Raw genomic sequence first — 72089 nt, 5'->3', positions numbered from 1 at the left:
GTTTTCTATCCCCTGAACCCTCCCTTTATTCTGCATCTTTCTTGACTGATTAATAGAACTCCCCTTTCTCCCACTTGTATCCTGTGCTCCACTATGGGAAAAGCCTGTGATTAATAAATGTAAAAAACACCCTTACTTTTGCTGTACTAAGTGATTTTTTTCAAATAGTGTGAGCCAATAAAAGAAATTTCTGTTTTGGTAACATTCCCAGAGAAAAGTCATGCTAGAAATTATAACTGAAAATAAATAGATTCTTAGGTACAGACACATTCATGTTTGCCCAAAGGCTTTCATTTGAAGAGTGAAAGACAAGAAGCAGAATATTAACTTTCCAACAATTGACTAAAATTTTTCATTTCTGCCCATACTATTCCCATTCTTAGTTTTTCTGGGGGGAAATGTGATTTGTTAAGACCATATGAACATTTTCAACTTATGCAAACGTTGTAATTGCTTCCATTGCTTCCTTTATTAGGGATTTTTTTCTGCATAATGTATTACATTCATTTACGAACAGTTAAAGCATTCTTTTCCAACATTTTTTACATAATGTACTCAATAAAATCATTTTAATGCCTGCCTACACTTCAGATATGAGGATAGCTGTGAAAAACGCTTGACAAAGAAAATCTACTGCATTCCTCTCTCTCCCAGAATTTGCCAATTTTATTTTAATAAAGAAAATTCTCTAGGCAACTGTGAAACTGTGCGGTTGATATAAAAATCTTTGTTCATAATTTATTGGAGACTATAAGGAACCAAATGTTTAAAAAATAGAAAGAAGAAAAAGAGAGATGAAAGACATCATGTATGAATTTTTGAAATATATACATATCATACAAAAATTTATATAGACAGTTAAACTTTGCATGATATTTTATCAAGTCACGAATAACAGTAGTTAAAATGTGATGATTAATTATTACATGCCCAGCTTTACAAGTATTCACACTTTATCTTCACAATAATCCTATGTGTAGGTACTATTATTATTCCCTGTTGTAGCCATGGAAACCGAAGCACTAAGAGATTAAGTAGGATTTGCAAGGTCAGGAAGGGGCCATGGGGTCAGTGGTGGATCTCCAGATCCCTCCCTCCTTCTTAACACTGCCTCTAGAGATATACTTCCATCAATATCCCTAGACTCATATTATGAATAGAGTTTTCAATATGTATGGATATTCTGAAGTTTTTAGGCATAAAAACACATTACTAATGAATATAAAGAATTTCCTGTCAGCACATTTTAACCAAGATGTCTGTAGCTAAACTCTCCTTTGCTATACTTCTACTCAGATAAATATCATAGGTATATTTTATCCACTAAATTTTGGCTTTCTCCACTTCATTCTGCTAGTACTGTACTTTAATGGAAGAAAATGCTTTTTCAATAAGTCAGAGCTTTGGGTACATACCCAGAGTTGTTTTCAGTATTTTCCCCTTTCTTTTTCTCTTAAGAGAGTCTGTTAATAAGATAAATGCCCATGTGATAGCCCCAAAGGCCTCGGCTCTATAAAATACTGTGGATTATTTGGCAATGATTGTCTTGTATTAACAAGGAATAGAACTGATTTATTAATGAAAATTCAAATGAGTAATTAAGTATAAATTTATGCAAAAAGAGTATTTCAAATATTGACATTCAATACTGTAATGCAGCATAAATGTTTTAACGCTGTAATGCAGCATAAATGTTTTAACATTGCCTTATGAAGGCTTATTTTGTGCTGTTTTATTTTCTAAAAAAAAATATGACTTTAAATTCTGAATTACTAAAATGACAGTCAATGATAACATTAGCTGTACTACCTTTGATCAGCCTAAAGGACAGAATGCCAAGGAAGTCTTTTTCTAAATAATTTTCATGCTCTTCTAATATGCATAAAACTTTAGAAATTTATTCAGGGAACTGTATGTAGTATTTGAATTCTGGCAATAAGAAAAAAATAATAATGACTAAGCAGTAACATCATTGTTCCTCAGAGGTTTTAGCTGCAAGAAACAGAAACCTGTTATATTGGAGGGAAAGGGAATATTTGACAAGAAGTCAGGTAGATGCTACAGCCTACATGAAAATCAGAAGATCAAGCTAAGCAAACAGGATAAATCCAAAGGAGGCTTTGTAGCAAAAATAATCTAGACAAAAAAGACTTAAGGTGTTGCCACTATTTACAAATCCCACCACTGACCACAGACCTAATAGCCACAAATCAAATCTCAGCTTTCATGTGTCTTTCTGACACTCACTCAAAAATCAAAATCATTAAAAAGAGAAACTATCACTGGGATCTGGCTGACTCCTTGATAGGAAAAGGGTTTCTCCTCTGCTGCTTTGAGGGTGAAAGGCCAAAGGCGGGGGGCGGGGGGTGTCCGGGTAGGGCTATACCTCCCACCACTCACACATTGGAGAATTCCACAACATAGGAAAGACAGGTCCAAGGCTGAGAAACAACCTTTTATAAACAATAAAATCCTGCAAAGGAGTCATTGTAGAAACTATAGCAGATATTTATTCTAGCTCCATGTCACCTTTCCCACAAATGGAATGTTTATATCACAGTTGGGTGGGGAGTTGGGAGGTTGTCCGGTATCAAGGCACTGATGCTATCTCCACTCTCCAAATTCTGAGGAGGGAAAACATTTCATAAGGGTTGTAAATAAGACTATCATCAGTGATACACGGAATCAACTTTTTAAAAAGTAATAATTTATTTGCTTTATAATGGTGTAATATTCCAATTTTCCACCAAAATAGAAAATTAAAAACAAAAATTGCTATAAATATGGCATAACTCATCTGGTGATTATATTCCAATTTTCTCTTCTCTAGCAAAGTGGGGCTCTGCTGTCCTACCTCTCTCACTCAGAATTCTGTGATTTTGAGTTCAGTCCAACATCCTACTCAGGTAGAGTGATGAGCGTGGAGTTGCTGGACCAAGTCTGTCTAATCAAACCACTGCATTAACCTAAGCACAATAATTGTTTTAAGAATGAGTGTGTGATCACCAAAGAATAACAGCACATCTGTCATCCTGAGAGCTTCTTTCCCAGAGTTCCTGTATTGGAATCCTTCTTTCTTGAATTCCAAATCTTTTGTTTCTTCTTTGCTTGCACTCTTTGTTCTGCTGAACACATCATCAAATGACTTCCTTAGAGTGAATGGGACATGAATTTTGTGACTCTTTGAAAATATACTTATTTACTGAAAATACATTTATTCTACCTTATCATTTTATTGTTAATATAGCTGTTTATTCAATTCTTGGTTGAAAATAATGTTTCCTTAGAATTTTTAAGGAGTTGAAAACTTGTTAAAAAGCAGCCTTTCTGAAAACAGTTAATTTGTATATTATCAGACTTTTTTTTCTTGAATCTTTCACCCATGGTATGAATCTATTTTCATGCATTGCCTTTATTTTCGGAGTTCCTTCAATAATAAATACCTGTATCTCTCTATTCTGAGAAATTTCCATGTATTAGCTCAATATTTTTCTCTTTTTTTCTTGAACTCCTGTTATAAAATGAATCTACTGGATTTATCCTCCAGGTTTCTGATATTTTCTCTCCTATTTATAAAAAAAATTCTTCTCTTTTATACTATTTTCTGGGGACACCTTTAAACTTATATTCCAAAACTTATACTGAATTTCTCATTTGGCAATAATATTTTTAACCTCTAAGAGCTCATTCTTTCTGTATGACTGTTCCCTTTTAAATTTATTTTGCAGATGAAATATCTTGTCTCACCTCTTTGATAATATTACTTGCACAGGACGGTTAATTTGAATGTGCAGGTTCTCACCATTAACTTTGTTCTTTCTTTTTGTTTTGTTTGTTTGTTTTTCACTTTCTTGTTGAACTCTTTCCTCAAATATGACTATCCCTTCATATTTAAGGATGAGACATTAACAAGCTGGTTGGAAGGCTAGGGCCTGTCAACTCTTGGGGTTCACTATAAGGTAATCAGGTAGCAAGCTGGCTATTTTCTTAGGGGAGTCTTGGATTTTAACATCTAGTGATTTTTCTATGTGGTTATTTAATTTCTCTTATAGAGAACAAACTCCTGGTGGCATAAACCAGGCTGATAGCATTACAGGAGGAAGTTGGGGGAAATGATTCAAAATCTACCATTTAATCTGCAGCCTTTCACACAAACTCTTTTTTCATCCCCAGCTCTCAAATGCACCCTCTACTTTGTCTTTTGACACCCAAGTCTACAGACTCTTTTAGCATCATATGGTTTATATTTTGGCACATTTGAGCACCTCATTAGCCAATGCTGGGTAAGGAATTTGCAAATTAAAGATCCAAGAAGCACAAGCTTGATGCATTTTATACAATTCCAGGCTTAAACTAAGGAGTTTGGTGTACGTTCTTACAGTAAAAGGAAATTCTTGTTCTTGGTACGATTACATAATTTAGTTATCTCCATGTTTTATTTCTTACTTGTCTCCTGACCTACTTCAGGTCTCAAGGCAGTAATCCAGGTCATGGCTTATGTATTATCCAAGGAAATTATTTCATTTAAAATTTTTTATTTATATTACTCTAAAAAGTATTGCATTATAATTCTTTTAATCTCTAAGAGTAATTTTCCCTCTTTCATTCATAATATTATCAGTGATTCCTATTTTTATTTTTATTGGTTAGGAAGGGGATTATTTACCTTATTATCTCCCAACTCCAGACAGAGTTTTAAGTCAATTCTCAGGTTTAAGTAACTCTGAGTACTGTTTTGGTATACAGAATATGTTTAGTCTACCAATGGTTATGAGATTTTAATACTATGGTGTGCAGAATAATGATTCCCAAAGATTTCCATGTTCCAATTCCCAGAACCTGTGAATATACTAGGCCACGTGGAAAAGAGGAATTATGATTGCAGATGAAATTAAGGTTGCTAATCAGATGGCCTGCTAGGGATATTATCCTGGATTATTTGAGTGGGCTCAATATAATGTCAAGTGTCTTTATAAATGGAAGAGAGAAGCATAAGAGAGAAACCAGACAGATGGCCGTATGAGAAGGACTCAGCCTGGCATTACTGGCTTTGAAGATGGAGGAAGGAGAGAATAAGCCAAGGAAAATGGACAGCCTCTAAAAATTGGAAAATACAAGGAAATAGTTTTTCTCCTAGAGCCTCTAGATAAGAATCACCTTACCAACACCTTGATCTTAGCCCAGAGAGATCTGTTTTGGACTTCTGATCTCTAGACTGTGAAATAATGAATTTTTGCTGTTCTAAGGTAAATCAGTGATAATTTGTCACAACAACAATGCAGAACTAATACAGATTTTGGTACCTGGAAGTGGGGTACTTCTATTTCAAATAGCTAAAGAGGTGGGCGTGGCTTTGGAGTTGGCTGGAAGAATATTAAGGAGCACAACAGAAAAAGCTTAGAGTCCCTTGAACAGACTCTTAGTAGATACATGGATATTAAAAACTCTGCCAGTGAGGGATCAGATAAAAGGAAGAAGCACGGTAAATAAAACATCTATTACCTCAAAGAATACTTAATTCATCACAAACACTGTTAGTAGAAATATGGATGTGAGAGGTAGTGCTAGGGAGGGATCAGAAGTAAATGAGGAAAATATTATTGGAAACTGGAGAAAAGAGGATCCTTGTTACTTAGGGTAGAAAGCTTCACAAAATTCTACAGTTATGTGGCAAGCAGAACTTTAAATGATGAAACTGTACTTCCAGATGAGAAACTTACCAAGCAAAATGCTGTAGATGTGGCCAACTTTCTTCCTGATGCTTACAGTAAAATGTGAAAAGGAAAAAGGAACTCAGACTTGATGATTTAGAAAATACTTTGCCTGTTCAGATCAAAAAGACACTAAAATTAAGAGATTCCCACTGTCAGAAAAGTGCGCTCCAGAATATAAACTAAGAGTTGGCTGGGCAATCTTTTGCTAACACCTCAGAAAGATCAGGAAGATCAAAAGGTCAGTGTATTCAGTCACACACAGTCTCTTTGAAAAAATTAAGTATGTGATTCAGATATTCCCTGAATTATCTCAGCAGGAGACAACTACGGATATGAGATTTTTTAGAAAAGATATCAAAGATAATCTTGGAAGACTGTCTCTTGTCTAATGGAGTGAATCTCCATGACATACCTTGTAGATCCACAAGTTTCATACAGTATCAACAGAAACTCTACCAGCTTGAACTGAAATGTACTGATAGAGTACAGAATGAAAGAAGGCTGTCAGACTACCAAAATTCTACAAGTTGTACACAGTCTGATAAAAATCAGCTACAAACATGCACTGCATTTCATGAATAAGGAAATGAGGACTCAGAGGGTCATCTGAGCTTGCAACCACACCACTCCTAGAAATGTTCACCTGGCTGGATTTTGAAGTTGCTTGGGACAGGGAATTTATTTTCTCCTCCCAGTTTTTCCCTTTCTGAATCAGAATGTCTATAACTAATATCCTATGCATGTCCCAACACTGTATTTTTGGAGCAAAACTTATTTCTTGAATTTCACAAGTTTAAAGATGGAAAGAGGTGTGACCCAGGATGAATTATATCCAGAGGATCTCTCATACCAATTGAGATGAGATTTTGAATTTTTGAACTAATGAGACACAGATGCAATTTTGGACTTGATTTGATGATCTAATTAGTTGAGACTTTTGGGAAATTTAGAATGGGGTAAATGTATTTATATGTGAATCTTTGAGGGATGGGGGCACACTGTGGTAGTAAAAATAAAGGCACCACAAAGACGTACCTGTCCTAATCCTTAGAAACTGTGAATACACTAGGTTACATGACAAAGGGGATTGCAAATGGAATTAAGGTGACAAAACAGCTGGATTTGAGAGGGAGATGTTAACATACATTATATGGGTGGGCCTTTCAGAAACAGGAAGGCAGAAGAGAAAAAACCCTGGCAATGACAGCATGAGGACTCAGCCTAATGGAACTGGCTTTGAAGATGGAGAAGAGGGAATGAGCCAAAGAGAGTAGGCCTCCTTTAGAAGGTGGAAAAGGCAAGGAAACAGATCTTCTCCTAAAGCCTCCACAAAGGAATCTCCCTGCCGACACCCTGATCTTAACCCAGTGAGATCCATGTTGGTCTTAAGACCTATGGAACTATAAGACAATATATTTGTGCTGTTTAAGCCACTAAATTTGTGGTAATTTTTCATAGCAACAATATAAAAATGATACAAATACATTTGTACATGTTCTTAGTAAGGAAAATGATATTAGATATACTGACATCTGCCAGAAAAAATTAAATTTATTGATCCTATAGAGCTTTCTGGCAAGTTCTTTTGTCATATTAACATTTTTTAAAATAGATCTTTATTGGAGTATAACTGCTTCACAATACTGTGTTAGTTTCTGTTGCACAACAAAGAGAATCAACCATACGCATAAACATGTCCCCATGTGCCCTCCCTCTTGAGCCTCCCTCCCATCCTCCCGATCCCACCCCTCTAGGTCATCACAAAGCACAGAGCCAATCTCTCTGTGCTATGCGGCTTCACCCCAGCTTCACCTTCCCAACCCATGCCCTCAAGTCTATTTTCTTTGTCTACCGCTTTATTGTTGCACGGCAACTAGGTTCATCAGTACCATTTTTTTTTTTTAGATTCCATATATATGCATTAGCATATGGTATTTGTTTTTCTCTTTCTGACTTACTTCACTCTGTATGACAGACTCTAGGTCCATCTATTTCGCTACAAATAACTCAATTTCCTTTCTTTTTATGGCTGAGTAATATTCCATTGTATATATGTGCCACATCTTCTTTATCCATTCATCTGTCGATGGACATTTAGCTTGGTTCCATGTTCTGGCTATTGTAAATAGTGCTGCAGTGAACACTGTGGTACATGTCACTTTTTGAATTATGGTTTTCTCAGGGTATACGCCCAGTAGTGGGATTGCTGGGTCATATGGTAGTTCTGATTTTAGTTTTTTAAGGAACCTACATACTGTTTTCCATAGTGGTTATATCAATTTACATTCCCACCAACACTGCAGGAGGCTTCCCTTTTCACCACACCCTTTCCAGCATTTATCATTTCTAGACATTTTGATAATGGCCGTTCTGACCGGCGTGAGGTGATACCTCATTGTAGTTCTGATTTGCATTTCTCTAATGATTAGTGATGTTGAGCATCTTTTCATGTGCCTCTTGGCCACCTGTATGTCTTCCTTGGTTAAATGTCTATTTAGGTCTTCTTCCCATTTTTTAACTGGATTGTTAGTTTTTTTTGATATTGAGCTCCATGAGCTGTTTGTATATTTTAGATATTAATCCTTGGTCTGTTGTTTCAGTTGCAAATGTTTTCTCCCATTATGAGGGTTGCCTTTTTATCTTGTTTATGGTTTCCTTTGCTGGGCAAAAGCTTTTAAGTTTCACTAAGTCCCATTTGTTTATTTTTGTTTTTATTTCCGTTACTCTAGGAGGTGGATCAAAAAAGATCTTGCTGTGGTTTATGTCATAGAGTGTTCTGCCTATGTTTTCCTCTAAGAGTTATAGAGTGTCTGGTCTTACATTTAAGTCTTTAATCCATTGGGAGTTTATTTTTGTGTATGCTGTTAGGGAGTGTTCCAATTTCATTCTTTTACAGGTAGCTGTCGAGTTTTCCCAGCACCACTTATTGAAGAGGCTGTCTTTTCTCCATTGTATGTTCTTGCCTCCTTTGTCATAAATTAGGTGCTCATATGTGCGTGGGCTTATCTCTGGGCATTCTATCTTGTACCACTGATCTGTATTTCTGTTTCAGTGCCATTTCCATACGGCCTTGATTACTGTAGCTTTGTGGTATACTTTGAAGTTGGGGAGCCTGAATCCTCCAGCTCCGTTTTTCTTTCTCAAGATTGCTTTGGCTATTCGGGGTCTTTTGTGTTTCCATGCAAATTGTAAAATTTTTTGTTCTAATTCTGTGAAGAATGCCATTGGTAGTTTGATAGGTATTGCACTGAATCTGTAGATTGCTTTGGGTAGTATAGTCATTTTTACAATATTGATTCTCCCAATCCAAGAACATGGTATATTTCTCCATCTTTTTATGTCATCTTTGATTTCTTTCATCAGTGTTTTATAGTTTTCTGAGCACAAGTCTTTTGCCTCCTTAGGCAGGTTTATTCCTAGGTATTTCATTCTTTTTGTTACAATGGTAAATGGGAGTGTTTCCTTAATTTCTCTTTCTACTTTTTCTTTGTTGGTGTATAGGAATGTCAGAGATTTCTGTGCATTAATTTTGTATCCTGCAACCTTACCAAATTCATTGATTAGTTCTAGCAGTTTTCTGGTGGAATCTTTAGGATTTTCTACGTATAGTATCATGTCATCGGCAAACAGTGACAGTTTTACTTCTTCTTTTCCGATTTGGATTCCTTTTATTTCTTTTAGTTCTCTGATTACTGTGGCTAGGACTTCCAAAACTATGTCAAATAAGAGTGGCAAATATTTTAATGTTAATGGTATATTGACGATATTAATGTAAATATCGCATATTTCTATTTTGTAACTTTTCTTTCAAAATTACAACTGTAACATTTTATTTTGCAACTGACTTTATCATAGTTACTAAGAGTCTACTTTATTAAATTAATCTAATTTTTACTATTAGTTTATCACTCTTTTTCTAATTCTATTTGTGATGTTTGAGAATGTCTATTTCTTTTTCTGTGACCAACATGACAGAGAATATCTGTTTCTTTTAAATGGTTAGGAAGAGCTAGTATCACACCCATCCCCCCACTTGCCCTCTCAATATTTATTTAATAGCTACACTTAATTCTAGCATCTAAAATCATGAGGGAGTCTGAAACAACCTGATTTTTATTTAATCCTTCACAGGTGATGTTCTGAGTATTTATAAATCTTCATCACTGCAAATAAGAACTTCAATAACATAAGTATCTATGTTGATAGTTTATTATCCAATTTTTCTGGAATGCAGTAAATTATTTTAGTTTTAAGATTTATATTTTCTTTTTACTTTTCAGGAGACATTTTTGATTAATTTTTTTTTGTTTATTTCTTCAGTAATGTCACTTTGCTACAAATACTTTCCTCTATCATCACTTTTTTCTTTTGTCTTATCCCTCTGTATTTACAAAGTTTTCTTAACTGAGTAAGTTATAAGCAGTTACAATTTGACTTCCTATCACTTATAAAACAATTTTCCTTAGTCTACCAAATCAGAAAAATCATAAATCATAAAAAAAGGAAAATCCTGGAATGAGATGTCCACAGGTGACTCTGAATATCTCCAATATATTCTTGGGAATCCAGAAGCCCAAGCACATGTGAAAAGATAAATTCGTGCCCAGGGTTGTGTGTATGCCCAGAAAAAAGTCTGAGAAGATCCTAAGGTCTCACCTCTGGCTGACCTTGAGGCTCTGTATAAGGAATAAGTGAAGGCTAAGGAAGAGTGGTAAAGTGAATCCTGGAGCATTAAAGGAATACCCCAATATGCACGGAGAGATACTCAGCAAAAGCTGGGAGGTGTTTTAGTTCTGGGCATTCAAGGATGCCTCTGTAGAGTCATACACTAATCATTGAGTAGACACTTCAGTGGCTACACACAATAACTACACAGATTTTACTTAAGTAGTTCAGGCAAGTGACTAAACAAATAAACAGCAACAATAATAACAACAGTAACAAATTCTGGGTGTGTGTATAGGATGTGATTTCAGAGTTATCATATAATATTATTTTAAGTGTCCATTTTGAAATAAAAATTGAAGATACAGTCAAAGAAACAAAAAAATATGCCCCATACACAGGAAAAAAGTCAACAGAAACTGTCCTTGAGGAAACCCAGATATAATACTTACTAGACAAAGACTTTAAAGCAGTTATTTTAAATGTGCTCAAAGAGCTAAAGAAAATCACATGTAAGAAAGGAAGGAAATCGTGAAAATGATGTCTCACCAAATAGAGAATATCAAAAAAGAACCAAAAGGAAATTCTGGAATTGAAAATTACAATTTCAAAAAAATTATTCAAATGAAAATTTCACTAAAGGGGCTCAACAGGAGATTTGAGGGGGCAGAAGAAAGAATTAGCAAACTTGAAGACAGAGCAACTGACATAACTCCATTAGAGAAATAGAAAGAAAAGGAATGAAGAAAAATGAACAGTGTCTCAAATATCTGTGGGACACCATTCAGCATATCAAAAAAAGCATAAAGGGAGTCACAGAGGAAAGAATAAATAAAAACGGGCAAAAAATTTTTGAAAACGTAACAGTTAAAAACTCTAATTTGATGAAAGCCATTCATCTATACATTTAAGAAGATCCGTAAACTCCAAGTTTATACTGACATCATAATCAAACTATCAAAGACAAAGAAAATCTTGAAATCAGGAAAAGAGAAATACTTCATCATGTACTAGAGATCTCATTAAGATTTCTGATTTCTCATAAGAAATAATAGATAACAGAAGGCAGTGGTATGGCATAATCAAAAAGAATGACAGGAAAAAAGTAAACTGTCCATCAGGAATTTTATGCCCAGTGCAATAATTCTTCAAAAATGAGAGAAAAAGTAAGAAATTCCCAGCTAAACAAAAACTGGGAGAACTCAACACTAACTGTCCTACCCTACAAGAAATATTAAAGGAAATTATTCATGCTAAAATAAAAGGACACTAAGAATAACTTGAATACAAATGAAAAAATAAAAGAGCACTAATAAAGGTAACTAAACATGTGAATATAAAAAGAGCATAATTTTTATTGTAACTTTTCCCCTCCTATGTGATTTAAAAAACAACTGCCTAAAACAATGATTAGAAACCTGTGTCAAGTCGCTGGGAGAGCCTCTCCCAGAAGCATGGAGTGACACTTTGTCTTCAGGAACAGGTTTGTTGTTGTTGTGGATGTTGTTGTTGTTTTTGGCGGTGGCTTGCGGGATCTTCATTCCCCGACCATGGATGGATCGAAGGCGCGCACTTGGCAGTGAAAGCTTGGAGTTCTAGCCACTGAGGCGCCATGGAATGCCCAGGCAAACATATGTGAAAAGAGGATTATCTTCTCTTGAAGGACTCAAACTAGACTCATTACTGCCATGTGGCTGACAGGGTCTTGGTGCTCTGGCCAGCTGTCAGGCCTGAGGCACTGAGGTGGTAGAGCTGAGTTCAGGACATTGGACCATCACAGACATCCCGGCCCCACATAATATCAATCGGCAAGAGCTCTCCCAGAGATCTCTGTCTCAACGCTAAGGCCCAGCTCCACTCAAAGACCAGCAAGCTTCAGTGCTGGACACCGCAGGCCAAACAACTAGCAAGACAAGAACACAACCCCAAACATTAGCAGAGAGGCTGCCTAAAATCATAATAAGTTCACAGACACCACAAAACACACCACTGAACATGGTCCTGCTCAACAGAAAGACAAGATCCAGCTTCACCCACCAGAGCACAGGCACCAGTCCCCTCCACCAGGAAGCTTACACAACGCACTGAACCAATCTTAGCCACTGGGGACAGACACCAAAAACAACAGGAACTACAAATCTGCAGCCTGTGAAAAGGAGACCCCAAACACAGTAAGTTAAGCAAAATGAGAAGACAGAGAAACACACAGCAGATGAAGGAGCAAGGCAAAACCCCACCAGACCAAACAAATGAAGAGGAAGTAGGCAGACAACCTGAAAAAGAGTTCAGAGTAATGATAGTAAGGATGATCCAAAATCCTGGAAATAGAATGGAGAAACTACAAGAAACATTTAGCAAGGACTGAGAAGAACGAAAGAGCAAACAAACAATGATGAATAACACAATAAATGAAATTAAAAATTCTCTGCAAGGAATCAACAGCAGAATAACTGAGGGAGAAGAACGGATAAGTGACCTGAAAGATAAAATATTGGAAATAACTACCGAAGAGCAGAATAAACAAAAAAGAATAAAAAGAATTCAGGACATTCTCAGAGACCTCTGGGACAACATTAAACACACCAACATTCGAATTATAGGGGTCCCAGAAGAAGAAGACAAAGACAAAAGGAAATAGTCAATCAAGTCCAGGAAGCACAGAGAGTCCCATACAGGATAAATCGAAGGAGAAACACGCCAAGACACATATTAACAAAACTATCAAAAATTAAATACAAAGAAAAAATACTAAAAGCAGCAAAGAAAAAGCAACAAATAACAAAAAAGGGAATCCCCATAAGGTTAACAGCTGATCTTTCAGCAGAAACTCTGCAAGCCAGATGGGAGTGCAACACATGTTTAAAGTGATGAAAGGGAAAATCCTACAACCAATATTACTCTACCCAGCAAGGATCTCATTCAGATTCGATGGAGAAACTAAAACCTTTACAGACAAGCAAAAGCGAAGAGAATTCACCACCACCAAACCAGCTTTACAACAAATGTTAAAGGAACTTCTCTACGCAGGAAACACAAGGGAAGGAAAAGAGCGACAATAACAAACACAAAACAATTAAGAAAATGGTCATAGAAACATACATATCAATAATTACCTTAAGTGTAAAAGGATTAAATGCTCCAACCAAGACACAGACTGGCTGAATGGAAATAAAAACAAGACCTGTATATATGTTGTCTACAAGAGACCCACTTCAGACCTAGGGACACATACAGACTGAAAGTGAGGGGATGGAAAAAGATATTCCAGGCAAATGGAAATCAAAAGAAAGCTGGAGTAGCATTACTCGTATCAGATAAAATAGACTTTAAAATAAAGACTGTTACAAGCGATAAGGAAGGACAGTACATAATGATCATAGGATCAATCCAAGAAGAAGATATAACAATTGTAAATATTTATGCACCCAACATAGGAGCACCTCAGGGCATAAGGCAAAGGCTAACAGCCATAAAAGGGGAAAATGACAGCAACACAATCAAAGTAGGGGATTTTAACACCCTAGTTTCACCAATGGACATATCAACCAAACTGTAAATAAATAAGGAAACACAAGCTTTAAATGACTCATTAAACAAGATGGACTTAATTGATATTTATAGGACATTCCATCCAAAAACAACAGAATACACTTTCTTCTCAAGTGCTCATGGAACATTCTCCAGGATACATCATATCTTGGGTCACAAGTCAAGCCTTGGTAAATTGAAGAAAATTTAAATCGTATCAAGTATCTTCTCTGACTGCAACACTATGAGACTAGATATCAGTTACAGGAAAAAAACTAAAAAAAATACAAACACATGGAGGCTAAACAATACACTACTAAATAACCAAGAGATCACTGAAGAAATCAAAAAATACCTAGAAACAAATGACAGTGAAAACACAACCCAAAACCTATGGGATGCAGCAAAAGCAGTTCTAAGAGCGAAGGTTATACCACTACAATCCTACCTCAATAAAAGAAAAATCTCAAATGAACAACCTAACCTGACACCAAAAGCAATTAGAGAAAGAAGAATAAAAAAAAAAAAAAAAACCCAAAGTTAGCAGAAGGAAAGAAATCATAAACATAAGATCAAAAATAAATAGAAAAGAAATTAAGGGAACGATAGCAAAGATCAATAAAACTAAAAGTTGGTTCTTTGAGAAGATAAACACAATTGATAAACCATCAGCAAGACTCATCAAAAAAAAAGGGAGAAGACTCAAATCAACAGAATTAGAAATGAAAAAGGAGAAGTAACAACTAACACTGTAGAAATACAAAGGATCATGAGAGATTACTACATTATACTCATTGGCAAGCAAGTATATGCCAATAAAATGGACAACCTGGAAGAAATGGACAAATTCTTAGAAAAGCACAACATTCCGAAACTGAACCAGGAAGAAATAGAAAATATAAATAGACCAATCACAAGCACTGAAATTGAAACTGTGATTAAAAATCTTCGAACAAAAAACAAACAACAAAATCTTCAAACTAACAAAAGCCCAGGACCAGATGGCTTCACAGGTGAATTCTATCAAACATTTAAAGAAGAGCTAACACCTATCCTTCTCAAACTCTTACAAAATATAGCAGAGTGAGGAACACTCCCAAATTCATTCTACAACGCAACTATCACCCGGATACCAAAACCACACAAAGATGTCACAAAAAAACATTACCACAGGCCAATATCACTGATGAACATACATGCAAAAATCCTCATCAAAACACTAGCAAACAGAATACAACAGCACATTAAATGGATCATACACCATGATCAAGTGGGGTTTATCTCAGGAATGCAAGGATTCTTCAATATACGCAAAGCAAACAATGTGATAAACCATATTAACAAACTGAAGGAGAAAAATCATATAATAAACTCAATAAATGCAGAAAAAGCTTTCGACAAAATTCAATACTAATTTATGATAAAAACTCTCCAGAAAGTAGGCATAGAGGGAACTTACCTCAACATAAAAAAGGCCATATATGACAAACCCACAGTCAACATCATTCTCAGTGGTGAAAAACTGAAACCATTTCCACTAAGATCAGGAACTAGACAAGGTTGTCCACACTCACCACTATTTTTCAACATAGTTTTGCAAGTTTTAGCCACAGCAATCTGAGAAATAAAAGGAACTCAAATCAGAATACAAGAATTAAAACTGTCACTGTTTGCAGGAGACATGATATGATACACAGAGAATCCTAAAGATGCTACCAGAAAACTAATAGAGCTAATCAATGAATTTGGTAGCGCAGCAGGATACAAAATTAGTGCACAGAAATCTCTTGCGTTCCTAAACAATAATGGTGAAAAGCATGAAAGAGAAATTAAGGAAACACTCCCATTTACCACTGCAGAAAAAAAAGAATAAAATACCTAGGAATAAATCTACCTAAGGAGACAAAAGACCCGTATGCAGAAAACTATAAGACACTGATGAAAGAAATTAAAAAACATACAAATAGATGGAGAGATATACCATGTTCTTGAACTGAAGAATCAACATTGTGAAAATGACTATACTACCCAAAGAAATCTACAGATTCAATGCAATCCCTATCAAACTACCAATGGCATTTTTCACAGAACTACAGCAAAAATTTCCAATTTGTATGGAAACACAAAACATCCCGAATAGCCAAAGCTATCTTGAGAAAGAAAAACGGAGCAGGAGGAATCAGCCTTCCTGAATTCAGACTATACTACAAAGCTACAGTAATCAAGAGAGTATGGTACTGGCACAAAAACAGAAATATAGATCAATGGAACAGGATAGAAAGCCCAGAGGTAAACGCACGCACATATGGTCACCTTATAAAGGAGGCACGAATATACAATGAAGAAAAGACAGCCTCTTCAGTAAGTGGTGCTGGGAAAAGTGGGCAGCTACATGTAAAAGAATGAAATTAGAACACTCCCTAACACCATACACAAAAGTAAACTCAAAATGGATTAACGACCTAAATGTAAGGCCAGACATTATAAAACTCTTAGAGGAAAATATAGGCAGAACACTCTATGACATAAATCACAGCAAGATGCTTTTTGACCAACCTCCTAAAGAAATGGAAATAAAAGCACAAATAAACAAATGGGACCTAATGAAACGTAAAAGCTTTTGCACAGCAAAGGAAACCATAAACAAGATGAAAAGACAACCCTCAGAATGGGAGAAAATATTTGCAAATGAAGCAACTGACAAAGGATTAATCTCCAAAATATACAAGCAGCTCAATATCAAAGAAACAAACAACCCAATGCAAAAATGGGCAGAAGACCTAAACAGACATTTCTCCAAAGAAGATATACAGATTGACAAAAACACATGAAAGAATGCTCAACATCACTAATCCTTAGAGAAATGCAAATCAAAACTACAATGAGGTATCACCTCACACTAGTCAGAATGGCCATCGTCAAAAAATCTAAAACAATAAATGCTGGAGAGGACGTGGAGAAAAGGAAACCCTCTTGCACTGCCAGTGGGAATGTAAATTGATACAGACACTATGGAGAAGAGTATGGAGGTTCCTAAAAAACTAAAAATAGAAATACCATATAACCAAGAAAGCTCACTACTGGGTATATACCCTGAGGAAACCATAATTCAAAAACAGACACGTTGGGCTTCCCTGGTGGCACAGTGGTTGAGAATCTGCCTGCCAATGCAGGGGACACGGGTTCGTGCCCCGGTCTGGGAAGATCCCACATGCCGCGGAGCAACTAGGCCCGTGAGCCACAACTACTGAGCCTGTGTGTCTGGAGCCTGTGCTCCGCAACGGGAGAGGCCGCGACAGTGAGAGGCCCGTGCACTGCAATAAAGAGTGGCCCCCGCTCGCCACAACTGGAGAAAGCCCTCACACAGAAACGAAGACCCAACACAGCCAAAATAAATAAATAAATACATACATTTATAAAGAAAAAGCTTTAAAAAAAAAAAAAACACACATGTAACACAATATTCATTGCAGCACTATATACAATAGCCAGGACATGGAAGCAACCTAAGTGTCCATCAACTGATGAATGATTAAAGAATATGTGGCACATATATACAATGGAATATTACTCAGCCATAAAAAGGAACGAAATTGAGTTATTTGTAGCGAGGTGGATGGAACTAGAGTCTGTCATACAGAGTGAAGTAAGTCAGAAAGAGAAAACCAAATAGCATATGGTAACACATATATATGGAATCTAAAAAAAAAAAAAAAATGGGTCTGAAGAACCCAGAGGCAGGACAGGAATAAAGATGCAGACATAGAGAGGGGACTTAAGGACATGGGGAGGGGGAAGGGTATGCTGGGACGAAGTGAGAGAGTGGCATTGATATATATGCACTCAAATTTAAAACAGATAGCTAGTGGGAAGCAGCCACATAGCACAGGGAGATCAGCTTGGTGCTTTGTGACCACCTAGAGGTGTGGGATAGGGAGGGTGGGAGGGAGACACAAGAGGGAGGGGATACGGGGATATATGCATAAGTATAGCTGATTCACTTTGTTATACAGCAGCAACTAACACAACAATGTAAAGCAATTATACTCCATTAAAGATGTTAAAAATAATAATAAAATAAAAAATTTAAAAATAAAGAAAGAAATGGGAGAGAAGAGGTCAATTTCCCATGCAGAAGAATTTAAAATACTTTATGTAGATACTTTTGCCCCCATGGAGTTAGAGCATAACTCTTATTTAAAAATGGGTTGTGCATCAGACATAGAAAACAAATTTATGGTAACCAAAGGGGAAAAGGGTCGAGGGAAGGACAAATCAGGAGTATGGAATTAACAGATACAAACTACTATATATAAAATATACAAGCAACAAGTATTTTAATGTACAGCACAGAGAATTATATTCAAAATCCTGTAACAACATATTATGGAATATTATCTGAAAAAATATATAACTGAATCACTTTGTTGTACACCTGAAACTAACATAATACTGTAAATCTACTATGCTTCAATAAAAGAATGTTAATGGGCTGTGCATAATGATTTCCTTTCAAAAGTATAATATGAAAACGGTGAGGGTTCCCTAATATAGGAAAGGAAATAGTCAATCAAGTCCAGGAAACACAGAGAGTCTCATATAGGATAAATCGAAGGAAAAAACACGCCAAGACACATATTAATCAAACTATCAAAAATTAAATACAAAGAAAAAATATTAAAAGCAGGAAGGGAAAAACAACACATAATATACAAGGGAATCGCCATAATGTTAACAGCTGATCTTTCAGCAGAAACTCTGCAAGCCAGAAGGGAGTGCAAGACATATTTAAAGTGATGAAAGGGAAAATCCTACAACCAAGATTACTCTACCCAGCAAGGATCTCACTGAGATTCGACGGAGAAATTAAAACCTTTACAGACAAGCAAAAGCTAACAGAATTCACCACCACCAAACCAGCTTTACAACAAATGCTAAAGGAACTTCTCTAGGCAGGAAACACAAGAGAAGGAAAAGACCTACAATGACAAACCCAAAACAATTAAGAAAATGGGAATAGGAACATACATATCGATAACTACCTTAAATGTACATGGATTAAATGCTCCAACCAAAAGACACAGACTGGCTGAATGGAAACAAAAACAAGACCCGTATATATGTTGTCTACAAGAGACCCACTTCAGACCTAGGGACACATACAGACTGAAAGTGAGGGGATGGAAAAAGATATTCCATGCAAATGGAAATCAAAAGAAAGCTGGAGTAGCAATTCGCATATCAGACAAAATAGACTTTAAAATAAGACTATTACAACAGACAAAGAAGGACACTACATAATGATCAAGGGATCAATCCATGAAGAAGATATAACAATTGTAAATATTTATGCACCAAACACAGGAGTACCACAATACATAAGGCAAATGCTAACAGCCATAAAAGGGGAAACTGACAGTAAAACAATCATAGCAGCAGACTTTAAAACCCCACTTTCACCAATGGACAGTTTACCCGAAATGAAAATAAGTAAGGAAACACAAGCTTTAAATGACACATTAAACAAAATGGATTTAAATGATATTTATAGGACATTCCATCCAAAACAACAGAATACACTTTCTTCTCAAGTGCTCATGGAACATTCTCCAGGATACATCATATCTTGGGTCACAGAACAAGCCTTGGTAAGTTTAAGAAAATTTAAATTATATCAAGTATCTTTTCCAACCACAATGCTATGAGACTAGACATGAATTACAGGAAAAAATCTGTAAAAAATACAAACACATGGAGGCTAAACAATATGCTACTTAATAACCAAGATATCACTGAAGAAATCAAAGAGGAAATCAGAAAATACCTAGAAACACATAACAATGAAAACACGATGACCCAAAACCTATGGGATGCAGCAAAAGCAGTTCTAAGAGGGAAGTTTATGGCAATACAATCCTACCTCAAGAAACAAGAAACATCTCAAATAAACAACCTAAACTTACACCTAAAGCAATTACAGAAAGAAGAACAAAAAACCCCAAAGTTAGCAGAAGGAAAGAAATCCCAAAGATCAGGCCAGAAATAAATGAAAAAGAAATGGAAGAAATGAGAGCAAAGATCAATAAAACTAAAAGCTGGTTCTTTGAGAAGATAAACAAAATTGATAAACCATTAGCCAGACTCATCAAGAAAAAAAGGGAGAAGACACAAATCAACAGAATTAGAAATGAAAAAGAAGTAAAAACTGACACTGCAGAAATACAAAGGATCATGAGAGATTACTACAAGCAACTATATGCCAATAAAATGGACAACCTGGAAGAAATGGACAAATTCTTAGAAAAGCACAACCTTCCGAGACTGAACCAGGATGAAATAGAAAATATAAACAGACCAATCACAAGCACTGAAATTGAGACTGTGATTAAAAATCTTCTAACAAACAAAAGCCCAGGACCAGATGGCTTCACAGGCAAATCCTATCAAACATTTAGAGAAGAGCTAACAACTATCCTTCTCAAACTCTTCCAAAATATAGCAGAGAGAGGAAGACTCCCAAACTCATTCTATGAGGCCACGATCACCCTGATACCAAAACCAGACAAAGATGTCACAAAGAAAGAAAACTACAGGCCAATATCACTGATGAACACAGATGCAAAAATCCTCAACAAAATACTAGCAAACAGAATCCAACAGCACATTAAAAGGATCATACACCATGATCAAGTGGGGTTTATTCCAGGAATGCAAGGATTCTTCAATATACGCAAATCAATCAATGTGATACATCATATTAACAAATTGAAGGAGAAAAACCATATGATCATCTCAATAGATGGAGAGAAAGCTTTCAACAAAATTCAACACCCATTTATGATAAAAGCCCTGCAGAAAGTAAGCATAGAGGGAACTTTCCTCAACATAATAAAGGCCATATATGACAAACCCACAGCCAACATTGTCCTCAATGGTGAAAAACTGAAACCATTTCCACTAAGATCAGGAACAAGACAAAGTTGCCCACTCTCACCACTATTATTCAACATAGTTTTGGAAGTGTTAGCCACAGCAATCAGAGAAGAAAAAGAAATAAAAGGAATCCAAATTGGAAAAGAAGAAGTAAAGCTGCCACTGTTTGCAGATGACATGATACTATACATAGAGATTCCTAAAGATGCTACCAGAAAACTACTAGAACTAATCAATGAATTTGGTAAAGTAGCAGGATACAAAATTAATGCACAGAAATCTCTTGCATTCCTATACACTAATGATGAAAAATCTGAAAGTGAAATTAAGAAAACACTCCCGTTTACCATTGCAACAAAAAGAATAAAATATCTAGGAATAAACCTACCTAAGGAGACAAAAGACCTGTATGCAGAAAATTATAAGACACTGATGAAAGAAATTAAAGATGATACAAATAGATGGGGAGATATACCATGTTCTTGGATTGGAAGAATCAACATTGTGAAAATGACTCTACTACCCAAAGCAATCTACAGATTCAATGCAATCCCTATGAAACTACCACTGGCATTTTTCACAGAACTAGAACAAAAAATTTCACAATTTGTATGGAAACACAAAAGACCCTGAATAGCCAAAGCAATCTTGAGAACGAAAAATGGAGCTGGAGGAATCAGGCTCCCTGACTTCAGACTATATTACAAAGCTACAGTAATCAAGACAATTTGATACTGGCACAAAAACAGAAACACAGATCAATGGAACAGGATAGAAAGCCCAGAGATAAACCCATGCACATATGGTCACCTTATCTTTGATAAAGGAGGCAAGCATGTACAGTGGAGGAAAGACAGCCTCTTCAATAAGTGGTGCAGGGAAAACTGGACCAGTACATGTAAAAGTATGAAATTAGAACACTCCCTAACACCATACACAAAAATAAACTCAAAATGGATTAAAGACCTAAATGTAAGGCCAGACACTATCAAACTCTTAGAGGAAAACATAGGCAGAACACGCTATGACATAAATCACAGCAAGATCCTTTTTGACCCAACTCCTAGAGAAATGGAAATAAAAACACAAATAAACAAATGGGACCTAATGAAACTTAAAAGCTTTTGCACAGCAACAGAAACCATAAACTAAACAAGACCAAAAGACAACCCTCAGAATGGGAGAAAATATTTGCAAATGAAGCAACTGACAAAGGATTAATCTCCAAGATTTACAAGCAGCTCATGCAGCTCAATAACAAAAAAACAAACAACCCAATCCAAAAATGGGCAGAAGACCTAAATAAACATTTCTCCAAAGAAGATATACAGATTGCCAACAAACACATGAAAGAATGCTCAACATCATTAATCATTAGAGAAATGCAAATCAAAACTACAATGAGGTATCACCTCACACTGGTCAGAATGGCCATCATCAAAAAATCTACAAACAACAAATGCTGGAGAGGTTGTGGAGAAAAGGGAACCCTCCTGCACTGTTGTTGGGAATGTAAATTGATACAGCCATTATGGAGAACAGTATGGAGGTTTCTTAAAAAACTAAACTATGGAACTACCTTATGACCTAGTAATCTCACTCCTGGGCATATACCCTGGGAAAACCATAATTCAAAAAGCGTCATGTACCACAATGTTCACTGCAGCTCTATGTACAGTAGCCAGGACATGGAAGCAACCTAACTGCCCATCGACAGATGAATGGATAAAGAAGATGTGGCACATATATACAATGGAATATTACTCAGCCATAAAAAGAAACAAAATTGAGTTATTTGCAGTGAGGCGGATGGATCTAGAGTCTATCATACAGAGTGAAGTAAGTCAGAAAAAGAAAAATAAGTACCGTATGCTAACACATATATATGAAATCAAGAAAATACAAATAAAAAAGGTTCTAAAGAACCTAGGAGCAGGACAGGAATAAAGACACAGACGTAGAAAATGGACTTGAGGACACGGGGAGAGGGAAGGGTAAGCTGGGACAAAGTGAGAGAGTGGTATGGACATATATGTACTACCAAATGTAAAACAGATAGCTAGTGGGAAGCAGCCACATAGCACAGGGAGATCAGCTCGGTGCTTTGTGACCACCTAGGGGGTGGGATAGGGAGGGTAGGAGGGAGGTGCAAGAGGGAGGGGATATGGGATATATGTACACACATAGCTGATTCACTTTGTTTTAAAGCAGAAACTAACACACCATTGTAAAATCAATTATACTCCAATAAAGATATTAAAAAAAAAAAAAAGAAAAAGGTGAGAGTAACTTTTCAGTAGAGAAACCTGACAAGCACTACCTCGGTCAGGTGACCAAGATTAAATCATTAGTGATAAGTCATGTTGATGCATGTACCCCAGTTTGATGTGGTAAGAATGTCACCTCACCTATGTGGTTTTCTGCCCAAAAACCTACAAAACCAATCTCACTAACCTTGAGAAAAAATTTAGGGAAACCCTGGGAGACATTCTACAAAATACTGGAGCAGAACTCCGAAACACTATTAAGTTCACCAAAAATGAGGAAAATCTGTGAAACTGTCACAGACCAGAAGAGACTAAGGAGATACGATGACTAAATGTCATGTAGTATCCTAGCTGAACTTCTGGAATAGAAAAAGTCATTAGGGAAAAGCTAGTGAAATTTGAAGAAACAGCAAAGTTTAGGTAATTCTAATGTACCAGTGTTGGTTGCTTAGTTGTCTCACATATACCATAATAATACATAATGTTAACAAAGGGAGAAAATGGGTGTAGGGTGTAAAAGAACTGCACATACTATCTTTACAACTTTTCTATACATCTAAAACTATTCTTTTAGAAGTTTTATTTATAAAATTTATTTTGAAAACAATTCATTTGAAAAATGTAAAGCTTACAATTTAGCAAAGATTTTTACCAACTATGGAAGACACTAGCTTGGCTCAACCAGCATCCACTTCCTATAAATTTCTCTCTTACATCCTCTACTACTTGTTTACCGAGATTCCTTAGTATTCATGGGTGGCCATGTGTTAACATTCATTGTACAGTGAGATTTACAAGTGTTCTGTATGTATCCTTTCTCCCTTATGTTTTTTCCTCCCTGGAATTTGGAAATGATGACTGGTGCTGCAACAGGCATGTGTTGACCAGGAGAAAAATGTCCTAATGTCATTAAGCCCTCTTACCAATTAAAACTTGGTTTAAAATGAAGAAAATAATACTATCATGTTTAAGCCACTGTTGTCAGGTCATGAGTTGCAGCAATGAATTCCTGAACCACTTCCACTGCTGTTATCTCTTAGTTATCTCTACTATCTTTAATAGTGTAGCCATGTTACCTTTTTATTTGTCCATATTCAAACTACCAAAGTCATGATAAATTCTATTTTCTCTAATCAAAGGACTAGTTTTGGATACCCTAAAAGCAGTAGGTGGTAGAAAGATGTGAGAGTATAAATATTATGGAAGCTTTAGCCTCAGCTAAGACTCCAGATTCTACTGGGACTATCAAATTAACTATGTTCAGCAGGAAAAGGGGCCCACCCATGAAACTGTGATTCTCCTAAATAAACATTAGACATGTTTATGCATACTATGTTTTAATTAACTTCAGATGCATTATGTCTAAAACTGTCACAGTAAAAAATATATCATAGCCATGGATATTTTTAACTATGTGAACTTCTTACCAGTCATGATCAGTTATGGTCCAGCTCCCTAAGTCTTAATCAAGAATTTAGAAAGTGTGTAATAATTCTTGTTTCACAATTTGAAGTGATAACTTTTAGTTTTATGATTCTAGAAGATCAAACCCTATTTGTAAATACTGTATGATGGTTAAATAAATACACAAAAGTGAAAGACTTACATTCAAAATAAAATAACATCTATGTGCTAATGTTGTAGCTATGGGAATATTTGTATATTTTATAGCCTACATACAACTGTATTACAGTAACAGTATATTGCTGAATATTAAATTATTATATTCATTTTAAATGACTGAAAAATAAAGACAATTAAAGAAAAAAGATATAAAGTCTGTATGTGCATTTGTTTTGTGAATTGTGTATGTGTGTACACATGTGAAAACTGAATGTATCCATTTTCCTGACAACCAATGGTGACTCAGTAAACAGTTTCATGTAAAACCCTCCATTCTATTTTCTTTTCATTTGCTCCTTTCTTCCCCTCTTTTTTTCAGATTTATTTTCCTTCTTTTGGTTTACTTTCAGTATATTCATAGTAAATATGGCAATAAGTTATGAAGAACTGATTTATAATTCTTGAAATAAAACCATTAAACCGTTCATTTATCTCTGAAAATCTCTGAGCGAATTCTCTTCTTGGCACAAGGGAAGTAAAATCAAACAGTGAAAAGAGAACAAATGATTCTGAAAATACCAAGTACAATAATTATTTCACTGTAAGATAATAGAGCTTTAGATATCTGACAACTTCTTGGATGAATTCCAGTAGCCAATAACAAACTGCAGAACTTTAAACACACAGCATTTAGGCAATTTCTCTGATGCCCTTTGCTTGTTAAACCAAAAAGGAAGTTAATATTTTGAAGGAACTAATCTTTAATCTCAACTCTCTAATCCAACACAAAGATACTTTAATATCCACAAAAAAGGCACATGCTTAGGCAGCGGAAATGTTTCTTGTTTAGGGGTTTTTTTCTATTTATTTTTATTGACTTCAACTTGGCATCACAGAATATGCTTTTGAAATTTCTCAATGAAAAACATGATTTGAAAGTCAAAACAATAAAGCTTCTAGAAGAACATCTTCATGAGACTTTGGAGTTGTTAAAAAATTTAAGAGGACATAAAAATGGATTAACCATAAAGATTTTTCATAAATACAAGTATATTAAATTAAGCAAGTTTTATTTGCTTAAAAATATCATTAAAAGAGAAAACTGGTCACCTACAGATTGGGAGAAGTTTATCTGCAATGTATATTACCAGCTAACATCTTGTATCAAGAACAGAAATAAAGAAAGTCAAACAACTCAATAGAAAAATGAAAACTAATCTTGAAAGGGCATTTCACCAAAATAAAAAGGCTATCAAATGAGTAAAAAACATCTGAAAACAAGCACAGTTTTTTAATCTGAGAAATGCATATTAACTATTATGAAGTATAATCACACACATCCACACACAACAGTGGTTAAAATTAAAAAGAGATAAAATACTAAGTTTTGGCAAGGATACTGAACAACAGGATATCATGCACTTTTTGTGAGTGTAAATTAATACAATCACTTTGAAAAAACTGTTGGCATCATCCACTAAAACTTAACCAAAATTTACGCTATGACCAAAATTCCACTCCTAAGTAGTAATATGAACAGCCTTTGACACCAAGTATTCCTACAAATAAATTTATATTTTGAAATGATTTTTATAGCCTAGACCTTGTATGTACTGACCTATCTAATGACAAAAAATATAGTTATATATTTTATTATATATCCAAAAATAAAGCCTACAATAAAATGTTAAAACAATCATAACTGAACCTTAACAATATCACAACACAAAACACCAGAAAATGCATATATATGTTCAGCCCAAACGTGCAAAATGTTCACAGTAGCATTACTTGTAATAGCCTAAAACTGGAAATAACACAAATGTCCATCAAGAGCAGAATGGCTATGAAAATGAACTAATGTCACACATAAATGCTACATGTATTAATATAAATAAATCTCATTAGTGAAAGAAGCTAGATTCAAAATAATACATAATGTATTCTGATTTCATTTTTATGAAGCTCCAACTCAGGTAAAACTAATCGATGGTATCAGAAGTTAGAATATTGGTTAGCTTTGGGATGAAGAACGGGAGTAGTTTACAGGGATAAGTATGAAGGGGTCTGCCTGGTTCCTGATAATGTTCTATTTTTTTTTAACTTAAGTGGTAATTCTATGTCTTTTTTCACTTTGTGATAATTCATAAGCTATTCACTTATGAAACTCCACTTTTCTGTATGTCATACGGCAATAAAAAAATCAATTAAAAATAAAGTTGTAATGCCCTAACTGGTTTCCAGTTTCAAAGCATTGACACAGATGTTTATTTTACCTCATACTTGATATAAGTATGCAAGTTATATACATGCTTTTAAAATTAAGACTGAGCTATTTTACAATTTACTTATTATCAAGTGTTAAACTTTTTTTAAACAAAAAGAATTCAGATTTTTAAATTCTTTTTGTGTGTGTTTGTGTGTGTGAGAGAGTGAAAGAGACAGAGAGATGCACAGAGTGAGACAGAGAGGAAGAGAAAGACAGAGTTCTCCTTCTAATTGTGTGGCAATTTGAAATTATCTCCGGGGTCAGATTTTTCAAAGGCTTTTGCCCCAGTTATCAAAGCTAAGTTAGTTTTCAGAGACAAATAGCTTAATTTCAGCAATTGTTGGAAAAACGTAGAATTTAATGCCATTAGTGAAATTTTTCAGAATGAAATGCTGTGATAAGATTAAATTTGATCACCGATAACTCACTTTAAACAATTAATATGAAATTTATACATCTTAAGGAAACAAAAGATACAACTCAACTTGACAAATGTAGGAATTATTGAAAAAAACATAAGTAGGAGAGTCATGGAACTCAATCTCACTTAGTCCAAGCCTTTCACTACACAAAAGAAGAAACTGACCTAAGGCAGTATAAATTAATACCCAATGTCATCTTATTAATGGTAGATTGGGGATTCCAATGCTCCTGACATCTAGAGCACCATTTGCTCCTATTCCTCACTGGGCCTCTAAATATGCCTGTATCGTAATACACCTGTGTTTAGAACACATTTAGAAGTAAATTCCAGTGAACCTCTATTTCAGTTCACATAGAGTTTCAACACCCTCACCCCCCAACCCCACTGCCCCGGCAAACACACACACACACATACACAAACACACATGCTGTGGTACTCTGAACCTAATCCAAGATTATATTTCTCTATATGAAATATCACCACGTTAGCTACACGCTGTGTTCAAAACAAATGAGTGAATGAATAAAGTGTCAACTCACTCTAAAGTAAGCTTCAAAGGCATCTGGTCATGGTGACTGGCAATAAATGTCCTTGAAACATAACTGTCATGAGAATATCTACCCAATTTCCAAAACCAATAAATGTAGGTTGTTTGTTTATATCTCTTTAAATTTTGTTTTAAAAAGATAAAATATTAAGATGCATTGCGTTTACCAGAGATTACTGAACATTTTTTCAAATATAAAGTATTGCTTCCTCGGTTTTAGTGATTTCTCTCTATGGCAAAAATAAATTCTATTGTAGGCTTAGACACAATTTCAATCAAGTCATTATTACTTTCATGCCATGTAGATGGCTCACACTTATTTAAAACCTTCAAAAATAATGTTTATTTTAGTGTTGAATCCTTTCATTCAACAAATATTTTTGGTTAACTATGATGTACAAATTAGTATGCCTTTGTTTTTTTAATGAACATTGCAATTACTCCTCCCACAGTTCTCAACCACTTTACAAGATTCACAATTCCTCTAGCTGGTGGTATATAACGTCTGACAAGACCAGTCAACCATTATTAGGTAGCTAAGATTATTCCATTATTACATTATGTCATCTAAATGATGGAATTCTCTAATATTTTGGTTTATTCACCTTTTTATAGCACTTCTCCAGGTAGATAGCAGTGGTGTACAAAATATACCTATCCTATCAAACAACTTCAAATTCAGTTATAATAAACTTTCATATCAAATGACTACTGTGTCCAAGGCAATGTCACATATCCACATTGGTAAGCAAATTTTTCCTATATACATTTTTATTCTCTTATTCAGCATACATGGGCCTTGTGAAAATTTTGTATTTGTGATCCATGTTAAATATTTTTTTTGAAGTGTTGCAGTGGTCATGATTGTTTTCCTTCTTCTCTTTTTAACCCTTCAGAAATATTAAGAATGTGAAGTTAGTTTCTTTAAAGTATTTGGAACATATTTTGTTTCTAACAGCAATAAGTTTTGGCCCTTGAAAGTGTTCTGTTGACATTTTCCATATCTGAAATGAAAATGCTGAACTCAAAATGCATTGAAAAAATACTGCAGTTAAATTCACTATAGGCAACATATTAAATCTACGGAATCCATTATGCCCCAGGTGACTCAATATTAATGGTATTATACCAGAAACCAAGACTATTTCCAACTGTAGAGTAGGACATCTTTCAGTAGTGTTTCTTCAGCTGAATACTTATCTTATGAATTAATAAAGGGCTCATTCCTAAGTACCAGTCATATGCTCTGCATATACTGCCTTGGAAAATTAAGAAAGTCTTGCTCACATCCTTGATTTTTTTCTAACTCCACCATTTAATTATTCTAAATTATATGTCAAGGTACAGATTTGCAAAATACAGGCACTTGAAGATCACTTCTTAAATGGTCAGAAACTTTGTGGTGTGACGATTATATTTATCATAATTTATCCTTGTGAGCATACACAGACAGATGCATTAGCATCAAGATGCTGGTTTCCAGAGTACAGCAAGTTTTTCAACTTTGGTATTTATGTACAATTTTCTAGATACAACAGTTACCCAAATTTGAAAATGTGACACATCACTTATTTATCATTGACAAATGTGTTCTTGTTACTCATGTTTCATAATAGGTTTTAAACCACTGAAGAAAATACCAAATGAAGAATTTTCTTATATTGAAAATAGTTGCAGCAGACTCAAAATTAAATATTTCAAAGATTCATGGAAAGTTCCAGAAGACAGGCTAATGGCTAGAATGGTACAGAATTTATAGCATTCCTATATCAGAGTTTTAGGATAAAACTCTGATATAGAAGTTATGTATTTTCACTTTCTAAATTTGACTTGCATGAGAATAGTCCATAACAATATTTCTCTGGTCATTTCAATATATGCATTATAAAGCTGTTCAAAAGATATTTCAAAAAAAAAGGTATTTCATACTTAAATCTATATTCTAATTAAAAGAATTATAAAAACAAAGAGAAAAATAATCATGGATAATATAACAGAAAGACTATGGGAAGAGGTGATAAATTACATAAGAACTGTTAAAAAAACAAAATTCAACTAAGTGAATTTGCAGATCTAATTGCTTTATTAAGCAATTTATCAATCTGGCAGCACTTCATCTAGCAAATAGAGAGATACACTGAGGAGTTGTACAACTGGAAGATTTTCATAGGCGGGTGGAGGGTGGGACAAGGAAATTACTATTAAAAAGAAAAGAATTGTTTCAGGCCAGGTCATCTTCTTTTGGGGGGAAGGGAACTGCAAAGGTCTTATTACGCAGATGACTTCACTAGTGCTAATCAGGAAATTTCAGGTTTATACTTCACTAGTGCTAATCAGGAAATTTCAGGTTGTCTGTTTCAAGGTCACATTCCTGGGAGAGGATAAAACTGCAATTAGGTCTTGGTTTGCTGTCCTGGGGGTAAATGACTCCATTTGGGGCCTGTTGTTTTTGTTAGCTTGTTTGTTTTAAACAATTCTTTCCTCTCTGCCTAACTAAAAAATTAAGGCATTAGTGCCACTCTCTGCTACCACTCTGTAGTTCTTACGTCTTTCACTGACCCCAGATCACCACTTCAGATTCACAATTTTTAAGTTCATCATTCTCTTTGCTCCTTCTCTGACGCTCCAGTCTTAGGGAGATCATTTGCTTGGTATTTAGTGGCTGCAAACATGCATTTAAAGCTTTTGAGAGAATACGACACACCAGGGAGATTATAAGCAGGATAATTCCCAATATTTGGAATGTGCTTCAGAGCCATGGTCCCCAAGACCCAAACCAATCAAAGAAAGACCCCGTTGAAGGAATCACCTTTTTAAGCCAAGTGGCTTGCTCAGTGATCTTACATAACTGAGTTTCAACTTCTGTAGAAGCGCCAATTCAGGTAGAGCAGATGGCGATGGCCACAACAGACACCTCTTTGTTCAGCTAAAAAATAATCAGAGGTCATCTTTTATCAAGAACAACCTTGGCCAGAGACTCTAAGAACAGCCTTTGTTAGGCAGCTGTTGTCTTAACAACAAAATCTACAAAGTCTCCAAGAGTTAAGGAGATGTTTCCTATTGAAACAGGAGGGAAGGGGGCATGGCACAACTTTTAAAAGAATGACAGAGCCTTTGGATACAATATAAACTGGCTAGAACCAACTAGGTCCAAGATGGCAGAAGATTCGACTTCCAGTAGACCTTGAGCCTCATTATACACTCACTATAATACATTAGCATGCTAAATGACACACCCACCAGTGCCATGACAGTTCTGAGGCCAATCATCAAAGGTCAAAAAGTGGGTGGTAGCCCAAATCCTGGAAATCTCTGCCCCCTTCCCCAAAATAGTTGGAATAATCCTCCTGCTCATTACCTATGAATTACCTATGAAATTCATAGGTAATTTCAGCCTATGAAATTACCCAGCTGATAAAAACTAATCACCCTGTATTTCGGGGCCTCTCACCTTCTGAGATGGCCCACACTCTGTCTGTGGAGTGTGTTTCTCCCATGGCCACACTCACTTTTTGAGACGAATCACATTTTGTCTATGGAATGTGTATCACTCTAAATAAATCCACTTCTTAACTATCATTTTGTCTCTCACTGAATTCTTTCTGCACTGAGACATAAAGAACCTGAGCTTCAGTATGTCCTGAGACCAGGTGTGTGATTTCAATTAAAATTCCCTGGTGGTCCAGTGGTTAAGAATCCGCCTTCCAATGCAGGGGACATGGGTTTGATCCCTGGTCTGGGAACTAAGTTCCCACATTGCCATGGGGCAACTAAGCCCATGTGGCACAACTACAGAGCCCATGCATTCTGGAGCCCACATGCTCTGGAGCCCACACGCCACAACTAGAGGGAAGCCCACACGCCAAAACAAGGAGCCCGCGTGCCACGACGAGGATCCCAGCGAAGATCCCGTGTGCCGCAACTAAGACCCAATGCAGCCAAAAATAAAATAAATATTTAAAAATAAATAAATAAATAAAGACAATGGGTTCAAGTCCCAATCTGGGTTCTAGCTTGGTTCGAGTCCTGGCCCATCAGTCCAAGTCACAATCTGAGTTGTGAGGTTTCACTATTATATTCTCATCTGTATTTACTCCTAACCAGGGAATGTATCTATTCACAGGGACTTCTGTGTTTACCCATTCATTCAAGGCAGAGGTCTTATTATGCAGACTACCTCACAAGTGCTGATCAGGAAATTTCAGATTGTCTGTTTAAAGGTCACATTCCTGGGAGAGGTTGAAACTGCAATTCTGCAAATAAGTCTTGGTTTTCTGCCCTGTGGGTAAATGACTCTACTTGGGCCCTTTATTTCTTTTTCTCCTTTTTTTTTTTTTTTTTAACAGATCTAACAAATTGATAAAACTCTTTAAGCCTCAATTTCCTTATTTATAAAATAACCAATACTAACACCTGCTGTGGTCTCCTCACAGGGTTATTACTCTGAAGACAAATGCGTCTATAAAATATGAAAGCACTTGATAAACTGTAAAGTGCATTAAATCTAAGACTGGAAGACATCTGTCCAATTACATGAGAAAGCATTCAGCCCATAAAGGAATAAATAACTAGTGTGACATCTTCCTTGGCAGTGAAATTTCTCCCCTAGGACTCTCTCTAGTGGCTCAATTTCAGAAGACTGAGCAGAACTCTATGGGAAAACACAGAACCAAATGTGACCTGTTTCAAGGGTGGTGAGAGGCTGCATGAGAAACTTTTAGAGGAAAGCCTATACTGGTGCCCTGGAGAAAGCAACGCCATGATCCAAGGAAGACACCAGACTCCCACATGCTCAAACAAACTGGGATTGCAGAAGAAATGGTCACGGCCAGATTATCACAGGGTTATTAAGGAGAATATACATCTCGCTCCTAAATCTGCTTTCTCTCCTAGGTTGTGCCTATTAGCGCTAATATCTTCTCTCCTCAGCTCTTTTTTTCCTCCTTCTTCCTCATTTACTCTAAGTGCAGACAGCTCAGCAAAACTGCAGATATTAGCCAAAAAAGTTACTTCATTTTGGACCCAGGGTTATAGTTTTTAAATTAATATTTACTTTGGCCCACATTTCACTTTTGTTTGTATTTTTCTCTGACAATCTAAATACTACTTGAAAAGAGTCATTTACAAGACAGCATCTGAGCTGGCCTCCAAGAATAACAGGAATGAAACCTGACATGAGCAATAATCAGGCCATGTGAAGGACTCTAGGACAGCCTCTCAGAGTTAATTCCTAGGAGCTTCTTTACAAAACGTATTGATACAGATGGATATTGAAAGCTGAAGAGTTTTTCTTATTTCCCTTTCTTTGTTAAATGTGATCTTTTTGATAGATGGATCTACATGGGGAACTTCACAAGAAATTTGGAAAGAGAATTGGAATCTTCAAGATTTTACCTACAGAGTTTTATGCCTGAGATCACTAATAAAAAATATGAATTTATTATAAAGTATTCAGAAGAAAGTGACAGAGTTCTGGGAGTTTCAGAACAATAGTTTTTTGCATAGTACCCACTAAAGAGTGCTGCCTTTAGAGGTAAAAGAGCACATTCTGGAGAGTCTTCATAACAGATAAATCTAATTTTCAAAGCACTCTCAAGGCTGTCTATCAAGCAAATGTGTAAAAAGAGATCATAATCTCCATACATCTGTAGTATTAAAATTATTAAATTGCTTTTTGATTTAATTTTCTATAAAAGAGAAAAAATATTTTTCTTGCTGCAGTCACGGCCAATTTCATCTCTATTTGTTTAGAGAAACAGTTAAATTGGACCACAGAGGTACAAAATCCATGAATTAAGTATTTTTGAATCCTCAATTAAGCCTTCTGATTATATCCTATTATGTAGTTCTAGGCATCCTTCTAAGTTACCACTTCTCAGCTCCTCCTTTCTGACCATAACTTCCTCTATCCTGACTTCCTTCCCAACTTTCAATGACTGCTTATCACCCAGCCAGTTGAAGTCTCCAGATTTAACCTCAGAGTCAGCCTTTTCTACCTGGATGCATAGGTAAGGCCCTCCACAGCAGCCCACCACTCCACAGAGTTTGGGATCATTCCCATGGGCAGTTTTCTCCATCTCTGTGTATAAATTTATAAGAGAAACACACACACACACACACACACACACACACACACAAATACCAGCTGTAAGTTGAAAAATGTCTGCAGTTAACTTAATGTATTGTACCAATGTTAATGTCTTAATTTTGAAAAAGTATACCAGGGTTCTGTAAAATATAACATTAGGAAAAGCTGAGGGAAGGGCATATAAGAATAGTTTGTACTATCTTTGCAACTCTTCTGCAAGTGTAACATTATTTCAAATTAAAAGTTTAAAAAATGTACCAGATATTGCCATTTAACAAATATCTACATTTTCCCAAATTTCATATATATTTTTCTACCAATTTGCTTAATTTCTATCATCTCTATGTTATTTATTCTTTACTCAAGAAATTTATTCTTTTTTTCATAGATTATTTTGTTCATAATTCATTCTAATCCTTAAGAATGTTTCTTTTCAAACACTCTGTTTACATTTTTACTCATAGGACTTACTGTCCCCAACGTGTAGCATAGGAGTTATAATATCAGGAATGAAAATTATTTTTGTCTTTCTCTACCTTAACGTCTATTTACCTTTCCTTAAAAGGAAACCTTTATCTCATTCCACTTACGCAGAGACCCTATTCTCTTATTCTGAGAATTTACATTCCATTATCCCTTCCTTTTCTAATTAATTTTTCCAACATCAAGTTCTTTAATTGAAACTTTATACAGAATAATAAATTTCTGAGAACTTTTTTCCTAATCTCCCTATTGAGTTTAATAATTATTTATTTCCTAGTCTAGATCTGCACTGTCTAATAAGGTAGGCATAGCTGCATGTAACAGCTGAGCACTTGAAATGCGGCTCGTCCAATAGAGAGGTACTGTAAATATAAAATAGATATATTTCAGACACTCAATATGAAAAACAACATAAGATATCTTAATTTTTATATTGATTACATTTTGAAATAATATGGATATATTAGATTAAATAAAGTATGTTATTAAATTTAATTTCACCTGTTTCTTTTTACATTTCTAATGTGGCTACAAGAATATTTAAAATTACAAATATTGCTTGCATTATATTTTTGTGGGATGGGACTTCTCTAGATATTTATTTTCCTCCTTCATTTCCTAACCATATTAAACAGGATTAACCACCTTCTTTCTATCCTTACTGATCTTAGTATGAATGCTCTAGAGCCTCTTGGTCCCTTCTCTACTTCTTATTTTCTTCTTCTTCTCCTTTGTCAGCCTCTGACTCTCTTCTCTCAACATCCAACAGTCAGGATCAACTGCCTTGGACTTTCTGCTCTTCAATTTATACATCTACTTCCTCAGAGAGGCCATTTTTTCTAAGCTGTTTTGTTTTGCTTTGCTCTTAATTTTTCAGCTATTCATAGATAAAGATACCCGAAATCTCTGCTGGAATTTCAGCTTATATCTCATAGGATAACCTCATCTCTCTGGGAATTTCCTTAGGCCATTTCCACTAGTGAACTCTATATGGAAACCAAAACTTCAAATACCTAATTCTGAATGTGTCAACCTTCCTGACAAGTACTAAAGTCACCACTTGCTGTTACCCAGGTCTTCCTATGGGTTATCTTCCTAAATTATTTTTTCCCTGCCTTCCACCAGAGTCCAGTCTTGAATTCCTAGCACCTGTCAGAGTCAACAGCTTGTTGTATAGAGCATTTGTAGAGAGGAGGATGCTCCCTAAGTGTTTTTTAAATGCACTGATCTAATCCAAATGGATGGAGGTTTTTCTTGGTGTTGGTGGTGGGGGTGATGGCTAAGGAAAAAGATTTTCCTTTTCTTCTTTTCCTTACCTGATGAGAATACTATTATCTTCTTAAAGGCTTATGCATCCAGATTCTTTCTCATCTAATTTAACACACTACCAAAAAGTGAATTTACATACTCATTTTTCTGACCAGGCTTGTCTCTTCATAGTTGTCTAAGAGTTACTTTGCATCCAAGACATGCTGTATATAGAATTTAAGGTTCTACTCTATATTTCACATGTATGCAATTTAATTTTCATTGTAATGTTTACGACTTCATTTTTGTTCTGGCTATAGCCATAATCTGTTTCTGACATTATTCCTTCTTCTTTTTCCCTAGTTGCTTCCCCACACTTTTAGTCACCTAATTGATATTAAGAATTGCACAAGGTACAAGATTTTACCCTTTTTGTTAATATTTCATGGATACTGGCAGAAAATGCTGGACTGCTACGTCAGAGATAAAGAATTTTTATTACTCAGAGCTTCATTTTCATTTATGTTATTCTCCATGTCTCACAAGTCCCACAGAGAAGGATGATGCTGGTGGCCCCAAATGATGCATGTGTGCTCACTGGGTTGCATTATAGGAGAAGAACTTTGGGTTTGAGGATTTACTGTTTTTACTGTGAGCAAAAGCAAGCCTGCTCTTTGTCCAAAGAAAGGTGTTACCTCATCCTTCAAGGATGTTTGTTGCAAAGACAACTCTGAGAGATAACCCAGATAAAGAACACTCAGGGCCTTGCATTTTTGAGATATTCAGAAAGAATGTGCAAGAATGCTCAGTGACCATGGCAGATGCTTCTCCCAACAGGCAACCACATGTTACTGGATCCCCTATAAGCCTACCATTATACTAGCCATGGGCGATGAGAGCTATAAATCCAATACAGCCTGCTTTTTAAAACAAACAACACTTTCAAGGAGATAAGACAAGCATTCATGATACAGTTCAAAAGAAGTAATCAACATTTAAGTTGTGAGGTAAAAATAATACTGGCATAAAATATTTAGGGATAACAAATGGGATCTTAAAGTATTTATTTCTTTCCTATATTTGACACCTGACCTGAGTAGCTCAGAATTATCTCTTTATTTAAAAAAAAAAAATCTATTTTTACAAAGTGAAATACATGCATGTAGCTACCTTACAGATCAAGAAATTGAACAATAAATGTACCCAAGAAAACCCCTGATCCTTCTTGATGAGAACTGAGATCTTTACGCTATTAAATCTGCCAATCCATATTGGCATATCTCTCAATTTATTCAGGTTTCATTTCTCTCACTAATGTTTTATGGGCTTCTGTTTAGAGGTCTTACCCATGCTTGTATTCCTTTTTTGTTTTCTTTTGTTTTACATTTTTTTGAAGCTATGCCATCAGGTAAACTCAAACTTAGAATTACTACACCCTCTGGTGGACTGGCCTTCTATCATTAACAAATGTTACTCTTTCTTATGCCATATTCCTTAGAAGCAGAGCATAAAATGAGGATTCTTGTGCAAGTGATCTATTGAGAGTGCTTTCTGGAGGAATGTGCAAGGAAGAGAGATGCAGAATTGCAAAGAAAGAAGGGCCAAGCAAAGATTTAGGTTCAGCTGCAGTCTAACCTCAGCCAGATACCCCAGGCACTCCGGAGAACAAGGAATACCTAAACCTGTCTGCCTTAGGAAGTTTGGGCTTTTATACCCCTATATCTGTGATTTATTGGCTATATTTGTTAAGAAGGTAGATCTCATGTTATGTGTTTCTTACCATAATAATAAAAAAAAAAATTATTGGCTGTGGGTCACTCCCAGGGGAGAGTATAACCCTCCAGCATCTCTGGGTGATGTGGTTCTGCTATTTCTGCAGAAAAGGGTGTAGCTGTGAGCTAGTAGCAGCCAACACTCGCAGGAGCCATAGCTCTGGAGAGGGATGCATTGGGCACTGAAAGTATACAGAATAAGCTTTCAGTCTATCAGCTCTCTCTTCACTGTGTACTCTATGCCATTAAATCCACCCACTGAGTTCCTATTGTCAGTATAGGTATTTTTCAGTTATAGAATTTTAATTGTTTTCTTACATTCTAGTTCTTCTGTGTAACTTAGCATCTTTTCATCTACTTTCTTGAAAATAATAATCCCTTTTCTAAAGTCTGTATCTGATAACTCCAGTATGAGTTAACTATGGGTATCTTCCTATTCTCTCTTTTCCTTTTCATTCTATTTTGAGGCTTGTTGGTAATTTTTTATTGACAATAAAACATTTTGTATGAGAACTAGTTGAGGTACTGGGTGATGTTATCTCCCCAGTAGTGAATTCACTCTCTTCACTGGAAGGCATACAGAAAAGGGACACATCACCCCAGTCCAACCATATGCCAAGCTGATTGGAGTTGGGCTATATTCCTAGTAAGACTCAGTCTACTTTTGCTGTACCTCCTAGGACATAGCTCTCTAGGTTTGCAAGTGAGAGCCTTGAGTGCTCCTTCCCCTTGAATTGTCCTAAATTAGAAATTCTGCCTTTCCATGGTAACAATATAACAAAAAAACCTCAGTTTTGCCTTTCAGCTACTTTCTGCTTTACTTTTAGCCTCCCTTTCTATGGAGCTTGAACCCTCTTGCACTGTTGGTGGGAATGTAAATTGATACAGCCACTATGGGGAACAATATGGAGGTTCCTTAAAAAACTAAAAATAGAATTACCATATGACCCAGCAATCCCACTACTGGGCATATACCCAGAGAAAACCGTAATTCAAAAAGACACATGCACCCGAATGTTCATTGCAGCACTATTTACAATAGCCAGGTCATGGAATCAACCTAAATGCCCATCAACAGATGAATGGATAAAGAAGTTGTGATACATATATTCAATGGAATATTACTCAGCCATAAAAAGGAACGAAATTGAGTCATTTGTTGAGACGTGGATGGATCTAGAGACTGTCATACAGAGTGAAGTAAGTCAGAAAGAGAAAAACAAATGTCGTATATTAATGCATGTATGTGGAACCTAGAAAAATGGTACAGATGAGCCAGTTTGCAGGGCAGAAGTTGAGACACAGATGTAGAGAACGGACATATGGACACCAAGGGGGGAAAGCTGCGGTGGGGTGGGGATGGTGGTGTGCTGAATTGGGCGATTGGAATTGACATGTATACACTGATGTGTATAAAATTGATGACTAATAAGAACCTGCAGTATTAAAAAAACAAACAAAACAACTAATACTAAACTTTCACTGGGTTATTTGTATAGAAATATGTTAATATAAATGTTTCAGGCATTACATGGAATTTCTAAAAATCTTATATGTTCTGGTATAATGTTATAAGTCATAATCCTAGTTATTACTTTAAAATGTATATCTCAGAAATAACTAATTTTCTTGTCAACTGCATTATTATGAACTTTCATCAAATCTTTAACTGTGGTCATTTTTAAGTCTTTCGTCATTTACAGACAGTTCTGGGTGTACTCTGATGCTTTTGCAAATATGTTCCTATAAAAGGGTTTCATCTTCAAGAAATTCATGGAAAAGACGCTGACAAGTACAGGTTTCTGGTAACTGACTGTACTGCTGAACTGAATGAATAAGCATTTTCAGAACTCTAATGAAAAACTGATGAACTCATAAAAGTGCTAACAAAAGATCAAGATGAAAAAAAAAATTAATTACATGGAACTGAGTGAACTGATGAGGATGAGTATAATTTTTGTGACTTTCTGTTTGAATTAAAAAAAAAAATCCCACAAGGACTCAGAGGCAAAGAATATACAAATCAATTTTCACTGCAAAGTAAAGGAGCTGTTACAGTCGATTTCTGGACTGAATGTCAATATTATGACATAGTATGAGTGTGTTTCATGTTTGGTAATTGCAATCATTGTTGCTTTTGTTGTGGTCATCCATGTACAATGCTTGGTGTCAGTCTATTTATCTCTTGTAAAAATAAAATACAGTGTGTGTGTGTGAAAAAAAAAAACCAAAAAAAAAAAAATTAGCAAATGTCTTGAGGGAGAAACTAGTGTTGAGTGTTGGGCTCACTCCAGACCCCGAGTCCCTCAAGCTTTGGCTGCCTTGGCAGCCTCATTCCAGTTTTGGTCTCTGCAGGACCATGAAATTGCTGAAAACTCTGCTGGTTTTTCTGCCTCTAAGCAGCCATCTTCTGCCCAGTTTCTTGGTCTCTACTGTTTTTTCAGCTGACAAATGACCTGAAAGAGAAAATGTACACAGAATCTCCAGAAAGTAGGTGTCTTAATTTTTGCCTGCCTAAGCCATCTGATGTCTCAAAAAATGACATGTATATCATACATGTATGTATATATGGCATTATATATAATCTATCTAATCTGTATCCGATTTTTCTACTAATTTTGGGTGGAGCAGTTGGTCTGCTACAAGCTACAGTCATAGTTAAGGCAGTGGTCATCTTAGTGTTTTCAAACTTCAATCTTAAGAATAGTTTTTGCCATTCATTAAGCAACTAGTTGTACTGAGCATCAACCTTGTTGAAAATTCTGAACCAGGTGCTGGTAAAATAAGGAAATCAGTAAGATAAAATCTATGCTCTCAGTAGGCTCTTTTCTGGGCTCATTTAGCAGCCTCAATATATAAAGTTTTCTGAAAAATTTTCACGATTTCCACCTTAGTGACAATACTCTTCCCACCCATCTCTCCATCTCAAAATTATTCCATGGCTATTCTTTTATATTAGTTAATATAGGAAATGGAACTAATGTTTATGGAGTGCTAGATGCTTTCTACGTTCTTTCACTGTTAATCTTTATTGATGTTAAGATTTTTGTCCCTATTAAATAACTGAGTATATGGAGATTAAAAGAAAGAGTACATGAAGGTCACACAAGATAACTAAAGTGAAGAAATACGTAAACTTAGGTCCATCTGACTCCAACACTTCTATCTTTCTGCTGCTAAGCATTTTCTCTATATGGCATCTGCCTTGGGTAAATGCAACTACAATCTCTCAAAAAGCACATAGCCCACTAGAAATCATGTGAACTAGAAAAGATGCTTTATTATTTAATTTTGATATTTACTTCTTCTGTAACTAATAGTTATCAGATTTGCTGCCTGATTCTACCATTTCATCTATTCTATAGCCAAATCAGCCTTTATTTCATCTCTAGGATTTTAAGACATATATGTTGCATTAATGAATAACCATAAAATATTTCCCTATTTTACCATGCCCCTTGAATTATAAATGCCTTGAGAGTAGAGACTGAACTCACATTACATCAAATATAAAACCTGGGTCAAATAAGCCCTCAAAAACTAATCAGTGATATAGACTCATCAAATAATACTTGTCTTCCTCAATAGAAAATTTATATTCTATATTATTCTTTTGCCATGTAATGGAGAGCATGTGTATGAAGACTTTAAGTAGCAATTCTCCCCAATAACTTCTTTCTGGTATATCAGTTGGCTTGTGTGGCTGTTTCTAGAAGCAAACAGGTGGATAAAATCATTTCTCCAGACACTTTTCAGACTTCCTCAGCAATCTATGCTCTAATGTCACTCACATTAGCACCTGTAACAGTTCCTGGTTAACAGAGAGTTAACACACGTCCCTCACACCTGGTTCCTGTCCAGGCTGTAAGAGCAATTACAGGTCCCTAGCCAAAGATAACAACTAAAGTTGGACAGACTCCATTCCTCCAATGCTGAAATGAAATATGTCTTTTCATCCATGATAGTCCCTGATACTATCCCTATCCTCTTCTCATTGGAAATGTCAAAGCCACGAGCAGAGTATTAGGAAATACAATGGATGTACTATCTGACTCTACAGCATATTTACAACATAACGATGTCAGTGTTCTCAGAAATACTTACAATCTTAGGAAAACAATATTAGGTGGCCTGGTTACAAATGAGTTTCAAAGTGTCTCTTGTATCTTTATTAACCAGGAAGATGAATTATTTTGTGTGATATATAGATATAAGAAAGAGACAGTAAAAGCTGTATTTCCTATGACAAAGAAATACTGTTCTTAAGAAATTACTGTAAACTTTTGGGGGTGTGATATTGGTATTATTATGTTTGGGAAAAAAGTCTTAATCTATTAGCTTTATGTAATGAAGCATTTACACATGAATAATGTGATTCTAGTATATGCTTTAACATAATTGAGACCAAAATCAACACAAAAATGGCAGGCAGTTTATGATTGTTAAAGCTAAGAGAGGGTAAGTGGTTGTCCATTGTGCTACTTTCTCTACATTTGTATATATTTTAAATATTCCAAAATAGAAAGTATAAAAATGTTTTCTCCTCCCATGATGAAAACAGTTAGTTTCATAACTAAAAGTCAGTATTGAGATACATAAACTGAAGGGTTTCCTAATTTTTTCCTAAATAGCAATGATTAGCTTGCATATTTTTTATTAACCTAGTTATTAGTTGAAATCATAACACACTATCTTTAAGAATTCTTTAGAGTCTCAAAGCTAGACGGAAAGAATGGAATAATTTGAGATTGGTTCAAGATGGTGGAGTAGAAAGACATGTGCTCACTCCTTCTTGTGAAAGCACCAGAATCACAACTAACTGCTGAATAATCATCGACAGGAAGACACTGGAACTCACCAAAAAAGCTACCTCACATCTAAAGACAAAGGAGAAGCCACAATGAGATGGCAGGAGGGTGGCAATCACAATAAAATCAAATCCCATAACTGCTGGGTGGGTGACTCACAAACAGGAGAACAATTATACCACAGAACTCCACCCACTGGAGTGAAGGTTCTGAGCCTCAGGTCAGGCTTCCAAACCTGGGGGTCCGGCAAGGGGAGGAGGAATTCCCAGAGACTCAGACTTTGAAGGCTAGCAGGATTTGATTGCAGGACTTTGACAGGACTGGTGGAAACAGAGACCCCACTCTTGGAGGCACACACAAAGCAGGGTGCACATCAGGACCCAGGGGAAGGAGCAGTGACCCCAGGGGAGACTGAACCAGACCTACCTGCTAGTGTTAGAGGGTCTCCTGCAGAGGCGGGGGTGGTTCTGTCTCACCGTGGGGACAAGGACACTGGCAGCAGAAGTTCTGGAAAGTACTCCTTGGCATGAGCGCTCCAGAGTCTGACATTAGCCCCACCAACGAGCCTGTAGGCTCCACTGCTGGGTCACCTCAGGCCAAACAACCAACAGAGAGGGAACGCAGCCCCACCCATCAGCAGACAAGTGGATTAAAGTTTTACTGAGCTCCGCCCATGAGAGCAACACCCAGCTCTACCCACCACCAGGCACTCCTATCAGAAAGCTTGCACAAGCCTCTCAGATAGCCTCATCTACCAGAGGGCAGACAGCAGAAGCAAGAAGAACCACAATCCTGCAGCCTGTGGAGCAAAAACCACATTCACAAAAAGACAGACAAAATGAAAAGGCAGAGGGCTACGTACCAGATGAAGGAACAAGATAAAACCCCAGAAAAACAACTAAATGAAGTGGAGATAGGCAACCTTCCAAAAGAAGAATTCAGAATAACGATAGTGAAGATGATCCAGGACCTCAGAAAAAGAATGGAGGCAAAGATCAAGAAGATGCAAGAAATGCTGAACAAAGACCTAGAAGAATTAAATAAAACCACCCAGAAAAATTAAAGAACAAACAAACAGAGATGAACAATACAATAACTGAAATGAAAAATACACTAGAAGGAATCAACAGCAGAATAACTGAGGCAGAAGAATGGATAAGTGACCTGGAAGACAGAATGGTGGAATTCACTGCTGCGGAACAGAATAAAGAAAAAAGAATGAAAAGAAATGAAGACAGCCTAAGAGACCTCTGGGACAACATTAAATACACCAACATTCACATTATAGGGGTTCCAGAAGGAGAAGAGAGAGAGAAAGGACCCGAGAAAATATTTGAAGAGATAACAGTCAAAAACTTCCCTAACATGGGAAAGGAAACAGCCACCCAAGTCCAGGAAGTGCAGAGTCCCATACAGGATAAATCCAAGGAGAAACACGCCGAGACACACAGCAATCAAATTGACAAAAATTAAAGAGAAGAAAAAGTATTAAAAGCAACAAGGGAAAAATGACAGCATACAAGGAAACTCCCATAAGGTTAACAGCTGATTTCTCAGCAGAAACTCTACAAGCCAGAAGGGAGTGGCACGATATACTTAAAGTGATGAAAGGGAAGAACCTACAACCAAGATTACTCTACCTGGCAAGGATCTCATTCAGATTCGATGGAGAAATCAAAAGCTTTACAGACAAGCAAAAGCTAAGAGACTTCACCACCACCAAACCAGCTCTAAAACAAATGCTAAAGGAAGTTCTCTGAGTGGGAAACAAAAGAGAAGAAAAGGACCTACAAAAACAAACCTAAAACAACTAAGGAAATGGTAACAGGAAATACATATCGATAATTACCTTAAATGTGAATGGATTAAATGCTCCAACCAAAAGACACAGGCTCGCTGAATGGATACACAAACAAGACATACATATATGCTATCTACAAGAGACCCACTTCAGACCTAGGGACACATACAGACTGAAAGTAAGGGGATGGAAAAAGATGTTCCATGCAAATGGAAATAAAAAAAAAAAAAACTAGAATAGCAATACTCATATCAGATAAAATAGACCTTAAAATAAAGAATGTTACAAGAGACAAGGAAGGACACTACATAATGATCAAGAGATCAATCCAAGAAAAAGATATAACAATTAAAAAGATATATGCACCCAACATAGGAGCACCTCAATACATAAGGCAAACGCTAACAGCTATAAAAGAGCAAATCGACCTCAACACAATAATAGTGGGGAACTTTAACACCTCACTTACACCAATGGACAGACCATCCAGACAGAAAATTAAGAAGGACCCAGAAGCTTTAAATGACACAATAGACCAGAGAGATTTAGTTGATATTTATAGGACAGTCCATCCAAAAACAGCAGATTACACTTTCTTCTCAAGTGCACACAGAACATTCTCCAGGATATATCACATCTTGGGTCACAAATCAAGCCTTGGTAAATTTAAGAAAACTGAAATCATATCAAGCATCTTTTCTGACCACAACGCTATGAGATTAGAAATCAATTACAGGGAGAAAAACATAAAAAACACAAACACATGGAGGCTGAACAATATGTTACTAAATAACCAAGAGATCACTGAAGAAATCAAAGAGGAAATCAAAAATTACCTAGAGAAAAATGACAATGAAAACACAACAATCCAAAACCTATGGGATGCAGCAAAAGTGATTCTAAGAGGGAAGTTCATAGTAATACAATAGTACCTCAAGAAACAAGAAAAATCTCCAATAAACAATCTAACCTTATGCCTAAAGAAAATAGAGAAAGAAGAACTAACAAAACCCAAAGTTAGTAGAAGGAAAGAAATCATAAAGATCAGAGCAGAAATAAATGAAATAGAAACAAAGAAAACAATAGCAAAGATCAATAAAACTAAAAGCTAGTTCTTTGAGAAGATAAACAAAATTGAGAAACCTTTAGCCAGACTCATCAAGAAAAAGAGGGAGGACTCAAATCAATAAAATTAGAAATGAAAAAGGAGAAGTTACAATGGACACCGCAGGAATACAAAGCATCCTAAGAGACTACTACAAGCAACTCTATGCCAATAAAATGGACAACCTGGAAAAAATGGACAAATTCTTAGAAATGTATAACCTTCCACAATGAACCAGGAAGACATACAAAATATGAACAGACCACTCACAAGTAATGAAATTGAAACTGTTTTAAAAAGTCTTCCAACAGGGGCTTCCCTGGTGGTGCAGTGGTTAAGAATCCACCTGACAATGCAGGGGACATGGGTTCGAGCCCTGGTCTGGGAAGATCCCACATGCCACGGAGCAACTAAGCCCATGTACCATAACTACTGAGCCTGCACTCTACAGCCCATGAGCCACAACTACTGAAGCCTGCATGCCTAGAGCCCATGCTCCACAAGAGAAGCCACCGCAATGAGAAGCCCATGCACCGCAACAAAGAGTAGCCCCTGCTCACCGCAACTAGAGAAAGCCCACGTGCAGCAACCAAGACCCAATGCAACCAACAATAAATAAAGTAAATAAATTTTTTAAAAAAATCTTCCAACAAACAAAAGTCCAGGACCAGACGGCTTCACAGGTGAATTCAATCAAACATTTAGAGGAGAGCTAACGCCATCCTTATCAAACTCTTCCAAAAACCTGCAGAGGAAGGAACACACCCAAACTCATTCTATGAGGCCACCATCACCGTGATACCAAAACCAGACAAAGATACTATAAAAAGAGAAAATTACAGACCAATATCACTGATGAATATAGATGCAAAAATCCTCAACAAAATACTAGCAAACAGAATCCAACAGCACATTAAGAGGATCATACACCATGATCAAGTGGAATTTATCCCAGGGATGCAAGGATTCTTCAATATATGCAAATCAGTCAATGTGATATACCATATTAACAACTTGAAGAATAAAAACCATATGATTATCTCAATAGATGCAGAAAAAGCTTCTGACAAAATTCAACAACAATTTATGATAAAAACTCTCCGGAAAGTGGGCATAGAGGGAACCTACCTCAACATAATGAAGGCCATATACAACAAGCTCACAGCAAACACCATTCTCAATGGTGAAAAAACTGAAACCATTTCCTCTAAGATCAGGAACAGGTCAAGGATGTCCACTCTGGCCACTCTCAACATAGTTTTGGAAGGTATAGCCATGGCAGTCAGAGAAGAAAAAGAAATAAAAGGAATCCAAATTGGAAAAGAAGAAGTAAAACTGTCACTGCAGATGACATTGTACTATACACAGAAAATCCTAAAGATGCCACCAGAAAACCACTAGAGCTAATCCATAGGATACAAAATTAATGCACAGGAATCTCTTGCATTCCTATACACTAACAACAAAAGATGAGAAAGCAAAATTAAGGAAACAATCCAATTCACCATTGCAACAAAAAGAATAAGATACCTAGGAATAAACCTATCTAAGGAGGTAAAAGACCTGTACTCAGAAAACTATAAGACACTGATGAAAGAAATCAAAGATGACACAAAAAGATGGAGAGATATACCATGTTCTTGGATTGGAAGAATCAATATAGTGAAAATGACTATACTACCCAAAGCAAACTACAGATTCAATGCAATCCCTATCAAACTACCAATGGCATTTTTTACGGAACTAGAACAAAAAATCTTAAATTTGTATGGTGACACAAAAGACCTCCAATAGCTAAAGCAGTCTTGAGGGAAAAAGTGGAACTGGAGGAATCAGACTCCCGGACTTCAGACTATACTACAAAGCTACAGCAATTAAGACAATATGGTACTGGCACAAAAACAGAAATACAGATCAATGGAACAAGATAGAAAGCCCAGAGATAACCCATGCACCTATGGTCAACTAATCTATGACAAAGGAGGCAAGGATATACAATGGAGAAAAGACAGTCTCTTCAATAAGTGGTGCTGGGAAAACTGGACAGCCACACATAAAAGAATGAAATTAGAACACTCCCTAACACCATACACAAAAATAAACTCAAAATGGATTAAAGACCTAAATGTAAGACCAGACACTATATAACTCTTAAAGGAAAACATAGGAAGAACACTCTGACACAGATCACAGCAAGATCTTTTTTGATCCACCTCTTAGAGTAATCGAAATGAAAACAAAAATAAACAAATGGCACCTAATCAAACTTACAAGCTTTTGCACAGCAATGGAAACCATAAACAAGATGAAAAGACAACCCTCACAATGGGAGAAAATATTTGCAAACGAATCAATGGACAAAGGATTAATCTCCAAAATATATAAACAGCTCACGCAGGTCAATAGTAAAAAAACAAACAATCCAATCCAAAAATGGGCAGAAGACCTAAATAGACATTTCTCCAAAGAAGACATACAGATGGCCAAGAGGCACATGAAAAGCTGCTCAACATCACTAATTATTAGAGAAATGAAAATTCAAACTACAATGAGGTCTCACCTCACACTGGTTAGAATAGGCATCATCAGAAAATCTACAAACAACAAATGCTGGAGAGGGTGTGGAAAAGGGAACCCTCTTGCACTGTTGGTGGGAATGTAAATTGATACAGCCACTATTTCCTTAAAAAAACTAAAAATAGAATTACCATATGACCCAGCAATCCCACTACTGGGCATATACCCAGAGAAAACCATAATTCAAAAAGACACATTCACCCAAATGTTCATTGCAGCACTATTTACAATAGCCAGGTCATGGAAGCAACCTAAATGCCCACTGACAGACGAATAGATAAAGTAGATGTGGTACATATATACAATGGAATATTACTCAGCCATATAAAGGAACGAAATTGGGTCATTTGTAAAAACATGGATGTATCTAGAGACTGTCATACAGAATGAAGCAAGTCAGAAAGAGAAAGACAAATATTGTCTATTAATGCATACATGTGGAATCTAGAAAAATGGTACAGATGAACTGGTTTGCAAGGCAGAAATAGAGACACAGATGTAAAGAACAAACATATGGACACCAAGGGGGGACAGCGGGGGCGATGGGGGTTGTGATGAATTGGGAGATTGGGATTGACGTATATACACTAATATGTACAAAAAAGATAACTAATAAGAACCTGCTTTATAAAAAAATTAAAAATTTAAAAAATAAAGTATACAATTCAATAGTTTTGAGTAAAAAAAAAAAAAAAAAAAGAAAGAATGGAATAATTTAACTAGTTTCCTCTGCAACATTTTATTACATGAAAGGAGCACCTCCCACCCCCACATTATTTCTTTCTGAAGGCTTCTGTCATCAGAGGTCTCCTCCAAACCATTGCTAGTTCCCATTCCCTGCCCCTCAATCTTTGTCTTCATTCTTTGTTTCTTCTTTGTCATGTCAGGATCCACCTTAGCAACCGATCTATCCTCTACAAACATAAACTCTCAACAGCATTTATCTGAATCAGTCACTCAACAAGAAATACAAAAGTGGCTTGCTTCTCCTAAATAGATATTTCTTGCTGCATGATGTCTATCTGCTACTTTGTACTGACCTCAATGCTTGACTGGCCTTTGGTTTCCTATATTGCTCTCCTCTCTGCTAGCAACTATTGATTTCAGTCTTCTGCTTATGCTTCAACTCTAGACAAACCGCATAGCTCAAGACCCCTTTCCAGCTAAGATTTCCAGTTTCCTAGCATTTAGCTCTACCAGCCCATTCTGGCATTTGTCCTTAAGCAAATGTTGCCAGTTTAGTACTCTTGGTCCCGACTCATCTCTGTGATTGCACAGCTCTCCCAATATTATGTTTTCAGACAGAGGTGTTGGAGTTTTAGGGACTGCAATTCACCAACATTTGTGGAGAACATTCAGTTTCACGTGGGTTTTTCATATAAAACGGTCACACACCACACACACACCCCACATACATGCAAATACACACAATTTTCTATTTTGTGTCATTTAATAACAGTGAAATTACACCATACATTGACGCAAGACACCTTCATGGTATGTTAAGTCTTCTGGGTCTCAAATGTATATCACTACCAAGTCAATTGAGACAAATTCTTAACATTTTCAGTTTTTCCAAAATATGTCCAGGAACAACTCATTTCATATCAGCCTCCTCTAAGACTACAGCCAATAAAAGGAAAAGGTTCAAAAATAGAGTATTTCTTGTAAAAATAAAACAAATTTATACAGTAGATAGTTCCTTTAAAAAGTGCTTATATGTCTTAATAAACTATTTAAAACACAGTATAGTACATGGTGTTTGTTAAAAATAGAGGATATTTACATGTTGCAAATAAATCCATTTTTTGAGTTTATATTTTATATAAACTCTTAAAATTATAAACTTTCAAAATTAAAAACTTTTCAGTGAAAGAAGTATAAGGAAATAGACAATAAAGAGCATAAAATAAGACAACAAAAGTAAAATAAAATATATTGAATTATGACAATTATAAGTTGATTAAACATCACCTATTAAAATATTTCAAATAGATCAAAGCACAAAAAGAAAGTATTACATCTATTTTCAAAAGTGATAGTGGCTCAAAATTTTCCCACATGTAGGAGGTACTTGTCAGTTTTGGTTGTCCAGCATCCAACTCCCCTTTCAAACACAACCACAGTTTCCTTCCTTACTCCCCAGTAAATAATCTAAACTTGTACAGTTGAGTACTATCTTCTGGGATTTAAATACTAAAATCATTATGCAAGGATAGGAGGAAAATATGCACCTCATTCAATTCAGTGGCAGAGCCCTGTTGGTGCTGCTACAGATCTACTCCTGGAGTTTGTGCTTCTCGCCTCTCAAGAATTCTTGGTTTCAACCCATTTTCCAACCTCGTTCTTGTGTTTTCCAACAATTCTATGAATTCCCTTATGTCTTCAACAAATTCACTTACTGCTGAAGTTCGCCAACATCAGTTTTATTTGTTTGTAAAGAAAGATTCCAATTAATGCAAATATTGATACAAGAAAGAGAACTGATAATAGAGACTTAGAGAACTGTAGGGTATTTGAAACTGCACTGTTGAGAAGGTGAAGATAAATAATGTCATACTTGTATACACATATACATATATTTATATACAAATAAAGATAGACATGCACACACATGTACATTGTATTCCAGGATAGAAACTTTGAAGGCCTATGGGAAAATAACCAATTCAAAGTATTCACTTAGTATCACCTAGAACAATGTCTCCCTGGCACCATAAAACATTTTGAAGAGCATGAGGAATTAGAGCACCCTATGGTAGGGGGGCTGATTTCCATGAAACTGCAAAAGAATGCCAAGCTTAAAACCCCACATTACTACCTTAAAGAATGAACTGATGACCATGAAATAGTAGGAATTCAACTGATTCTGTAGTCTAGTAATACACAACTTAATTATTTGTGTGCCTTTTGTTTGCGGCCATAAGACAATAATCACAAAGATGGGATTCTGGCTACTTAAAAGGGGAAATATGAAGGGAAGGAATGACTCACCCATCTGTCCTTGTCCTCTCCTATGAAGCACCCTCCACTGACTGCCATTGCCTAAGGAAGTTCTTGTCATTCTTTGGAAGTTGCCCTTCCTTCCTGGCTTAAAAAAACCATTATTTCCTTGCCTGAGGAAGCTCCCTTAATAAGAGGTAGTTAATAAATCCTCTCATGCCTTAGCCCATTGTTATTAGACCAGTAACCAGAACCAGACTCCAGAATGCCCCAGGGTATCATATGTAGTACTAAACTTGTATAGAAAAGACCAACAAACCAAAAAAAATGGCAAGAATTTGCTGATTTTTACTGTCAAAAGCTGTTTTTCCAAACTTTCAGGGTACATGACTAAGGAAGGCAAAGTTAAATTCAGATTGGTCTGAATTTGTCAAAATCAATGTACTTACCAGAAAATATATTTACAATGTGCCACCTGAAACTCCTACTATGTTCCTAAATTTTACTAGTAAGTTTAATGAACCTAAACCAAACACTGACACGCTAAAGGATTTTGACATGCCAAAAATCCTCAGGCATAATATAGACAAAATTCAAAGGCTTTGAGAAATTGGAAAAATAAAGTTTTGCTGCTACCATTCATGAATATGTCCGTGTTTTGTCTTTGGAAAACTGCTCAGAGACTGAGGCTGTCTTCGCCAATAACTTATTTAACACAGTTCACTGTGGGAATTATAATTTGTAATAATAATACATCACAAGCCAACAGCATACGGGATCATGTCTCTTAATAAGCCAATAAAGTATGTTATTACATACTCCAAACCAATGAGAGATTAATTACACTATTGTTCCAGGCAGAGGGGAGGTGAAAGAAATAAAGTCGAATTTAGTTGAGGTGTACATTTCTATGAGCTGGCTTTTGGAAGAGTCAGCTTAGCCAACCAAAAGCTGATGTCCAGCTGCCAGTGCAAATCAAAAGTCTCTTGTTACTAGAACACAATGTTAGTGGAATAATGGTGCCGGTGTTGGCAGGCAAGGTGGTCTGCTTTGAAGGTCATCACGCCAGGGACTGTTACACAGCTTTGCCACTATCTATGAGGAGCAGCCTTGCCAAAGCAGGAACAGATGTCCCTTCTCTTCCAGAGACTTCTGCAAGGTTTAACACTACTGCCGACCAAGAGTAGCCTGACCACACGGGAGCAAGTCTCTCAAGATCTTCCAAGAGCTATTCAGATCTGCAAAGAGTAGCCTTGCCCAGACCAAACACTCTCGGTAAAAGTCCTCACAAATTCTTGGTATTTAAAGCTTAAATATCCATGACATCACAGCTGGTCCTCCATACGTTCATACTGACAAGCACAGCAATTTTACTGACATCATCCTGACACAGCCCCCCCACACGATGTCACCCTTAGATAAGAACAACTTCACTTAAGCCACGAACAAGTAGAGCAAAACAACTTCACATAGTAATAAACAAGTGGATGTGAAGCCATAACAAACCAATAGACAACACTCCTCATTTTCTCCCTAACTTCATCCTTTAAGAGAGGTAAAAAGAAACTCCCTTTACTAAAATGTTGTGATATATATTGGTATAGCAGGCATCAGTATCTATAAGTCACACTGACTGTTCCCCCTAAGCTCATAATCATTATGAAAGACACTATAGCGAAAACAGCCTCCGCAATCTCAGTGGGAATGAAAAAAAACCCTGTAGAGGCGGAGTCTAGGGCATTACACCAGAAGGAAAGTATCTGAGATGACTATAATAACTAGCAGTAATTCAAATAGTTTCATCTGCATAAATCTCTGGTGATGGTTAATTAACCACAAAGTCCTGGAGAAGGAATTATATATGCAAAATATGAAGGTTTTACCTGATTTACATGACAAAAAATACAAGTAAACAATTTAATTTGAAAAAAAGAAAGAGAAAAATTCAATCTGAGAAAAAGGACTGATACTAACTACCACAAAGAGGAAGGTAAAAATAACAAAAAAGTGGTAAGTTGGCACTGATCCTTTTTTGGCCATGGGAAAATCTGTGAATATTGGCAACCAAACGAACTTAGGTTTCAATAATTTTAAGAGACAATTTACAGAAGAGAAACTCTGAATGCCCAATAAATACATGCCTAGATGATCAATCTCACTTGTAATTAAGAAAGTGCAAGGTAAAACAAAACTGAGATGGTTTGGTACATATCAGAGAAGTCTGACAATATTAAGGTTTGTACTTTGTTTTATGTTGTAAGTTTATACAACCATATTAAAGAACTATCAATACTATCTATTAAAGCTAAAGGTAGATTTTTCCCTAATAGCTAGAAATTCTACTTCTAGGTACATAAAGAATTATATGTTGCAAAAGACATATACAAGAATGTTCATTATAATATGGACTGTATAGCCAAAAAAAATTTTTAATTATCTAAATGTCCATCAAAAGGGTAAAGATAAATTATGGTATATTCATACAATGGAATAATAAATAGTAGTTGAAATACATTAGATAGAGCTACTTCTTTTTTTTTTTTTTTAACATCTTTATTGGAGTATAATTGCCTTACAATGGTGTGTTAGTTTCTGCTTTATAACAAAGTGAATCAGTTATACATATACATATGTTCCCATATCTCTTCCCTCTTGCATCCCCCTCCCTCCCACCCTCCCTATCCCACCTCTCTAGGTGGTCACAAAACACAGAGCTGATCTCCCTGTGCTATGCAGTTGCTTCCCACTAGCTATCTATTTTACGTTTGGTAGTGTAGAGCTACTTCTATCCAGATAAAATATCAAAAATATAATATGGAACAAGAGAAACATGTTAGCTAAGGATACTTAAGGTATGATCCCTTTCAGATGAGATTTAAAAACACATAAAAGAATCTATCTAGTGTTTATCAATGATAAACTTATAGGAAAATATGTGTAAATGTAGTCTCTTAGATACTAAAACTTCTAAACTAAAAGTCTCAGAAAATAGGTACAAATTTTCATGAATCTGTCAAAAGGTTTAACAATGAGAAGGACCACCCCCACTTCTAAATCTCTGGTTTCGAAATACACGGCTGTAAAAAAAAAATAGCACTGTATATCTGTATATATTTGTTACTAACATAAATATATACAAATACATATGTAAATATATATAAATATATGTGTGTATGTATATGTATACATATATGCATATATATTGCATTTGGGGCCCCAATCATGGAACTGAGTCATTGCTATGCCATTTTTTAGTACTATAAAACCAGGTGCTTTTAGGTATAGAAGTATCTAATAAAATTAGAACATCCCACGTTGTGTTACTACAGCATATCAGGTATCTTTTACTACACCTATCAGGTATTTTTTAAGTCCACATAAGCTAACACTTACAGAGGTATAATAACTAGGGACAGTAAATCCAAGTCTAGAATGATTATTCCAGCAAGGATAAATTTACATGTTTCCTCCACGATAAAAGTGGAGAACAATCAACCTGAAAACACAGCATTGACAGGTGACCTCAAGATATGATATCATCAAGTATCACCACAAAAATGAATGCTTCCTCAAAGCCTTCCTTGTTGTCTATGTCAGGTTAGTGTTCCTGCATCAACTAGTAGCTTCCATATTATAGTATTTATCACATTTTATTATAACCATATTAAGGGTCTATTGTTACCATTAGACCAAGCTCCAATAAGGAAAAGAGTTTTATGTATCTTGTTTACTGTTGAACTCTCAACTCCAAGACAATGGCTAGCAGGTAGCAACTGCTCAGAAATACTGTGAAATGGATGGTTATTCAAGAATTGACAGATATCAATTAAATATTCTAGTTCACGTGAAAATGTAAGGCATGTAAACACTTCATTTCCAATGAGCAAAGGAAGGCTTCTTGTATAATAATAATAGGTGACATTATAGAGTGCTTACTATTCACCAGACACTGTTTTAAGTCTCATTTAACACTCACTCACCCAAGGATCTCATATTATCTTTGTCCTCAGAAAGGTTAAGTACACCTTAGCTTCTGAAGCACATTTGGTCCACAGACATATTTTGGGGGTCCGCTCACTACACTTCAAAATTTTTGGAATGCATGAAGATGGACAAAATGGCAGAAGTTCATAATACATCGCACCACCACCACCTATTGAATTTCACTTGCCAGCTTCAGTGGGTTTTTTTGTCACCTGCCTGGTCCCTGAAAGCATTTAAATTAGTTACCCATGCCATAAACAGTAAATGTAATTATTACTTCTTTCTACTCACATGGTAATAATTTTCCAGCTTTCTGCCAGTGGGTGAGTAACTACATATAGTGTTCCCCAGTGGATTAGGACCAGAGGAGCTATCCAATTTTCTGTGTGTCCCTGAGGGGGCCAATTAAATAGTTTTAAATACGGGGGCAGGGAGTTCCAGAGGTCAGCCTGAATTGGGTGTGATAAAATTTCAGACATTTGTAAGCATGTCAAATAGATTAGTAGAGTAAAACAGCTGAAGATTTTGCTTGGAAGCTGGTAAACCTTACAGAAATAAGATATTCCTAAAGGAAAGTGAAGTTAATACTCACCAAACTGGTCTAAGAACAATAGTTTGTCATAAACGTAATGGGATAATTTTGAGTTTAGTAAGTTTTTTCCAGCAAGCTTCTGGTGACTGAGTGCAGAAAAGGAAATTACGGCAGATGTTATATCACAGTCAAAGGCAAAACCTCAGATTTTATTAATACCTGATATAGCTCATGCCATGGAAGCCAAGCAATGACCCATTCAAATCTTTATTGAAAAGAGAAAGTTTAACAACTCCAATAATTATATAATTTCTCAAGTTTCCTTCAAATTCTTCCACCTTCCAGCAAAACCTAATAAATTTACCCACTTAGCATACCCAACCTCAGATTAGGGTGGTGGAAAGACAGGAGTAAAACAACTTATCTGGAAAAATAACATTTTGCTTTACCCTGAAATCTCTCCTCTGGTTTTCTCCTGTGAGCTCATGTCACCTTTAATTTTTGACACACACCAAAGAATCTGTTACTAGACCTCTTGGACTTAGGTTTCTGCATATGTCAAGTGTGATCAGGTTAGTCAGCTAAGACCCAGGATTATCTAGACCACAGACCATCTTGAGAAAAGGTGAAAGGTCAGGAGGTTATCAGGGGGTGACTCCATTAACTAGATAAAATTTAGTCTCGGGAGCCACACATCACCCAACTCTGGAGCAGTTGAGACTCTGGACACTAGGATACTCCCTCAATACCTTTAAAGGCATCCTAACACCTATATCTGCCTGAAAGTCCTAGGCACATTTCAAGTCACAAATCAAATGCGCCTCTCTCAATAAGACCTTCATAAATGCAGTTCATCACAATTTGTCTTTCTTTCTCTACTCTTTCAAGACTTCAATTTTACCCCTATTACAGCATTCACTGCCATATCTGTTGTACTAATTGTATCTCCTCAACCAGACTGTAGCTTCTGGGAGAAAAATATGAGTTCTGTATCAAGTTTCATACTGAATGAAATTGACTTCATAAAGCCATGAGGCTCTTGAGTTTGGACAGGTACAGCATTTCCTACTGTTTCAGTCTGTTCTAGTTAAAAAGTTCTTCATTATAATCTGAGCCTGAGCCTAAACTAACCTCAATGTTAGACTCTGATAGCTGGCCAATGAAGAATAAGAAAACGATCGAAGTGTTCAGTTTTCCTTATTGCCTATATCTTGAAGCAGGTCCCACTATTATCATCACTTCCATTTAATAATGGAGGTGGTTAATAAAGTGCACTGAGATAAACTGTTCATATGGGAGAGGGTTTCAAACCGGGGAGCATAATCCTCAAATTAGGAAACAAGGGAAATTGCCTCACATAAAATGCCATCACACTCAGGAAGTATATTTCATAGGAAGGAAGTTATTAAAGAGCATAGGTGAGCTCAACTAACACTTACATTTATATTTAGAACCAATCAAGAAAAGTAAATAAACACAAATGAGAATTCTCTTAAATTGGAAGGTTCCAATATTCTAATAACTTAGAAAAAGACACTAGCTAAAAACTCTGGAATCTTTTCATTCCGAAACAGATATTCAATTTTCCCCTTGTTTATAAATTTTCAAAGTTGGAGTAGATTTACATAATGGATATGTTTTCCAAAAGAACATTTTATGAGATAAATCCATTTCTTGTTTCTAAAGATAAAACTGCATAAGCAAAGGAAAGAAAATCATGAATTCTAAGTGCTATAAAATTACAAAATGTCATTTTAAAAATGATAATGATGCATAATTAACAAAAAAGGAGCTCATTCTGAAAATAACAAGCCTTCTACCCTAACAAGGAAGTCAAATACCTAATACTTTAAACTTAGATATCTGACACGATTCAATTCACGATTATAATGGAGAAGAGGCAACCTGGATAATGAACATGGTAACAAGCTTAATACTGTTGTTGAAATGTTATTTTTAGTTACAAGATCTCTATGTACTTATTACTTCAAGTTAAGTCTCTGCACCATACATTTATGGGTAGTAATTTTTTAAAAACTATATAGATTTAAGATGTTTAAAATCTTGAAAAATAAGGCAGCATATTTCACTAAAGTCCTTCTCCACCACCCACTCTCCCGACAAAAAAACCTCGCTTCCAGAAATGCATCTGCTAACACCTGCTAGTTTAATTTTGGTTTATCATCACTACTGAAATGTTAGCAAACGTTAAACATAAGTACCCATCCCTTTCAAATCACAAAAGTGTCAACTCTCCTCTAAATAAATCATACAACTATTCTATTGGTTTTAATGACCAGATCAGATGTACACTGCTTCCTCAATCATCTGATAGCACAAGAAACATCTGTTCCCTTTTCCAGAGAAGAATTGTTTTTTTCCTTTTCATTTTTTCTGAAGCTCATGGGCGCCCAATCACATTAAGCAGCAGAAACAGAATAGAATCTTTCTATGCTTATTTGAATCAATCAGCTGGAGGTCAATTATACAGCAGTAAAACTGACCAAGACCCAGGAGCACAGGTTGAAATTCAGCTAATAAGTTAAACCTACATCATCACTACAATTGTCCTATGATCGTTTTGCTGGATCTTATATCATTCTATTGTAAATAACTTTTCATGTTCTAAGATGCACCTTCTCTACACAGTGGCTTTACATTTATTTCAACTATCTCCTATTAATTTTTTATGATAATAGAACTGTACTATTCTATTTAGTCTCCATTTTGAATCCCTGACTAGCATTCAGGGAATTCTTAAATTATATTACAATTTTATTTTTTAACTTATTATCCTTTTCAACACTATTTAGAGTTAAGATTACCATTAAATGTATGTTATTAGTCACGATGTATTATTTTACATAACATTGTTCCAGTGCTAAGAGTGTTTTAAACTGCTCTTAGTATAGATCCCAGAACTCTGACCTGACTTCCCCATTGAGCTACAGACCCATACATTAACTGCCTTCTGGAGAGATCTACTTAAATATCCCAAAGATAGTTGAAACTCAACATGTACAAACCACAATTTTTTGATTTTGCTTCAACTGTGATCTCTTCCCTTCTGCTGGAATCCTCAGAGTCCCCAAATAAGAAATGTGATGAGCATCCTTGACTTTTAATTTTCCTGTAATTTCTATAGCCAATTAGATATCAAGTTTTGCGAACTACAATTTATAAATCTCTCTCAAACTTATCCTTTTATCTCTATTCCTACTTATAATACTGTGGTTTGGTTTCCCATTATTTCTCTTCTAGATATGAATTCAAAACACACCTTCATCAAACTGTGACCATGACTTATCTTAATCCATCTGAACCTCAGTTTCCTTATCTGTCAAATAAGAAATATTAGATTCTAATTACTGTTTTGTTTTGATTATGAAACGTAATAAGAAATATAGGTTAAGCACGTGGACAGTCTCTAGCTTATAATAAGTACTCATTAAAGCTGCATTTACAGTTATAAAATAAATAAGTCACAGGGATGTAATGTACAGCATAGGGAATACAGTCAATAATATTGCAATAACTTTTTATGGTGACAGGTGGTTACTAAACTAATCATGGTGATCAATTCATAATGTATACAAATATTGAATCACTATGTTGTACACCTGAAACTAATAAAATATTGTGTGTCAACTATACTTAAATTTTAAAAATTAAAAAACAAAAAATAAAAGAAACCAGAAAAGTGGGCATAAAAGCCATATTTGCAATAGATTTTACTGATTTACTAAGAAAAACAAAAACAAAAACAGTACTTAAGAGTCTATGTTTGGAGGATCAGCCAAGATGACAGAGCAGAAAGACACTGAGCTCACCTCCTCTCATGAGCAAACCAAAACCACAACTACCTTTAGAACAATCATCTGTGAAAAACACTGAAACCTAGCAGAAATGATCTTCTACAACTAAAGTCATAAAGAAGGAACTACATTGGGACAGGTAGAAAGGCATGGATTCACAATACAATCAAGTCCCATAGGCTCAGGTGGGCAACCCACAAAATGGAGAATTATATTGCAGAAGTCCTCCCACAGGAGTGAGAGTTCTGAGCCCCACGTCAGGCTCACCAGCCCAGGGGTCCTGCGCCAGGAAGACGAGCCCCCAGAACAATTGGCTTTGAAGGCCAGTGGGGCTTACTTTTGGGAGTCCCAACAGACTGAGAGAAATATAGGCTTCACTCTTAAAGTGCGCACACAAAATCTCATGTGCACCGGGACAAAAGCAGTAATTTGACAGCAGTCTGGGCCAGACTAACCTGCTGGTCTTGGAGAGTCTCCCGGAGAGGTAGGGGGCGGCTGTGGCTCATCCTGGGGACACAGACACTGGCAGCAGCCATATTTGGGAGCTCATGCTACTGTATGAACACTGGTGCTGGAGGCTGCCATCTTGGTTCATTAATGCCAAGACCTGGCCCCACCCAACAGCCTGCAGGCTCCAGTGCTGGGACACCTCAGGCCAAACAACTAACTGGGTGGGGACATAGCCCCACCCATCAGAAGACAGGCTGCCTAAAGACATCCTGAGCCCACAGTCACCTCTAGACATGCCTCGACATACAGCCCTGCCCACCAGAAGGCCAAGACCTAGCTCCACCCACCAGTGGGCAGGCACTAGCCCTGCTCTCCAGGAAGCCTGCATTAGCCTCTAGAACAGCCTCCCCCACCAGGGGGCAGACACCAGATGCAAGAAAACCACAATCTCTCAGTCTGCAATCCAGCCCACAAACAGCAGGACAGACTCTCACCTGGGATGAGCTAGGCCCCAGCCCTGCCCACTAGCAGGCCAACACAAGCTTTGGGAAAACACAGACACCATACCCAACTGTGTCAGGAACACAGTTCCTGAGCTCTGGGATCCCTGGGCCCTGTAACTAGACTCCAGAACCTGGCTCTGCCTGCAAGTAGTCCAGCACTAAGCCCAGGACCTGGCTTCACCCATCAGTAGGGGAACAACAGCCCCAGAATCTTCTGAACTCTGACTCCACCAACCAGTGAGCAAGCACTAGCATCAAAGCCCCCTGAAGTTCTGCAGTCAGCAGCCTCCTGAACAGATCCAGCTAACCAACAGCCAGCCAGCCAGCAAAAGGCAGAGCCTAGCAACCAACCAGGCTAAGGGCCAACCAAGCCTACCAGACCACCCACATAGTCAGCCTGCTACAACAGAAGGACCCACACAGCCCTCTTAGGGGGAATCTCTAAAGCATATAGTTTGGGTGAGGAACGAGGAGTATGCTGCAGGGATCCAAAGGACTTATTCTACAGAGGGCAACTTCTCCAAGGTTGATAAATATAACTAACCTAACACATACACAAAAATACCAATGGCAACTTAGGCAAAATGAGGCAGCAGAGGAACATGTTCCAGATGAAGGAACAAGATAAAACCCCAGAAGAACTAAGTGAAGTGGAGATAGGGAATCTACCCGAGAAAGAGTTCAGAGTAATGATTGTAAAGATGATCAATGAACTCAGGAAAAGAATGGATGCACAGAACAGAAATCAGAATTTTTCGGCAAAGAGTTAGAAAATAAAAAGAACAACCAAGTAGAGATGAGAAATACAATAAATGAAATGAAAAATACACTAGAAGAAATCAACAGTAGACTAAATGATACAGAAGAATGGATCAGTGAGCTGGAAGACAGAGTAGTGGAAATCACTGCCACTGAAAAGAAAAAATAAAAAAGAATGAAAAGAAATGAGGACAGTTTAAGATACTTCTGAGACAACATCAAGTGCACTAATATTCACATTACAGTGGTCCCAGAAGGAGAAGAGAGAGCAAAAGGGCCTGAGAACATATTTGAAAATGTAATAACTGAAAACTGCCCTAACCTGAGAAAGGAAAGAGTCACTTAAGTCCAGGAAGCACAGAGAATTCCATACATGATGAACCCAAAGAGGAACACACCAAGACACATTGTAATTCAAATGACAAAAATTAAAGATAAAGAGAGAATATTAAAATCAACAAGGGAAAAGCAACAAATAACATATAAAGGAATTCACATAAGACTATCAGCTATTTTTCAGCAAAAACTCAGCAGGCTACAAGGGAGTGGCACGATATATTCAAAGTGATAAAAGGGAAAACCTACAATCAAGAATACTCTACAGAGCAAGGCTCTCCTTCAGATTTAATGGAGAGATCAAAAGCTTTATAGACAAGGAAAATCTAAAAGACTTCAGCACCACCAAACGAGCTGTACAACAAATGCTAAAGAAACTTCTCTAGAAGAAAAAAATATAAGGTCATAACTAGGAAAATGAAAAAGCACACCGTTAAAGTAAAATATACAGTAAAGGTAGGAAATCATCCATACACAAAGCTGGTAGGGAAGTTAAAAGACAAAAGTAGTTAAATCATTTATCACTACAATAAGCAGTTAAGGGATACACAAAACAGTGAGATGTAAAATATATCAAAAACAGTAATTGTGAGGGGGGAGAGTACAAATGCAGGGTATTTAAAATGCATTTGAAACTAGGAGACGAGCAACTTAAAACAATCACACGTACACACACACACACACAAACTATACAAAAACCTCATGGTAACCACAAACCAAAAATCTATAATAGATATACACATAAAAAAGAAAATAACACTAAAGATAGTCATCAAATCACAAGAGAAGAGAAGAAAAAAGAAGAGGAAAAAAAGACCTATAAAACCAAATCCCAAACAACAAAATGGCAACAAGAACATACATATTGATAATTACCTTAAATATAAATGGACTAAATGCTCTAATCAAAAGACAGAGAGAGTGGCTGAATGAACACAGAAACAAGACCTGCATATATGCTGCCTACAAGAGACTCACCTCAGATGCAGAGACACACAGAATAAAAGTGAGGGGATGGAAAAGGTATTCCATGCAAACAGAAATCAAAAGAAAGTCAGAGTAGCAATACTTATATCAGACAAAAGAGACTTTAAAATAAAGACTTATACAAGAGACAAAATAGGACACTACATAATGATCAAGGGATCGACCCAATAAGAAGATATATAACAATTGTAAACATATATGAACCCAACATAGGAGCACCTCAACATAGAAGGCAAATAGTTATGGACATAAAAGAAAAAATTGACAGGAATGCAATAATAGTAGGGGACTTTAACACCCCACTTAGCATCAATGGACAGATCATCCAGACAGAAAATCAATAAGGAAACACTGGATGTAAATGACACATTAGAGCAAGTGGACTAACTGATATATATAGAGCATTCCATCTGAAAGCAGCCCAATATACATTCTTCTCAAGTGCATGTGGAACATTCTCCAGAATAGATCACATGCTAGGCCCAATAACAAGCCTTGGTAAATTTAAGAAAATTGAAATCATATCAAGCATCTTTTCCAATGACAATGCTATGAGAATAGAAATCAACTACAAGAAATAAACTGTAAAAAAACACAAACACATGGAGGCTAAACAATATGCTACTAAACAACCAATGGATCGCTGAAAAAAAATCAAAGAGGAAATCAAAAAATTCCTAGAGACAAATAAAAATGAAAACACAAGAATCCAAAACCTTTGGGATACAGCAAAGGCAGTTTTAAGAGGCAATTTATAACAATACAAGCTTACCTGAGGAAATAAGAAAAATTTCTAACAACCTAAACTTACACGTAAAGGAACTAGAGAAAGAAGAACAAACAAAACCCAAAGTTAGTAGAAGGAAAGAAATCATAAAGATCAGAGCAGAAATAAATGAAATAGAGACTGAAAAAAACAAAAGCAAAGATGAATGAAATTAAAAGCTGGTTCTTTGAAAAGATAAACAAAATTGATAAACATTTAGCCAGACTCATCAAGAAAAAAAGGGAGACAGCCCAAATCAATAAAATCAGAAACGAAAAAGGAGAAGTTACAATCGACACCACAGAAATACAAAGGATCATAAGAGATTACTATGAACAACTTTTGGCCAATAAAATGGACAACCTAAAAGAAATGAACAAATTCTTAGAAAGGTACCATCTCCTAAGACTGAACCAGGAAAAAATAGAAAATATGAAGAGAACAATTACCAGTAATGAAATTGAATCAGTAACTTAAAAACTCCCAACAAACCAAAGTCCAGACCAGATGACTTCACAGGTGAATTCTACCAAACATTTACAGAAGAGTTAACACCTATCTTTCTCAAACTGTTCCAAAAAATTGCAGAGGAAGGAATACTTCCAAACTCATTTTATGAGGCCAGCATCACCCTGATACCAAAACCAGACAAATATATCACAAAAAAATGAAAATTACAGGCCAATATATCATTGATGAACAGAGTTGCAAAAATACAAAACAAAATATTAGCAAACTGAATCCAACAATACATTAAAAGGATCATACATCATGATCAAGTGGAATTTATCCCAGGGATGCAAGAATGGTTCAATATCTGCAAATTAATCAATGTGATACACTACATTAACAAATTGAAGAATAAAAACCATACGATCACTTCAATAGGTGCAGAAAAAGCTTTTGACAGAATTCAGTATCCATTTATGATTAAAGACTCGCCAGAAAGTGGGCACAGAGACAACCTACCTCAACATAATAAAGGCCATACATGACAAACCCACAGATAACATCATTCTCAATGGTGAAAAGCTGAAAGCATTTCCTCTAAGATCGGGAACAAGACAAGGATGTACACTCTCACCACTTTTAGTCAACATAGTTTTGGAAGTCCTTGCCACAGCAATCAGAGAAGAAAAGAAATAAAAAGAATCCAAACTGGAAAGGAAGAAGTAACACTGTCACTGTTTGCAGACAACATGACACTGTACATAGAAAATCCTGAAGACACTACCAGAAAACTACTAGAGCTCATCAATGTATTCAGTAAAGCCGCAGGATACAAAATCAATATACAGAAATCTGTTGCATTTCTATACACTGACAATGAACTATCAGAAAGAGAAATTAAGGAAACAATCCCATTTACTATAGCATCAAAAAGAAAAAAAATACCTAAGAATAAACCTACCTAAGGAGGTAAAAGACCTGTACTCTGAAAACTATAATACACTGATGATAGAAATCAAAGATGACACCAACAAATGGAAAGATATACCATGTTCCTGGATTGGAAGAATTAATATTGTTAAAATGACCATACCACCCAAGGCAATCTACAGATTCAACGCAATCCCTATCAAATTATCAATGGCATTTTTTCACAGAACTAGAATAAATAATTTTAAAATACATATGGAAACATAACAGACTCCAAAAGCCAAAACAATCTTGAGAAAGAAGAACAGAGCTGGAGGACTCACACTCCCTGACTTCAGACTATACTACAAAACTACAGTAATTAAAACAGTATGGTGGGACTTCCCTGGTGGCGCAGTAGTTGACTCCACACTCCCAACGTGGGGGGGCTGGGTTCAATCCCTGGTCAGGGAACTAGATCCCACATGCATGCCACAACTAAGGAGCCCATATGCCACAACCAAGGAGCTGGCGAGCTGCAACTAAGGAGCCTGCAAGCCGCAACTGAGAAGCCCGCCAGCCGCAACTAAGACCTGGTGAAATGAAATGAAATGAAATAAATATTTTAGAAAAACAAAAAACTGTATGGTACTGGCACAAAACATACACGTTGATCAATGCAACAGAATAGAGAGCCCAGAATGAAACCCATGCACTTATGGTCTATTAATCTGTGAAAAAGGAGGGAAGAATATACAGTGGAGAAAAGACAGTTTCTTCAATAAGTGGTGCTGTGAAACTGGACAGCTACATGTAAAAGAATGAAATTAGAACATTCTCTAACACCATATACAAAAATAAACTCAAAAAGGATTAAAGATGTAAATGCAAGACCAGATACTATAAAACTCTTAGAGGAAAACATAGGCAGAACACTCTTTGAAATAAATTGCAGCAATATTTTTTTGGATTTATCTCCTAAAGCAAAGGAAACAAAAGCAAAAATAAACAAATGGAACCCAATTAAACTAATTAAAAGCCAACCTACTGAATGGAAGAAGATATTTGCAAATGATATGACTAATAAGTGGTTAATAGCCAACATATATAAACAGCTCATACAACTCAACATCAAAAAAAAAAACCCAATTAAAAAAGAAGAACTGAGTAGACATTTTTCCAAAGAGGAAATGCAGATGGCCAACAGGCACATGCAAAGATGCTCACATCACTAATCATCAGAGAAATGCAAATCAAAACCACAATGAGATATCACCTCACAGCTATCAGAATGGTTATCATCAAAAAGAACACAAATAACAAATGTTGGTGAGGATGTGGAGAAAAGGGAACTCTCCTAAACTGTTGCTGGGAGTTCAAATTGGTGGAGCCACTTCTGAGAACAATATGGAGATTTCTCAAAAACCCCAAAATAGTGCTACCATATAACCCAGCAATTCCACTCCTCGGGTATATTTCTGAAAAAAACAGGAACACTGATTCATTATAGCAGCGTTATTTACAGTCACAAGGTATGGAAGCAACCTAAGTGTTCATCTATAGATGAATGGATATATATATATATATATCTCTCACATATATGTGTATGCATATATATATATATATATATATGTGCATACACATTGGACTACTACTCAGCCATAAAAAATAATGAAATTTTGCCATTTGCAGCAACATGGATGGACTTGAAGGGCATTATGCTAAGTGAAATAAGTCAGATAGAAGAGAAAGACAAATACTACATGATATAACTTGTATGTGGAATCTAAAAATATATATATATATAATAATCTAGTGCATAAAACAAAAAAGAAGCAGACTCACAGATACAGAGAACTAGTGGTTACACATGGGGAGAAGAAAGGGGGAGGGGCAATATAGGAGTAGAGGATTAAAAAAAAGTTATTATGGGATTATATGAAATCATGTGTGTGAAACTTCTGAAAATTGTAAAGCAATATAGATTTTAAAAATCTTTCATTCAATAAAATAAGTTTAAAAAGTTAATTTTTTATAAAAGATTCAAGCATCTAGTAAAGCACTGAACAGGACATAGTCCCTGTAGCTTGCAGAACAGAGGAGACAGGCAAGAAATTAGATAATTTCAATATCGTTTTGCAAGTGCTTCAGTAGGCATGGGCACATAGGAATATATAGGCAGGACATCTGACCAGGTCTTCAAAAATCTTGAAGGTTGATGGTTAAGATATAAACTGAGGAATTAGTAGGAATTAAAAGAGAGGGAAGAACTTTCAGGAGATAGAAATGACATGTGGCAACCAGTGAATGAGAAAGAAATTTATTTGTGCATCTTCAAATTTAGGAGAGTTGAAGCCCAGGGGTCATAAGAAGGAGTGGCAAAACTATTGTTGTTGATACGGCTATATACCTGGAAAACCCAGAAGAATAAAGGAAGACATTTAGACAATACAAGTGTAAAATAAGATAAATACTTTAAAAATACATGCATACACATGTGTACGCACACACCCATACACATACACACATGGTTTCCCTGTATTCTTCAAACAATTAGATAATATAAAAGTAAAATATCCCATTTATAATAAGAAAAAATGTAGAATTACTACAGAAATCCAACGACTATACAAAAAAATGGATTTATAATAATAATAATTATAATGAATTCTTATCTACCTGAGGATATTTAAGACACCTTAAAAGACTGAATAAGATTCTATGCTCATGAAAGGGGAACCTCAGTGTTATGAACATGACAACTCTGTCTACATTCAACTTCAAATTTGATGTATAATAATCAAAATCCAATGAGCATTTTGTATATTTGATTTAATGCTGGAAAAATGTTTCTAGAATTCTTGTGAAGAAATAACTTTGGATAAGAATAGCCAGGGAATTTCTGAAAAAGTTAAGAAGAAATATTTGCCCAGCCAACTATGAAAACTACTTTATAGACAGAGCAATAAATAGAATAAATATTCAAGAGACCAAATATATTGTATTTCTATATTACTTATAATATATATAATTTTTGTTTATAGTAAATTTGGACCATAAAATCAGTAGGAAATATTTAGTATATAATGTGGATACTTCTATTTAGTTTGCAAAATTAAATTAAACTAAAATAAAGTTATATTCTACCTCACATCTTAAATAAAAGTAATTCCAGAAGGAAGAAAGCATACATGCATTTCTTTTTATATTTGGGTGGGATAGGTACTTCTAAGAATGGCACCAAAGACAGAAAGCATAAAAAAAAGATTGATAAATTTGATTGCATAGAAACCTTCTTAAAAAAAAGAAAGGCAAACAAAGTAAGGTTGTGCTTTTTGCCACCAGTTCTGGTGATGTATATTTGTGACTGTTTTCTTGCACTGCACAGAGTACTTGGTAAGGATATCTGGCATGCCTTAACACTGAAGGAAATCATGTCCTTCAGTTCTGGAAATTTTTCTTTAATTATGTCTTCAATTATGTTCTCCTCTTCCATTTCGTCTGTCCTTCCTTTTCAAATTCCTATGATTTTAATGTTGGATTCTCTGCATTAGTCCTCAAATTTTCTTTACTTTCTTATTTTCTATCCAGTTACCTTTTTCCTCTACTTTCCTGGGAAGTACCTCAATTTTGTCTTCCATCTCTTCATGAATTTTACAATTTTGCCATTATATTTATAATTTCCATGAAAATTTCTTTGTTTTTTAACTATTGTTTGTTGTTTTTCAGCATCTTATTATTATTTAACATACGCAATATACTCACTTTCTACCTTCATTGTGTGTTTCCTCCAAGTTACTTTTGCTTTAGCCTCTGTTTCCTTAAATATCTGATGTTCCTTTGTTATTTATTCATATCTATATATGGGACCTGAAAAAGCTATATGCATGAAAGTGACTCATCAACTGTTGGCTGTAAAATAACCTACTGGGTCATTTCAATAAGAAAACACTGACATCTTTATATCTCAGATCACTTCTATTGTGCTGTTCAGAATCCCAGAGGACACACCATAAATCTACTTCCTAGAATGAATAAGCCTGCTACCTAGCATTCTGTGAAAAAGATACAGGAAGAAGACTGGGGAATCTCAATATTTATAACAAACTTTCACTTAAACCCTCCTTTCACTACAGTGCCCACTCCCAGCTGGGACTAGGTTCCCCAACAAAAAGAATAAACCTCTGGTTTTCTCTGGGGAGAAGCAGTCTCTTTGTTGCACAAAGTAGAGGAGGAAATCAGAGGGTCTAACTCATTCTTAATCTGACTTCCAAATAATTCACCATATTTACCTCCACGTCAAAGGTAACTGGTACTGCCACTCTCTGAGTCTTTGGGATTCTGCAGTGTAAGCTGGGATGCTTTGGGCTTTCTACATAGCAATCTTAAGATTTAACTTGCTCAAGTCTAAATCAGTTACCACTCATGCATCTGCCTTTTAACTTCCAAAATATTTTTTCCTAATTATTCTAATTTTTGCAATTTTTCATCACTTAATATTTTAGGGTCTCAAAGAGAAGTAGAACCAAATGAAAACTTAATGAGTGGTTCAACATACCATCTTAAACAAGGCAGAGCTAATGGTGAACACCTGAAAGACTTTAGTACTATATGATTAGTCATGTGGTTCAGAGCAAAATGAATCAACCAATAGAGATAAACTGTCCAGCCGCAAAGGGCAAAGGACAAGTCAGGAATACAGAAAGCTTTCCTTCATTATGTAACAATGAAAGGATTATATTAGTGTTAAATAGATGCCTAACTCCATACAGAAATCCTATTACCAGAGACAGAAAAGCTAAGAATTCTATTAACTGACTATTCTTAGGGGCCATGTTTATAAAATTGATCAATTAGATTCATTATGAAAGATTAGAAGAATGGCAAAAAAAATTACTTAACTATTTAAATAATATGGTAGATGATTATTAGAAAATGCTGTAGATCAGTCCTTCTCAAAATTTAATGTGCATATGAATCACATGAGGATCTTTTTAAAATGCCAATTCTCATTCAGTACATCTTAGTAGGGACCTGAAGACATTTTTTAACAAGTTCTTGGGTAATTCTGATGCTACTAGTCTACAGGCCACACTTTGAGTAGCAACATGGACACTGGATTTTTAAAAGCCCCTTAGATGATTCTAACATGAAAAAAGTTGGAAAGTCGTTAGTCTAATTCATTTCCTTCAAATTGGCAGTATCAATAAAGCAGGGTATAACTTCATCAAACTAACTTTGTTATAGGTAAGCTGAGTCATTTAAAAAAGCAAAATTCTTCTACAACTATTCTTTTCCTCTTTAACTTCCTCTCTTTAAAAAAATCATTAATTCAGACAGAAAACATTTATTGAGTGCCCATTCAATGTTAGGTACTGCCCTCAGAGAAACAAAGAAAAATAAGACATATCAACTGAAAAGACAAGCAAGCAAATAAATTGCCATAGAAGTCCTATATTCAACAAAATGCTACTAAATTGCAGAGGTACCCCTGATTTCGTCAGGAAAGAAAGGCTTACTCTTAATGCCCTAAGAAAATCATGCAGAAATTCACACTGACTCCTTATCTCACTCAATCCTGCTCATTCCTTCCACCCAGGGCACATTCCTCCGGATGTGCTATCCCTCCCTATAGGGTTGAGCTGAACAATACATCTTTCTGCCACATACCATGTACACCATCCTCTGAACAAAAGAAACTTCTGTGGTTCCTAAAGAAGGTACAGACATTAGCTGAAAAAATAACTGCTATCATATAATCCATTTTACTATTCTTTGAGCCAAGCAGAGGTGAGATTAGTCACATTACCTACATGTCTTCAAACCACTCTTTAAAGCTATTAAAGACAATATTGGCCTGTAATTTTCTTTCTTTTTTTTTTTTTGTGGTATCTTTGTCTGGTTTTGGTATCAGGGTGATGGTGGCCTTGTAGAATGAGATTGGGAGTGTTCCTCCCTCTGCAATTGTTTGGAAGAGTTTGAGAAGGATAGGTGTTAGCTCTTTCCTAATGTTTGACAGAATTCACCTGTGAAGCCATCTGGTCCTGGACTTTTGTTTGTTGGAAGATTTTTAATCACAGTTTCAATTTCATTACTTGTAATTGGTCTGTTCATATTTCCTATTTCTTCCTGATTCAGTCTTGGAAGGTTGTACCTTTCTAAGAACTGGTCCATTTCTTCCAGGTTGTCCATTTTATTGGCATACAGTTGCTTGTAGTAGTCTCTTAGGATCCTTTGTATTTCTGCAGTGTTAGTTGTAACTTCTGCTTTTTCATTTCTAATTGTATACGATACAGATGAACTTATTTGCAAAGCAGAAATAGAGACACAGATGTAGAGAACAAACGTACGGATACCAAGGGGGAAATGGGGGGGGGATGAACTGGGAGATTGGGATTGACACATAGACGCTACTATGTATAAAATAGATAATTAATGAGAACCTACTGTATACCACAGGGAACTCTACTCAATGCTCTGTGGTGACCTAAATGGGAAGGAAATCCAAAAAAGAGGGGATATATATGTATATGTATAGCTGATTCACTCTGCTGTACAGCAGAAACTAACACAACATTGTAAAGCAACTATATTCCAATAAAAATTAATAAAGAAAAAAGAAATAAGAGAAATGAAAAACTAAGAAGGCATACCTAAAAACCACTGTAATAGTTTTTTCTGATTATAAAAGTGATATATGTTTACAGTAGAAAATTTGGAAAATAAAATTGACCCACTAGGTCATCAAAAAAAAAAAAAAAAATACTGAGCTGGGTTGTGGGCACCAAGCGGTGAACAAGATAAACATTACACCTTTGTCAGTGTTGGGGGTCTCAAGGGTCCCTTTGTCTAACATTCTGTGAATGGGTGAGCTATCCTGTTGTTCAAAAGGAGCGCCCAAATTTCTGAAAATTGAACACCTGGAGAAATCTACCTGGCAGACCCAATGTAAGTTGACTCAAATTTGTCTGTGGGACTGTCTCTAATATCTTTTAATAAACATCTCCACATTTAAAAAAAAAAAAAAAGACAATATAGAAAAGAAACATATAAGTACCTAGTAGGGGTGTGGTCCATTCTGGGATACCTGATCACCTGGTATCATCTTGATACTTGATTCAAGGGTGGAGGGAGAAAGATTCTAGGGCCAGTGCCTGTTGGTAATAGGTACTACTTTCTGTATTACCCCTTTTAGAGAACAGCTTTGATCTCCTTTTGATTTTAGATTACCCAAAGTAGAGGAAGATACAGAATCAGTTCTGTAGACAGCATTACATAAAAGCCCACTAAAATAATAACCATGGGATATGCACATCAATCCATCCTTCTTGTCCAGATCCGAGAGTATGGGTTGGCCAGAATACCAAGATTTGTGCATACCACTCCATTCACGGGGAAAAACTATGAAACTACCAAGAATCATGTTGAAATTCAAAGGGAAAACAAACATTTCTGTGAAAATGTTTCCCTATAAGAAATTCAAGAGTATTTTAGAAAATGCCCTGAACTATGCAAAAAATTTTCTTCATTTGAAAAAGAATATATGTCTCTTGTGAGTATACACTATATGGTACAGAATAAAATAGAATTTTTAAATTCCCTATTAATCATATTATCCAGATATACCATACCCTTTCTCCATCACACTCTGCTATTTTGTTCCACTTTGTCTTTAATTCCTCTTTGCTGTTTTGTTTTCTCTTTTATATAATATGAAAACTATTACCTTTATTTTTTTGCTTTTAGCATAAGCAGCATTTTTGAACAAACGTATTATTGTTTTTCCTCTAACTTTTGTAACCATTTTTTATTGTGGTAAAATATATAACATAAAATTCATCATTTTAACCATTTTTATGTGCA

The sequence above is a fragment of the Eschrichtius robustus genome, chromosome 4, assembly GCF_028021215.1.
Source record: "Eschrichtius robustus isolate mEscRob2 chromosome 4, mEscRob2.pri, whole genome shotgun sequence".
Taxonomy (NCBI): Eukaryota; Metazoa; Chordata; class Mammalia; order Artiodactyla; family Eschrichtiidae; genus Eschrichtius; species Eschrichtius robustus.
This window is presented reverse-complemented; position numbering follows the sequence as displayed.